At 33.6% G+C, this 72089-nt stretch overlaps 1 protein-coding gene across 1 annotated transcript; it reads right to left on the reverse strand.

Moving 5' to 3' along the window:
- Positions 1–54146: 54146 nt before the first annotated feature.
- On the reverse strand, positions 54147–57226 carry LOC145284619 (uncharacterized). The gene is made up of 2 exons (XM_080133526.1): positions 56635–57226; positions 54147–55354 (listed from the first exon to the last, which is right to left on the reverse strand). Exons 1-2 carry the CDS (start codon positions 56954–56956, stop codon positions 55236–55238), a joined length of 441 nt encoding a protein of 146 aa, XP_079989652.1. The 5' UTR covers positions 56957–57226; the 3' UTR covers positions 54147–55235.
- Between the last annotated feature and the right edge of the window lie 14863 nt (positions 57227–72089).

Consider the following 72089-nt stretch of genomic DNA (forward strand, 5'->3'; position numbering starts at 1 on the left):
ACTGGCAGGAAATTGTGGCATCAGCCTAATAATTACACTCACGCAAGGTCACTTTTGACGCGCTATAAATATTCATTGGTAGAAAGGCACATCGAGACTAAGTTACAAATATATGTGAAATTTTCTGCACTTGTGTGGACGGGATGCGAGATGGGGTGCAAATGTTCATTTTCGTCACTGAGTACCGAGAGGTCAAACAGTGATAAATTCAAATGAAATACTGATCGTATGGTTAAGACGCTTGTGCAATTTGCAGGGGTTGTAGAGGTGGCCCATATTGGTTATATATATATATATATATATATATATTGTGTACAGAAAGTTGTTAGTTGAGACAGATCATTGGTACCGTCGGTTTCAAGCCCGATAATGAGGCCCGTTTAAGGTATCCTTATCAAGCTCTCTTCAGCCAATATTCGTCTATCTTATAACCGGAAGACACTTCCGGTTATTAGATAGACGAATATTGGCTGAAGAGAGCTTGATAAGGATACCTTAAACGGGCCTCATTATCGGGCTTGAAACCGACGGTACCAATGATCTGTCTCAACTAACAACTTTCTGTACACAAAATATAAGTACGCTCTTAAAATTTGGATTTTCCTTTTAATTGAGCACTCTGCTGGAATTCTTTTTCCAAAAAAAACTAATCATATATATATATATATATATATATATATATATACATATATATATATATATATAATTTAAAGGAGATTAGAATAATAGTCTAAAGAGCTAAGTGTATTTTAATGTAATAGTGAAATTACTAGTTTAATTAAAATACAGGAAATGCTCGTTGTAATTTAGATATATAATAAGCTCGATAGTTAAATGTCCTAGAGCTAATTCAATATTAAGTAATGTGATTTATAATTTAAAAGTTTTAAAATTTTTAAAATTTAAAAATCAAAATTTAATTAAATTAAAAATCAGTTTCATAAGAAGGAACAACAACAAAGTCAATTATCTGTACGATCGTTTCGGAAATCCGTGCTTTTTATTTGTGGTATACATGAAGTCACGTAGAATAATTATACATAGTTATTTTGGTAAGCACGGTCTCCTCATCAGCAAATTTAGGAGGATTTCTATTGAATTGAAAAGACACCAAAAATAAACCTAGCATTAAAAGTAAGGCAGATGAATCTGAAAAATTGAAGTAAAAGGTTTGGATATAAAATTTATAAGAAAATTAATAAGAAAATTGGTATAGGTTAGAGATAGAAATGAGTAGAAAAAATATATATATTTTTGAATTTACATAATAAATTTGATTTAAAAATATATAGATATATAATTACCTTTTGGTTTTTCTTTTTTTGAAATCAGGAACTGTATTTAAAGTAGTCATTTAGATGTTTGCTATAGCTTTTTATTTTATTGAATGATGAATTTTAAAAGGGCGACGCTCGTGCAGTAAATTGTTTCCGTTAGCGTATTTGGATTTAGAGACGCTACAGTTAATATCTATAGAGAGAGAGTTTTTTTTTTTTTTTTTTTTTTTTGCAAGTTTTTAAGGGGAGATAATTGTCATGGCTTTATTTATTATTTGATTTACGAGTCTAAGGGCGGTAATTGGTTTAACTTAATTTATTAAAAAAAAAAAAATCTATTTTTACTAATGAGTAATTTTTAATGATTTAAGGTGGTTTATATTTATTAAATTTAAACCAACGTTTATGATTACACGATAGAAGCTCGTGTCTTGAATTTACTAGTTTGGTTGTGCTTTTTATATCTTCATATTTTAAATTTTTTAGGGTTTCTTTTGTACATAATGTACAAAATTTATCTCCTGGTTTATATGATTTGCAAGTCTCAATTATTTGCCATTTTAAGTTGAAAGAAATATTGCTATTTTTTAGTTGCCAAATATAGTTGGATAGAGTAGTTTGGTTTGATAGAAAGTTATTTTTGAAAGAATGTTTGTGCGTTGAAATTCTATGTTTTATTGGGCCAGATGTGGAACCAATATATATTACCTCTTGATTATTATGATTATTTTCCGTTAGGTCTATTGTTGGATTATAATGTGGTAGGTTGGTTAATAATTGATCGGTAGATTGATTTAAGTTGGTGTTATTATTTAATCTGGTAGTTGAGTTATGGCTGTTGATAGGTTCTTGTATATTTGGAGTTTTTGATACTGTGCAGCTATAGATAACATTTTTAATTTTACATGAGCCTTGTAGGGGACATTTATTTTTTCTTCTACAGTTACAGTCCGATGTATTTTGTATAGTTGCATTTTGTAGTGTATTAATTTTATTATTATTAGAGCTAATTATTTTCTGATGAAGGTTAGGCATAGTAGAGTAAGAGACTTTAATTGTGTTCTTATTGAAAATCTTATTATATCTATGGGGGGCTTTAAAGTTCTTATCTAATATTTTAAAAAATTCTCTAGCTATGTTTGTTTCTAGGTTTTTGGAATACGGGGGGTTGAACCATTTTTTTATTTTAATTAAATTTTGATTTTTAAATTTTAAAAATTTTAAAACTTTTAAATTATAAATCACATTACTTAATATATATATATATATATATATATATATATGCATACAATTCCCATAGAATACTGTTTCGCTATCTCACAATTCATCAGTACAGCTAGACTAGCGCCTATCCCAAGGCAGAGATTGGACCTACAACAATCTAGTTGGTAGTCGGTAGTTCTACATTCCGACCCATGGGATCGGTGTCCATAAACGACCTCATCAAATGCTTTTACAGTGCTCAATCCGCTTGTTTATTTACAACCAACAAACAGAGAGCTTCGCATTAAGGCTACTTTATTAAGCATATATATAAATTAAAAAGAGTAACTGTTTAAAAACTTTAAAACAAACTTTTGAATATACTTAGTTATAGATATGCGAGCGATTACACGAAGGTTTACTAATTTGCATATTTCTTTTGAAAACCATATTTTATTCAACACTTATTCATTTTTATGGTTTCTTATTAGATGATTAGCTTAATTTCACTATCACGCTGAATTCTATGGATGCATAGGTTTTATATTCTTCATAATTGCGTAGAATTTAAGATGAAAACGTTTTCATGCATAGAAAGATTTTGATAAATATCTATACATAACTATCTATAAGGTTTAGTTTTTTTCTCGGACTTACATTCATATTAAAAGCCTACTTTTCTACTTTTTATTAAGACGCACTTCTTAATATAATCAGTCATGAACACGCTAGCGACTACATGACGGTTAACTAATTTGCCTATTCCTTTGATATGCGGCCGCTATTTAAGTAAAGATTTATTTTCATAATACCTTATTAGATGATTGGTTTCATTTCGCTAGTACGTTGCCTTTATTTAATGCTTAGTTTCTACATTCTGCCTTATATTCCGAAGAATTTAAGATGCAAACGTTCTAGTACACGGAAATATGTTTATAGTCAGAAAGTGATATATATATATATATATATATATATATATATATATATATATATATATATATATATATCCAGAAAGTTATATATATAGTCCAGAAAGTGATATATATATATATATATATGTATATATATATATATATATATATATATATATATATATATATATATATATATATAGCCAGAAAGTGATATATATATATATATATATATATATATATATATATATAATTACAGCCAGAAAGTGAGAATATGCCTGAGTTTGTGAGTACAGTTCTCAACCTATATTCGCAACGAATTTTTATCTAAAGACTTGAAATTTAGCACATAGATCATTTACACCCGTGAACAAACTTTTAATCGGCTTTTATCCAGCAAAATGCTGTTAAGGTGTCAAAATTGAGAAATTGGTACGTGAGAGTAATCGGGTTTCTATTTTTTTTTGTAAAATGCGTATATCGTTTACCTGACAGATAGCTTATGTAAAAATAAGTAGGTTTGAAAACACTTTCTAAAAATATTGTCTAGCTGGCCTAATAGTTATCGAACTTGACTCACTGATTTTAGGTTTTGGTTTCAACTTCAGCTCAGAAAGTGAGCATAATACTCGCATACACATGTCTCAGATGCTCTATGAATTAAAATATAATATTATGCGTATTTTACGAACTGCGTGCTAGTATATGAATTTATCGATGTGTCTGCGAAATGTCTCTACCATACTCCTTTCGGAATACTTGGTTTACAGTGTTGCAATTTGATATATAAGGTATTCGGAACGGTAGCAAACTTTACATTATGTTTTTAGCCGATAAAATTGCTTCTAAATCCTGAGAATTGAAAAAAATACATTGACCTTGATCTGACGTAAGTCGATGATACCCTTTTTTCTGAGCATGCTTAAATAAAAAGTTATAGGCTAAACAACATTATATTTTGTAGGTTTTGTATACGTATGAGTTTAGGTCGTAGGCTAACGGATAAGTCTGGAGGATTATGTTTTTGTTTCGATTATAGCTGAGGGCACACATTTAAAATCAATACTATGTATTAGGTACAATATAATACTCGACAGAGTTTCTGATCAATAATTAAATATATTAAATCTGCATGAATTAAAATATAATATTTCAGCATATATCACGGCGGGGCAAAGCCGTGCACCCTGCTAGTATATATATATACATATATATATATATATATATATATATATATATATATATATGGTTGATATGTAGTTTGCCTGAATCATTGTGTGGGATAGGTATGTAGTAGAGATTTAGAAGGCTACAACAATGCGAGGAATGAAATATAGTTGTTGTTGGTAAAAGACAACGAGAACAAGTGGCGATTTACAAATCAACAAGTACATACATACATGTCTGTATATATATATATATATATTCAGTTGTATTAGGTAAAAATGTCTTACTTGTTATGTCTGCCACAATATTCATTATTAATTTCGGAAAAAATCCCTTTTCAAATGGTGGACGTAACAATTGGAATTAACATGTTTATATTTTTATTTATTTATTTTAGTTTATAACTTGTTGATTTCAACCTAAAAATATGAGATGAAGAGACTGTCATTACTAAATTCTACCGAAAAGCAGTCAGCCGAAGTATATTTGTACACTACAAGTCGGCCCTCCCTACTAAGGCCATTATCGGATATGCTAAGAATGAGATCATCCGCATCCAAAACAAGTGCAGCAAGCCAAAAGACAAGACAGAATGCACAAAACAGTTCCACCAGGTCCTAGAGACAAACGGATACCCTACCACTGTCATAGAACACCTCTGGAACACGAGAAAACGTGTAAGAAGCTTCCCCACCAATACTCGCTACCTTAACATTCCCCATCTCAGCGACAAGATCACAACGGCTATCCACAGGGCTATAAGAAGAGAGGGTCTCAATATGCAACTAGCCCACTCTGGGCCATCCCTTAGACAGAAGCTCTCTAAACGCAGGCACAACGAGGACCCACCACTATGCACATTGGCAAATTGCCCCGTATACCCCGCAACCATCTGCCGCCGCACACACGTAGTATACAGACTAGAATCCTCTGCCTGCGGAAAATTCTACGTGGGCAGCACCACGAGACCCCTACACATAAGAATCAAGGAACACACACAAACACACGCATCATCATACCGCAAACACCTCAACACCTGCAGTAACACTAATACATCTATTAAAGTCGATATTTTAACCACAGAACGCAATATTGGAAATCTTCGCATAAAAGAATCATTACTTAATATCCAAATTACGGCCAGAACTCAACAACAGATTGGAGCTCGGATCTTCATTCATTATATAACTTTACATACGGCTCCCACCTAAGACTTACCATTACAACCATAACCCATTACAACAGGTACACCACTGCACACCGCTCACACCCCAACTCACAGTCCAGATAGGACCTTATTACAACCCCCTCCCATTTAAATTATATATATAAAAAATAGAAAATAGAAGTAAAAGAAATTTTGATAAATAAGTAAAAATAGCAGTATATATTAAAAACAAGAAAATAGCTAACTAAAGTAATATAAACCCATTAAAAAAAATTTGATTTAAGCTAACCCACCATTAAAACCGTAATAACACTAACGACAAACACAAATAAATTAATAAACAATAACAATAAAGAATTAAATGGAAAAAATGTCCCATCTATTACCACTTATAATTCTGTGGAAATAAATAAATTAACAACTCCCAAGGAATGTGATACCAGTGCCCCCTTTCCACCTATCTCCCTACGCCTGGCAACACTAGGCTAAACACCCAGCAGGCGACTGGGAGCGCACCACCCTGCACCCCACCTCCACTCCTCTCTCACATCTCACCCCTACTTTTATCCTTCAAAAGCTAACCTACTAGCGACTTACGTGACCTAGATAAACCAAGGCATCCCCCATATCAGCAGAAAAAATAAACAAATAAATAATAATAATAATAATAATAATAATAACAATAATAATAATAACAATAATAATAATAATAATAATAACAATAATAATAATAATAATAAAATAATAATAATAATAATAATAACAATAATAATAATAATAGCAATAATAATAATAATAAAAATAATAATAATAATAATAATAATAACAATAATAATAATAATAATAATAACAATAATAATAATAACAATAATGATAATAATAATAATAACAATAATAATAATAATAACAATAATAATAATAATAAAAATAATAATAACAATAATAATAATAATAATAACAATAATAATAACAATAACAATAATAATAACAATAATAACAACAATAATAATAATAATAACAATAATAATAATAATAACAACAATAATAATAATAATAATAACAATAATAATAATAATAACAATAATAATAATAACAATAATAATAATAATAATAATAATAATAATGAAGACAAAATAGAGAACATACAAAATTAAAAGCTCACGCTTAAGCAACAAATTATAAACTAAAAATGAATAAATAAATAAACAAATAAAAATAAATAAAAATATAAACATTAATTAATCAGACCATACATGAATCCTCCCCTCCTCACATTTGCTCCGAGGACCCACATAGCTATCCAACTTCCGCACCATCATCTAGCATGCTTTGAATCAATCTGTTACGTCCACCATTTGAAAAGGGAATACAGTAGAGTAACTGTACTGTATTTTTTGTCTTGCATGCAATACAATTTCTATATTTGAAATTTTATTTTTTCAAATCACAAATTTTAAATTCCTAAATTATGATTTATTTCCTCTATCTAGTATATTGAGCAATTTTATTTGGCTGGGATAGTCTTATATAAAATATTACATCTAATTATATTTTGTAGGACTGATAATCACTAGATTTGCACAAGAGAAGATTTATCGTATTTCACTATTCTGAATCATTATATATATATATATATATATATATATATATATATATATATATATATATATATATATATATATATATATATATATATAAAGTTTCTTCGAAACTCCGCGGATTAATGACTATTCACTTATCTTGTGCTTCCTTTTTTAAAATTAAATATGTTTTTAACTCTTTTTCAAGATGTCTTTTAACATGTTTTATTAATCATTTGTTCATATATATATATATATATATATATATATATGTGTGTGTGTGTGCGTGTGTTTGCGTGTGTGCGCGTGTGTGTGTGTATATAGTATATATAAGTGATCTTGAGTGTGCGAAAATTCTCTATCAAACCATGTGATTACTTGGTTTGCAGAGTTTAAATTTGATATATAATATATTTGAACAGGTAGCACACTTTCGATTTGTTTTCTAACCGGCCAAAATAGGAGTTGAAAATGAAACACTGTACTTTACAGGGTAAGTTTATTAAAACATTACCCCCCCCCCCAAAAAAAAAAAAAAATTAAACATTCATATTTAAAACTCTGCTTAAGTTTTAACGTTTCCTAATCGACTATTGGAAACTCAGACGGTAACGACGCTGGATAGATAAATAACGACAGGCCAGAGTACTAGGTGTTCTAGTTTAACTTCTAACGGATTGTATCCAAATCATATTTTTATAATTAAAAAATAATAATTACTATATATTGGATACTGATCAATAGGGTATAGGCTATTTATAATAATAAATAAGCAATTCACACGAATCAAAATAGAATATTTATGCGTATTGTACGACCGGGGAATACCGGGCGGCATGCTAGTAAGTTTATAAATTGAATAATATATTTATCATTATTAATTATTAAGCGCCGATCAGTTCCCTTCCTTCGAGACATGTTAACATTAGAGGTTCGAAAATTATTCACGTGGAAATGTTCTCTCTCTTAAGAGATCGGAACTATATATAAATAATTTGATTATTGAGAGATTATATACTTATTTCAACATTCAAGCAACGTCGCGGCTCACAAGAACCATGAAAGCCAATAAACCGGAAGTCCAAGACTCAAGTTTCCCCCCTCATTTTTGCTCATCACTCACACTTATACGAACTCAGGAACAAAACCCTAGCTCTTGCATAAGTATGCGCCTAGCATGCAAGAGATTCGGGTTTCGAACCACAGTTCGGACAGGTCTAACTGATGAGCCCAAATGATGGCGGGATTCGAGGCTTGAGCTTCCGATTTGTTTAATTTCCTTGGTCTTGTGAGCTGTGGTGTTGTTTGACTGTGTATATATATATATATATATATATATATATATATATATATATATATATATATATATATATACACTTTCGTTAACGCGCTCTACTTAAGAGCGTCGAAGACGGTGCTTGTGTATGAGCGTGTAAAATGTGATGATGTGGATGTTGACTCAATGTGTAGAAATTATATTCGAGCAGCAAAAGGATCGCGCAGGTCCAGCTGCCTTTGATTAACGGAAGTCTACTATTGTTCCTGAGCGAGCTGCCATGGCTAAAGAACTGCAGCGCCATCTGGAGATCAAGAGTGGCATCAGCGACGATTTGCTAACTGGCCAGAGGCCAGCGCTCTGCGCCGATTTCCTCGTCAGATTCGGCACGCGCCTTTTGTCTTTCTTTGCATTGACATTATTGGCCCAACGGTGCTGCATCAATATCTTCCCAGTAATACGAACAAATGGGAACGTAGTCTAAAGAACGAAACACACATGTCTTTCTTCTATTTGTAAACTCGCACGCATAGATTCACTTGATGGGCATTCGCCTTGAACACTGTCTATTAGTGTAGAGGGGTGTACACGGCTTACACACATACAGTCATGCACACGAACAAGCTTGCTAGACGATATTCTAAGGAATTACATACCACATTTAGTTAAGCATAGTTAATAACACATCATAAGGCAACCATATAAATACAGTTGGATAATGTAGCGTATAATGAGAGGATTGAAAGTTATGCATAGAATTTATAAATGTTTTACTCATGGGGACGATTTATGATGAATAATTTGTTGAAATTTCATTTCATGATGACCATGTTGGAACATGCAGGGAAGTAGTACGTACAATGTATTCTATAAAATAGATGATTTTGTATAGAAACCTGGATTTCCGTAAGTACTCCAAGGAAGAACGGGGAGTTATTTCTAGTTGTAGCACATCAAGTTTTTAACTTATGGCTTTATAAGATTACAAAAGTAAAGCAATGCTAAGCCTCACCAGTATCAGATGGATCCCCATTTGGAAATACCAGCCACTGTAGCTAGGACTTGTCACTTCTCAACAACAACTTCCAAATCCCACCATCGTTATCACTACTGGTGGGTATGTACATGCGACTGAGTGAAGCGTGTGAATTCTTAATTTCCCCTAATTTAGGTCTTAATTAAAAAATTATATTATATATTGTGCATTTCTTATTACGTTTATTCAATTGCTTGGCGTTTTTAAAGCTTTCATCCCTCAGTGAATTTGATAACGCCTACCAACGGCCAACTTTTTGGTAGACCTGTATAGAATTATACTACTGACTCATCACTTGCGCCCTATTCAAGCATGAAGGTTGGGTAATTCGTCATTTTATAATGGGCAGGAATCTTTTAATGAGTTCAAAGCCAATAGATGAATTTTTTATAGTACACATCTTGAATATATACCAAATATTAAGATGCGAAAGCGAATTATAATCAACTAGCTCGGGCCATATGTATTGTTAACTTTATGTGCATATGTATCTATATATTAAAAATTTTGACTCATGTTCAGGTAACCTTCATCTAAAATTTCAGCCAAGGTCAACTCTTTCAACTCTGACTGCTTGTCAGCAAAATTTTAGCTCAAATCCTAATTAAAAAGCTTACTGCATGTCTGAATACTCTTTATGTAAAATTTCAAATGCTTAGATCCAACATTGGCTGAATAGTTTGCTAGTGACTGCAAAGTTAAATTTTTTAAACTTTTGCCCTTGCCAGCCAATTTTCGGCCTAAAACCGATTAAAAAAGCTTGCCCTATGTCTGAATTGCAAATGTTTAGCACAAAAATAGCCTAGAGGTCAATGTTTTTTAAACTTTGACCCGAATTTTTACTTTTTAAAATTTATTGTTTTGGGCTTAAGAGTTTGATCCTTATCCAAGAACCTACACCTAAAATTTAATGTGTTTAGGCCTAAAATTGGCGAAGGGGTTTGGTAGAGTTTTCAAAAGTGAAATTGTTGAACTTGACAGCAAAATTTTTTGCCGATTATCGATTAAAAAGATTTTACCAAATCTCAATACTATTATATCAAATCTCGAGTTTGTAGACTGCAAATTGACAGAGTAGTTTGGTAGGGAAATGTACACACACATACACATACAGACAGACAATTACACTTTTATTGATATATAGATTTACTAGAAAATAACCTTCATAAACATATATTATGTAAAATATATAGTTTTTTATTATTTTTTTCTTTTTTTCCGCATTGAAATTAATGGAGAGTAGAAAAATAGTTGTGGATGCTTTTTCCGTAACTGTGTAACTATCGCTACCCCTATTTTTCTTTTAGTCCTCATTACCAACAGCTTTTGCTTCCAGACAAAAACGGGGAGAAAATACTGCACTACTAGTGGCCAGTTTTATATAAGCAGTAAGTGGAAACGTCTTTCTGAGGGTTTCTTCCTCTTTTATCTTTACCTGTACTTCTGTTGCCATGCCACTAATAAGAGTTATGAAGGTTTTTGGATTAAAAAAAAAACTGAACTGGCATTATCCGCCTTATAGTACGCGACCTAAACCTTGATACTACTCCAAATGAGGCTGTCCTATCAGCAGGAACCAATTACTGGGGATGCTATATTTCAATTTCGTGAATGAATTCTAGGTCATGCAGTTGTCTTTGGTGGGATATCTCGATGCCATATTAGTAGGTTACGACTTTCCCTCGTCATTAGTCAACAATAATAAAAACTCTCTCTCTCTTCCTCTTTTTCCCCTTCACACCTTTCTCTAATACATTCCGCTTTCCTTTTGCTCAAAATTTTTCAAGCTTACCAAAAACAAAACAACATTTTAAAAAAGATTAAACCCAGAATCCCAACCCACAATGTATACCTCTCTAAATAGATTCCAAACTAACCTGAATATGTTTCCTGGTAGCACTTACACACAATACCGCGTTCACATTTGCTCTATACCGTTCACACCATGATAGTGTCACTATCTTTGAGAATATCGCGAAATCAAATTGAGCACATACTGACTGTCCATCCCTAAGCCAACATTCACGTCAGTGGAGACTTCAACGTTCATAAAGTTAAATGGCTAGTCTACTTAAATAAGACATGTTATTATTTCTTATTTGCCTATGATCTAACCCAGATTGTTGACGAAGCAACTCACGAACTGTAGTTAGCATTCGTTATGTCTCAATTAAGATTAAAATAAAAACTAACAAGTCGTCAGATGTCACAATCCACCGCACTTTATATCGCTAGTCTTTGGCTGTCTGGGACAGTTTCCATACGTTCATATCAGTATGCTCTAAGTTTTTTTGTTTTTGTTTTTTACAAGGTGGTCACCACTTATCAAGGCCCGGAAGCCACTCACGGATAAGGGTTATTGTACATACAGTACCAAAAGTTCCAAAAAGAATCTATCCTGTATAGCATCCGCCTTAAGTGACTGGCTAACTATTGGCACAGATAGCTATATACCTTCTAAAAATATTCAACATAAACCAGAAAGTCAACCGTGGTACATACCTGGATTTGAAGCTGCAATAACACATAATAAATCACTATTTTAATTTCCTTAAACGAAACAGATGTTCAAGAACAAGCCGCCTATAGGTTTGCTAGCAGATTCTAGAGCCACAAGAATTTTGCCGCATAACTAACAGGGGTTTGAAAAAATACGTAACTTTCACCCTAACCCTAACCCTAACGGTCTTGAGTTGATTAGTTCAGCATCCGACAAGGCCAAACACTTCGCGAAAAACTTCTCATTAAACTCTAACTCGTGTGATAATGGCCGCTTACCCCCTTAATTTCTTCCCGAGACTGACAATACTTATAGCGACAGCGATATTTTAGTTGTAGATCTCTCCCAACTTATCAAGAACTTTTATTACAACAAAGCAATCTCCCCTTACAACATCCAATCATCGCGCTAAAAAAACTACGACTGAAACTGTCTTTACTACTGACAAAGTTATTGAAATGCTGCCTTAAGCAAAAATGATTCTCAATAACTTAAAAAACCTTGACGGTCTGCCCAATATTTAAAAAGTGTGGCTCGGTTTTCTACATTTTCAGTACATACCAATCAACTTCCTGTGCGTCACGTGTAAATTGATTGAGTCCGTGATAAACAGAAAGAGTGAACCACCTCAACAAAAACAATTCAGTGAGATACAATATGGTTTTCCTTCCTAGAGTACAGCTGCTGATGTTCTGGTCGTAATATCACACAATATTAATTAATCTATTGACGATAACTTTGTTTTTAGAGCTATACGTCTTGATATATCTAAGGCATTTTCATGGGATCTGGTACAAGGTCTACTTCATAAGATTTCATCTCCGGATTGGGTATATCAAATCCTTTCTCTTCGAAAGATCTAGGCAGGTGGTGATTGATGGGCAAAACTCGGAAGATGACAGTATAAACACTGATGTGCCTCAGGGATCCACCATGGGTCGAACTTGTTTCCTAAATCTTCATCAACAGCCTCTTAAATCACATTGTTCGTTCATTTGTTGACATCTGTGCAGACGATACTATAATTTATGGCAACACTTGAAAAATTGATATAGACCAGCATCTTACAGATTATCCCTCCCCTAAAGTGTAGTGTGCGATACAATGGGGTTCAAAATGATGGTGTCGGAAGTGAGATATTTTCTGGAGCGATTGAACAATTCCACCATTTTCCCAGTGATTTTGGCAACGGATCTGATGATACCACCGACTTCAACAAACTTCCGGTCTGACCTTTGCCTCTGACCTGAAATGGAATACTTACATCTGGTCCGTTGCCAAAACTGAGTAATTCATTTAGATAATTTAACCCTTACTCTAGTTCCACTTTGACTGATTTTGTTGTCTCAACATCTTCCAAACACTTGAGAGCGGCCCCCGAACCTTGAAAAGTGGTGACGGTAAAATTTAAAAAATAATTCATCGCCTAAAGTAAGTTGGCTCACCTCACCTATAATGAACTGATCTTTTCTGTGATTGTCTCTGCTTTCAATAAGTTTTTTTCTAAAGAAAAATCAATATCCGAGTAGGTTTATCAGCAGAAAAATACGCACTACATGATATTAAGATATATTAAGATACTCTGTTGTTGTATTAAGTTGTTATTCATTTCAAATTTTTAGGGTACTTTTTAAATCTTATAGTCTTTTGGCATTATAATTATAGTTTTTTTATCATTATTTTTTAGGTTTAGTTTACTTTTATTATAATTTATATTATTGTTTGTATCAATTCTTTTCCTCCTTTTGAAATTTTTCCTTTTCTCCTTTTTTATTTTTCCTTTTCTGTTATTTCTTTTTCTACCGTATACACACACACGCACACACACATACATATATAAATATATATATATATATATATGTGTGTGTGTGTGTGTGTGTGAGAGTTTTGAGAAAACTAGAAAAACCGAATGAAATTATTAAAAATAAATCAACGTTTCGTCCCTATTTCAGAGGACATCTTCAGGATATTGAAGTAAAAATGCGAGAAAAGAAAAAGTCATAGACCATACGAAAAAGAGAACAGTTTTTGAATCCTACCCATGTCGGGAAGGATAAACATATGTGTGTGTATGGGAAGGTTGGGTTGTTCAATGTCTATATATACACTTTTAAAAATGCGTTAAATAAATATATACACTTTTTTCTCTCTCTCTAAACTTGTTCATTTTGTTGAAATATTTAAGGAAAAACGGTAAAGCAGGATCTGTTTAAATATTTTGTTGTTTGATTATTATTTTCCCTATGCTAGAGACTAAATGGTAGAAGCTGCTTTTCCAATTTTGAACACTCTTCCGCTGTCTTCTCTTGAAAAAGGTCTAATAGGTCTGAAATATATTGAGATTTATAACACCATTGAATACAACAGAAAAAAAATTACTGTTGTTTAGAGTTAAAATTTGTGTGAAAAAGAAAAAACAAACAACAACAAAAATGTATTTCTTTTGTTTTCATTTAATTTTACTCTATATAAAAAAAAAATCTCGCATTGTTCTTGGCTTTTAATTTTACCTTATAATATATATATATATATATGTATATATATATGTATATATATATGTATATATGTATATATATATGCATACATATATGCATATATATGTATATATATATGTATATATATATATATATGTATATATGTATATATATGTATATATGTATGTATATATATATGTATGTATTAATGAACTCTTTTCTGGGTCAACGGCCAACTAGCACCGTGTATATTTGTGTGTGTATATGTGTATTGGGGTAGAGAGGACTCCCGTAAGCTGTGGTAAAGGCAAGCTTTCGAGGGGAAGCAAATCTCTGATTTAAAAAAAAACATAGAGCGGAAGCCCAGTATCCGCATTAAGCTGGTCTGCAGTTTAATTTGTTGCTGGCTATCTTGCTCTTGCTTGTTGCTGGATCTCAACATTTTGAACCGAGAGAGAGACTTAGCTGTCGTACAAAGCTAAGACTCTGTAACATCATATTTGTATAGATACTCCCTCAGACATTTGGGCTCATGGATTTTAAATGTCTGTGGGTGTGGCATTCGTCTGACAAGACGTTGCAATCATCATATATATGTATATATATGTATGTATATATGTATGTATATATGTGTATGTATATATGCATGTATGTATATATGCATGTATATATACATATATATATATATATATATATATATATATATATATATATATAAGCAAAAGTACCCGTCGTTGACTGCTTTCAAAAACAGCCTACAGATAGGTTGTGAAAAGGAAGAAGTATAAAGAGATAACTTCATATTTGGGGATATCAAAACCAAAACAAAATATGATGAAAGTAAAAATAAAACAGATAAACCCCATAATTTATTATACCATAACTGTTCACACTGAAACATATATCACAATATTCTGTGGATCTATATTAAAAAAAACCTTGTTAAACTTTGTGACATATTTCCATTCTGTGGAGGTCAGGAGCGAACGAACACCCCGTAATTTTATTATACCATATTTCTTCAAACTGAAACATAATTATCAAAATATACTTACGCAGATAGATATGATAAGTCTTTATTAACGTTTGTGCATATTTCCATTCTATGAAAGCCAGGTGCGAACGCAGACCCACCACTTTTATTATACCATCCCTATTTAAGTTACAACATACTTATCAAAGTATTATTATGTACATCTATATCAAAAACACTTGTAAACGTTTTTTTTAATTTTTTATTTACATACTTTTTGGACCAGGCGCCTACGCAGACCCCGCAATTTTAATGAATCATCATTATGCCAGATCAAACATACCAATTTCTGTGTCTCGATACATCTTCTATCATTATATCTGATAAGTTTTCAATAATAGTCAACCATATAGGAGCCTATTCGTGACCAGACACACACACACACACACACACACACACACACACACAGACGTTCCGCTTTATATTATAGATATACTAGCATTTTAGCCCGGCGTTGCCCGGGTGTTTGAATGTGTTTGTTGAGCAAAAAAAAAAACGGTCAATTTCTTTTAACTTTGACCCCCATTATGACCCCTTAACCTTTATTGTTTTGGGCTGAATCAAGTTATTAAGTTTGATCCATGTCCATGGAACCTATATATAAATTTTCAAGTGTTTAGACCAAAAGTTGTGGGAGAAGTTTGGCAGAGGTCTCAAAGGTCAAATCGTTGTATTTTGATCAGTACACTGTATATCAAATTTCAAGTTTGGAGACTAAAAGTTGATAGAGTTATTGCGAAGGGAAATGTACACAGACAGACAGACAGACAGACACTACACTTTTATAGATATATATATTTATATAAGTGAACGTTTCTGTGTATCTGTCTGTCTGTCTATCTGTCTGTCTGTGTGTCTATGTGTGTGTACATTTCCCTACGCAATAACTCTGTCAGTTTTATGTCTACAGACTCGAAATTTGATATATATTATACCGAGATTTGAGAAAGTCTATGTGATCGGTTTTCGGCCAGCAATTTGGCTGTTCAGGGGCCAAAGTTATACGATTTTACCTTTGAGATCTTTACCAAACTGCTCCGATAATTCTGGGTCTAAACACTTGAAATTTTAGATATATGTTCCTTGGATATGGATCTAACTTAATCACTTTATTTAAGCCCAAAACAATAAATGTTAAGGGATCAAAATAGGGGTCAATTTTTAAAAAATTGGCCTTTTTTTTTACTCAACATACACCTCCAAATACCCGGGCAACGCCAGACACCCATGCTAGTATATCTATAAACGTGAACGTGTCTGTCTGTCTGTCGCCGAACACCCATGCTAGTATATCTATAAACGTGAACGTGTCTGTCTGTCTGTATGTCTGTGCACATTTCTCTACGCAATAACTCTGTCAATTTTAGTCTCCAGACTTAAAATTTGATATACACTGTACTGAGATTTGGGAAAATCTATGTGATCGGTTTTCGGCTAGAAATCTGGCGGATAAGAGGTCAAAGTTCAACGATTTGACCTTTAATACCTCTACCAAACTCCTCCGACAATTTTATGGTCTAAACACTTGAAATTTTAGATACAGGTTCCATGGACATGGATCTAACTTAATAACTTGATTTGAGCCCAAAACAATAAAGGTTTAGGGGTCTTAATAGGGACCAAGGTTTAAAAAATTGACCGTTTTTATTTTTGCTCAGCATACACCTCCAAACACCCGGGCAACCATGCTAGTTTATATATATATAAGTTAACGTGCCTGTGTGTATGTCTTTGTGTGTTTATATTTCCCTACGTAATAACTCTGTCAATTTTAAGTCTACAGACTCAAAATTTGATATGCAGGGTACTGAGATTTGGGAAAATCTTTGTGATCGGTTTTTCGGCCAGATATTATGTTGTTAAGGGCTCAAAGTTCAACGATTTGAGGTTTGAGAACGCTACCACTACTAAACACTTAAAATTATATATATATATATATATATATATATATATATATATATATATATATATATATATATATATATATATATATATATAGGTTCCTTGGACATGGATCTATTTAATAACTTGATTTGAGCCCAACACAATAATGTTAAGGGGTCATAATGGGGGTCAAATTAAGAAAAAAATTGAATCCCTTTTTTTTCACAACATGCCTTCAAACACACGGTCAACGCGGGGCTGAAATGCGAGTATATATATATATATATATATATATATATATATATATATATATATATATATACGCGCACTTCATATAGCAACATATATATTTTTATTCTACTTGGGAGCCACCACTTTTCAATGCCTGAGGATAAGATTTAATGAATGTAAGATGTTAGTGTAGTAACTGTTAATGATGAATATTGGGTAGAATTTGATTGTTTATGGGGCTTGCTTTACAAGAACTTGTTTATATTGCGTTCAACCGAGAAGTAAGCTAGTGGAACAGTGTTCCACAGGCTGGTAGTTATGAGAAAGAAGCTTTGTTCATGGAATCTGCGTTTAGATTAAGATAAGGCAGTGGGGGGATTGTATGTAGTGGTTGTAGGTGTGTTTTAGTGAATCTTTTGCAAGACAAACACTTATTGTGATAAATTGGAGGTCAGTCGAGCACCTACGCTTAAATAAAAAAAAAACGATAGAGCAAAGACAGATTCGTAACGTCTTTTCCGTGGGAAATAGGTTGTAGAGAAGAGAAAGGGGCATTAGGGACTAGCTTCCGAAGGTGGTTTTGAACCGGATGTAGGTTGGATATGCGCGCCGAGCAGCTCTTGCTCAGATGTGGTAACAGTACTCCATTTTAGAAGTATAATAATAATATATAAACGCACATTAAAATATATAAAAACATATATACCAATGCATTCGAAACATATCTAAATATTACAGTTCATAATTCTTGAATGAGGATATATTATTCGTATTATATGGCCAATGAATAGGAATAGCTAAATATATTCCAATAAATACAATCATATATATTTTTTGTATTGTTCAGAAAAAATGTTCTCATCTAGGATGCTATTCTCACAAGGTTTCGGCCGGTATAATACTCGATCTACCTTAGATGTATCAGAACCATTGTTCGTTTTTGCCGAATTTTGCCAAGTTTTTTTTTTTCAACAAACAATTGTCGTAAGATTGCAAAATGTATAATGCGTTTATTAAACGGATGGATCGTTATTTCATTTCCACTTTCGTATTAATTCTTGAAATTAATATTTAGAAGTGATTCTGGTAGGAATTTATATTTTCTATTTTATGATAGACTAGCATGGGTGCCCGGCGTTGTCCGGGTGTTTGTAGGTGTGTGCTGATAAAAAAATTATAGTAGGCAGGCAGGCTCAAACGAAGGTGGAAAATAATGGGGAAAAAAACAGATAACTTATTACTCTGCCACGATGGGACAGGAAGTGGACAGTGTTTTAATGTAGTAATTAAAAAGTCACGCAGGAGAAATGAAATCACAAACTTAAGTTTGGCAAGGGGGGAGCTCTGGCAGTACCTTAACGAATAGCAATTGTCTGATATGAAGCGGTATTCCCCACAGCGATCAAAGCTGATTGGCCTCAATACCTGCTGGTCACGAAGGCCAAAGACTCCATTTGTTTCGAATCAGTTTCACTTTTATACGAAAAAGCCAAACGTACACGCGACGAGCAGGATATAGCGCGAAAATAGCGTGTAAAAGTCGCTCAAATAAAAAGATAGACTCGACATCGTTTCGTAAATCGTAGATATTATAATCTGAGGCGTATATAAAAAGTTCTAAGAAACAGTGACCCCCCACCTCTTTCCGAGCTACCCTCTCCAATAGACTTTGCCGGACATACACAAAAATGCGCACACTAACACACGTTTTCGCTTTTATAATATAGATTTATAAATATACGTTGACGTAAAATGGTAAACATATTTAGAAATGCAATTATCGGGATTAAGTTGTATGCTCTTCAGGACCCACCATTAAAACAATCAAAGATTTGTCTTGCATGAATAAAATTAAAATATCAATAGCAAACATAATAATAACCATAATAATAACCATAATAATAATCGCATGATCTTAATATTAAGAAATTCAAATCGGCGTTTGGTTTTTGATTATATCTACTTTGAATATTTTAATATTTTGTAATTTAAATATTTACCGATATTGCAATATTTTTACTATCTGCTTTTGACACCATATTTTATCTTGTCTGCCCGCAGTTAATGAAGTAGAAATCATTCAAGACTGAGACGATCATTATGTTTGTCCTCATCCATAATGTTCCTTTGGCGCTAGCCGATTTCCCCCACACATGGGTTAGGGACCTTGTGTACAACTTTGCCGTAATATGGAGGCGCGTATTTTTTACATATTCAACATTTTTTACGCTATGATTTTTTTTAGTTCGCTCAAAGATTAAAACAAATGTATCATTAAAATAAAACCCACATTCTTAATTAAATAAAACTATTTGCTTAGTTATTGACATTTTTGATCCTTAGCAAAGGTGTCAAAATTTATACTAGCAATAAATTGAAAAAATAAATGCTAAAAAAAATTAGTAAAAACAGATTAAAAAACATAAATAATTGTCTCTTGGCTCGGAACTCTGTGATATACTTGTTCTGGAACAACACTTTTCTTACAAGTTAAAAGAAAAATACTTCAAACTGTTGCAACTTTTAGTTTTATCCAACTAAAGGATGTCCCATATGGATTCGCAAATAAATTGATTTAATCTGGAAGGATTTATTTTGCCAATATTTAAGTTTACAAATATTTTCATGCACAATTAAACGTTTGTGTGAACAAATGCTGAAGTGTTCGACTTATTTATTATAGTAGCGTGTTACTATTCATTTATGCTTTATCTAATTAATGTTAAACCAACGACATTTTTCATTTTCCTTATACTCACCAATGAACACACACACTCCCAAACAACTGCACACACACCGCAAACAGACGCGCTCATAGATCTACCCAATAACTTGTTCCATTAAGTCTATGCCAAGATACGTAAATAAAGAAACGAACGCATCAACTCGTTTTTCTCCTGATCAATTCTGTCCCAAATTGATGAGAATGGCGACTGGTTCGAATTTGTCTTAGCTACTAATCACAAGTCGACACGGAGGGTAACTATGCGTTTTCCGGCCGCATCTCCATTGCAATGCGAAAGTATTCATTAATCGTCTGTGCAAGTCATTACTGAGCCAGACACCAACATCCGTATTCACCTTGATGAGTTTAATTGCTGATTTTCTTTGCCCAGCTAGGAGACATCAACGCTAAATTAAACCAATGTTCAGTCGCCATTGTACATTGCGGTGGGCGAGCGCATCTTCCGCCTCTTTCCCCTTCTCTCACACACACAGTATACTCATATATACCCATACATTCGTATATATATATATATATATATATATATATATATATATATATATATATATATATATGTGTGTGTGTGTGTGTGTGTGTGTGTGTGTGTGTGTGGGCAGTGACACCCTCGCTAAGTGAGCTTACGTGTCTCAACAGCGTCCATTTTGTACCGTCCAAGATAATAAAATATCTTTGCGGAACTAATGTCGACATCAATAAATTTACTGATCACATCGACCTAATTCTGCAGATGTTTTTGCCTTACCGACTTAAGCACACGCGCATTCGCACACGTATATGCACACATGTGTAATTGATTATTCAAACAGTTGAAGTAATTTTACCGGCCTTAAGAAACGACGCATAAAAAGTGTATTATTTTTTTTTTACTTGGACGGTAACCACTTACAAATCCTGGAGGGGGGCACTCAAATATAAGGATTATTTGTTAGGGATATAGCGAGACAAGTTCTGTCAGTGTGGAACTGTGGCAGGGTAGATTATCATAATGAACGACGGATTAGGAATTTATTCACGTTAGACTTGAAAACGCCCATGTTATAGTAAGCCGGAACGTAGACAAACGGTATTGCGCCCACAGACGAATAGTTCTGGGGAGTTTTTGTTTTGTTTTGGGCACACATAAGGAGTGAGGAAAAGTTGTTGGCTGTTGTTTCGGCTAACGAGTATTTGTTGTGAAAGTTTTACGGGTAGGGGCCATAGATTGGAGCTCAATCGAACAGTTACTGTAAAAGTATAGCTAGAACAGAAATAGACTCGTACGTCTTTTCTGCGAGTAAGAGGGAAGAGGTATGCGAAAATATCATCGCCAACTAAATTTTGAGGACGGTTTTGTACCTCGTCAAGAAAGGAAACGGTGCTCTCGGAGCCATATCTCAAATGTGGCAACAGTACTCAATCTAAGGTTGTATTTGACCATTTCACATGTATAGAATTGCGTTAGTACTGACATACTTTCTAGAACGGTAAAACATTTCCACCATCTTTCCAGTGACCTGTCAACCGATCTGAGCTTTTCCGTTTCAGGTCAAGGGTAAAAGCCAGTCTTAGAAGCTTATCGAAGTCGGAGGCTTAATCAAGGCCATAGGCATTTATTTCATCTAAAGCAAAGTGCTTATCTGAGTGATTTTGCTGAAAAGACAGCAGTTCTGTTTTGAAGGTATGAAATGTAACTAGCCATTTTCTACACATTGTACTATATACACCAGGTCGGTGAAGAGGAAATATGCAAAATTCTAATTGAGAAGGTTAGAGGTGTCTATTCCGAAAACCGTTTTAAATATAAGGACGTTGGGGATTCGCCACCAACAACAGCCGTAGTTTAATGTTTTACAAGAGTAGGCATACTTCCACCGGGCAACGACGGTTAAAGGCTCCTGCTAGTAATAAATAAACTATTCGTTTAAAATTGATTCATTTTGTAGTAAAAACATGAAATGCATCACGTTTTTTAGTGGATTACATTTACATCTGTAATTTACATCTGTAATTAATGAAGAATTAGTATATAACACCTCGCCACTAACAGCGCTTACAGCCCCTGAAGGTGGTGACAATAGATTAATGAGGTTCTAAAACGAGTCTTTATTAAATAGAAGAACAACCCCCCCCCCGGTGAATGGCGGACGGCGAAAACTCGTCTGATCCTGAAAGATGTGCTTTTTTGATTATGCTTGCGCCAGGATAAAAAAGAAGCCAATTGAGATCAGCGTATATTATCTGATTATTTAATTTATCAGGTATATATATATATATATACACACACCGATGAAGACTGACGGATCGGTCGAAAATAATGTACTTATAAGAAAAGTTTTTAAATTTTTTTTCATAATATTATTTTGTATTCCTGCACGTCACCAATTGAAAACGAATAAAGAAAAGTTATAAGCTTTTATACTTTTCGTATTCTTTTTTATTCATATGTGTATATATATATATATATATATATATATATATATATATATATATATATATATATATAATGTGTGTATGTGTATTTTGATGCCTCCGTGTAGTCTCAAGAGACAATGGATAGCATCTGTAAGAGTAGCTTCGTAGGTAATTGTTCACATTCCACAACCACACCCCTGTTGAATCGAAACTGCATGAGTCCAGTGGCAAGAAGTGCTAGAGAGTACATACAGCACTTTGAATTCCTAAGTGGTCACCTATTTTTGACTAGCCAGGCTGATCATTGCTTAACTTCGGTGATCTAATGCGAAGCGGTGTGTCAACAGGAATTATGACGTACCACCATATGTGCGATTATTAGTCATTGTTTCTCAACAAAAATCATTATAAAGAAAATATATTGTATTAGATTAAGAAGAATGTTCCTGAGAAATTTTTAATTTTGATTTCAACTTGTTTATTTTCAAATAAGTTTTCTTTATAAAACCTTTACTTTATATATCATTTAAAGAGCGTTTTTCGCTGCATCTAATCGTTTAAATTGCAATCGTTTAAAAACAATCATGTTTTTCTGAACGTTATAAAAAAGAGCAAATTCGCACAATTATTTTATTTTAATTCAAGTTACGCCGAAAAGCTGCTGAAACAGCTCGCGATATCAACGAAGCATTTGCCTCATGAGCCATTACTGCACCCACAGCACAATGGTGGTTTAAGAAATTTCATGTTGACAAGGATCAATTAAGAGCCTTAGTCGAAATTGATCCGCACACAACTGTTCAGGAAATTGCTTCTCTATTAGACGTTTTGTATACGGCGATTTACAACCACTTGAGAGAGATTGGAAAGATAAGAAACACGTGATAAATTGGTGCCTCACGAATTGAGAGACAACCGAAAGAAACGCCGTTATGAAGTATAATATATCCTTCTTTTACGGAACAAGAATTACCGGGTTGTGTATTGCGAGGAAAAGTGAGTACTTTACGACTAGCGACGACGCTCAACTAAGTGGTTATACGCCGACGGTACTCTTCAACACTTCCTGAACTCAGAGCTGCACTAAAAGAAGGCCATGCTGACGTTTTGGTCGTCTGCAACCGGTCTGATCTATTACAGTTGTTTCAATGCAGGCGAAACTATTTCGGCGGAGAAGTACTGTCAACAAATGGATGAATCCATCAGTAACTTCGATTGTCCAAAAAATACTCAATTCTCCTCCACGACAATGCCTGACAACATGTTACTAAGCCGACACTGCAGATCTTAAACGAATTGGACTACGAGACCCTGCTTTATTCGTCATATTCTTTAAACCTTTCACCTTCCGTCTACGTGAGACGTCTTCGTGAGAAATGCTTAAAAAACCCAAGCAATATAAAACATTCTTTCAGCGACATTATCGCCACCAGAACGCAAGATTGTTACGTTACTGGCATAAATACATTTGTTTTGCGTTGGCAAAATGTATTGATTCTGATGCTGCTTCTTTCGATCAATTGAAATAAGTTTATCCGAATTTAAAAGTTGAAAACCGCAAGAACCTTCTTTTCAACATGATAAAATCACTGGTACAATTGATGAAGTACTGCTTATCACATTTTCGATGTGACCCATTTCTCTGTGCTCGAATGTTAATGTAAATACACTTGCAATATTACGCAGAAAAGTTGTAGACAATGAAACAGCTGTTTGTCCAAGAATATATACATATATATATATATATATATATATATATAATATATATATATATATATTATTTATGTAAAACTATGTCAAATTTTAAAATAAGGCAAATTTAAGAGACGTGACATGCTTTTATTGCAGTGGATCTGCCTAATGAAAGATGTTTAAAAATCCGAAGAATCATCATCAACTCACAAACTGAAAAACACATCGAACAATGAAGTTCATAACGAATTCACCCGATAGGAACCGGTGAAAACGTTGAAAATGTCTTTTTAAAGAAAGTAGCTTTCAGTGAAGGCGGACTGCATCGTGGTTCAGTACGTTGTTTGAAATGCGTGTCGCATGCATTCCTATTTCGAGGAGTACTTGCATTAAGAGATAGTATTGTGTATTGTAGAATATAGGAAGCTAATTGTGTTAGAGATTGAGTGGAAGTGTATCCCTGTTGTTAAGAGGTATAAGTTTTAAAAACAACTTTTAAATCTCGGGGTTGTATTTAAGTATAAACCTATTGTCATAGTTATAGTTCCACTACGGTGTGGAAAATGTGAAAGTAGCTTTATCGGTGAAAGAGATGGCAGAGGTCTACTAAATTAAGAGGATATGTAAATAACCTAGGGTCGGTATCAGTATGGTTGCGTTATTTATATTATCACAGTCGGTCATAAACTAATATTGCTCATGAGTCTATCCAGGAGTCCGTGTGAAACTTACTAATTTAAAACTTGTTTGCATACATGCATATTATTTATTTAAAGGTGCTTGGTACGAGGGGCGTGCAATAAGTAATGTCCCTGAACCATTTTCAGTTGTCTGATCAAGCTGAAATTTTGTATGTTCAATGATTTATATCTCTCCGGGTTATGTGGCAAATTACAGGTGTTTGAACTGGGTCAGGTGTGAAATGGAGCCTGTTGAATGTTGAGCAGTGATCCGAATTTTTTGTATTTGAAATGATGCACACGACAGGAGACTTTTGATGAAATGAAAAACACTTATGGTGATAATGCCCCATCATATGACTTGTAAGCCGCTGGAATCGTGAATTCAAACATGGTCGGAAGTCTGTGGAAACAGCTCTCAGACCTGGTCATGCTCACAGTCTTCTGAGACCAGGACGGAGTAGTGATGACCGATTTCCTGGCAAAGGGTACCACAATTACAGGAGCCTATTATGCTTCACTTTTGAGGAAATTAAGAGAAGCTATCAAAATACAGGAGGCGGGACAACATCAGCAAAGGTACTCTCCTCCTGCAGGACAACACTCCGGTCCACAACTTGCATGTCGCCAGATCAGAAGCACGGACGTGTGGTTATGAAATTCTTCCCCATCCTCCCTACTTTCCTGACCGTGCACCCTCTGACTTTCACCTCTTCCCAGCCATGAAGTTGTTTTTGAAATGAAAGCGTTTCCCACATGATGTAGCCTTGATTTTTGAAGTCATGTCGTGGTTGGAGGACAAACCTTGGGGTGTTCTACAAAAACGGTCTCCAGAGCTGCATCAAACGATAGGAGAAATGCATAGCTCTTGGTGGTTCCTATGTAGAGACATATTAATAACTTTGCCAAGTTTCGTTGCTCTACTGCTATAGGAAGTGGGTCAGGGGCATTACGTATTGCACGCCCCTCGTATATATATATATATATATATATATATATATATATATATATATATATATATATATATATATATATATATATATTCAATCAGGTGTTTAACTAGTAGGTTTTATGTATTCATTTAAACAGAAGATTAAAGGGTGGGCTTACAAATATATATTATTGTTGATAGGCGAGATTATGGGGAAATGTGGGTTACGTTTTGGTATGTGATGCAAGTGTAATATATGAATAATTATATCAAATATAATGGGGTATGTCATATACTATTTTTTACGTAAAACTGTTTGAGAACATTTAAATTTACATTTTGGTACAGGTACGTGAAATTTAAATTATGTTGTTGGTTTATTTGACAAGTAAATATTTTTTGCGGGCACCGTTTGAATGTTGTAAGTCCAATTAATTTGATTTAACTCATCATTATATATATATATATATATATATATATATATATATATATATATACATATATATATATATATATATTATCTGCTAGTAGTCTCTTAAATAGGGTTCAAAAAAGAGTCACCAACCTCATAGGTCCCGCACTATCAGCTAGGCTTCAACCGCTGTCCCATCGAAGAAATGTTGAATTCCTCTATCTGTTTCACAAGTACTTTAATGGTAGATGCACCGACCTACAAGGTCTTCTACCCAATCGACGTAAATACCCTCGACAAACCCGACAAGCAGCAACATCCCACCCCTACACAATAGAAACCCCTAAATGTAAGAAAGCCTTCTACTCTAAATGTTTCTTCCCTAGGACTGCTAGACTTTGGGATTCCCTTCCGGGTTATTGCTTCCCGACGCTACTTAAATACAGAAGTTCCAGTAAAATGTCAACAGACATCTTGCTGCTCAGCGCCCCACGAAGTACACCTAAAATTATGTCCCAGATAGTGGCCCTTTACATTAAAATGACGCTGAGCCTTGATTGGGGTGAAAATGCAATAATATATATATATATATATATATATACATATATATATATATATATATATATATATATATATATATATTATTGCATTTTCACCCCAATCAAGGCTCATAAATAGGGTTTAAAAGAGAGTCACCAACCTCATAGGTCCCGCATATATATATATATATATATATATATATATAATCGTCTCAATAGGTGTTCACTACTACTGATATTACTACTAGTACTATTATTTATTATAACTATTATTAGTATTAATTAGTATTAATCATTACTAATAATTGATTAGTATTTATAACTATTACTAGTATTAATCGGCATAATCGCGTTGACACTGGTTCTCGTTATATCACCGGAGTTAAGCAACGTTGAGCCAGGTGACCATTTGAAAATTCTAGGCGCTCTATGTGCACTCTGCTTATCTCTGCATTTGTTTCCAGTCGTCCTATACATACACTTCACCTGCCACTGGTATTTAACCATGTCTACTCAGGAGAGGTGTGGTTGCCATAAAAATTTCACATACAATCATCACAATAATTTCACGTGCAAGCATCTCTTCGTGGGTATCCATAGTCTGTAAAAGACTGAAGTAGCCTGTTTTTAGTATTTGTAATTATTATTTAACCCCGACAAGTCAGTTAATGTCGAAACGTAGATCGAGCCGCGTAGGGACTTTTCCGATATTTATATCATTTTATTTAAAAAAAAGTCTACCATATGTATTGAGCACTTTTGAAAAAAATGGATTTCTGTTCAGTACATTTGAATTATCTAATTTAAAATGCATGTGTATATAACATATTTATGTGTGTGTGTGTGTGTGTGTGTGTATGTGGCCTGTGCATGTCTGCGCATGCCCACGGTAGAGAAACTCGTAGCCTAACAAGATCGTAGCCTAACCCTAACACTGTAGACATTATGATAGTAATACAATGTAATTGCAGCAGCATATTATCAAAGGGCGAACACAGACTGATTAAGCGAACCAGATTGACAGTCTGTCAAGAGGGGATCGACCAGACAGCCAGGATTTCGATGATTCAAATGTCTCCCTGGCGCATCTGTCTTAACACCCGCCCGGTCAACCCTCAACCATACTTTACCTTGTGTCCACGGCCTGGGGCCAAGATGTCCGATGGCCAGCGGTCAGAAATACTTTCAACTGTTTGTATTTCTTTTCATCTTAATTACAGCCGGCTGCTTCTAGCTTGTTCTCCAAGTCTTTATTAATTGCTCCACTTATTAATTTGTAATCACCTCTGGCCATTACAGCCATTACGTTCCTTATTGGATGCAGCGCTTATACCAATCAATGACGCGATTCCTCATCCTTGTTCTCGCTCCCTTAAAGATTTATATTACTTTCTCACGTTTTGCTTTATTTTCCCTCGTCTTACCACTCTTTTTCTAGCCACCCCCTCTCCCTCTCCCTGTCTTTCTTCGCTTTTATTTCAATCTCATATGAAGCCCATCTCGTTAATTTAGCAATCATTATTATCTTCATCAATACAAAGATCATAATAATTATCCCTCATCATCATCATTATTATCATTATACTTCTTCTTTTTAAAGACTACAAAGATATCTTCATTTTTACACGCATTAGTCTGTTTGGAAGTGACGCGTTTCCACGAACAAAACCGACAAAAAGCGACAGTTTCACAGACACTAGGCGATAAAGCGACCGTTTAGCTTAATAAGGCTCTCCGGAATTCTCCTAGCACTATATCCTTCGGAAGATGAGATCCTAATTCTTGACGAATCTACCCTTTCTTTAAACAATATCAGTGTAAACTATTCCATTGATAATGCAGAATTATTATTATGAGAGAGATAATGCCGGTTTCCATGTCTACATCTGTGACTGCTGGATGATATTTTATGCTCTGCAGCAAAACAATATTACTTCTCGTACACGTAAAGTACTCTAAAGCGATATTAATATCTCCTTCCTGATAAGGAAAACCCTTTTCTGGGATGCTGTATTACATTTTACTGCACTAATTTTTCCATGTTGTGTAAAAATATATAATATTCATGTGTAATACTTTAAGCTTTAGACTCCAAATTATTAGTTTCAGGAAGAAAATAAATTAACTAATTATTGTTTAATTGCTGGTTAATGACCCTTCTTTGAAATTCAAGGTAAATCGGAGACATTAGGATTTTTACATAGTTGCTTATCACATAAATATCTATTAAAATTATAATAATATTTATTAATTATTAATAATTAATTGTTGTTAATAATTTCTATTGTAAAAACTTTATTGAAATCCTAATTTTCACCAAGTAAAACAACCACCATCTGAAAAAAATACAGTTCATATTATTTATCCTTATACATAAAAGTCACGTTCCACAATTTTAAATAATCGATTTATTAGTTAATAGTTCATACTATTCATAGACACACGAACATAGAGATTATTCACAGATTAGAGATCAAGTGGATTATCCTGTCAGATATTACATTGAGGTAATTCTTTTAGGATGATCCTAGCCATAGAGTTAATAATTATAATTTAACCCCGACAAGTCAGCTAACGTCGAAACGTAAATCGATTAGCGTAGACACTTTTCCGATATTTATATACTTTTCTTAAAAATATCTACCATATGTATTGAGCTCTTTTGAAAAATAAATTGTTTTTCTGTTAAGTACATTTGAATTATCTCATTGAAAATGTATCGGTATATAACATATGGATATGTGTGACTCTTATTCACCATTCAAATAACATTTTCAATATATGTGCTGAAAAGCAAAATACTTGTTTATTCATAGCTGAACATTTTGCTAATTGTATTTCATTTCCTCTGATGATATGAGCCATTCTTGAAAATCTATGGGTTAACGAAATAAACATCATTTTTCTCCATATATTCCTTGTTTAAAACAATCAATTCTTAACTTTTATATATGTGTATATACTTTAATCTACAGAATTTAACTTTAATCATTAAACTATGGATACTCCAACTTTTAAACCTCATGAACATAATATACTATAGATGTGCGTGTGTATGTATGTGTGCGTGTTTTCATTATTGCAATCAAGTGTACGCTCATTCTGTTCCCATATATTTTTAAGCTTTGGTGAATAATATTATGGCAACGGACATGTACTACACTCGCCCGAATTAAGACTTAATTCCTGAGAGAAAGATATCACGACAAAGGGATATATATCAGAATGCTTCCAAATGAGAAGATACTGTCTGAAAGGTGATCTAATGAGAATCGGACTGATACTAAACTACATCATCAAAAAGAAGAGGTATTGTTTCGGATATTTTTTCAATATGACAAATACTATACTACTCACTGACTTAGCTATTGAAAATAGTATAAATTTGAAACGACTTTCTGTATATGTCCGCGCGAGATGTTTGTATGTCTCCCATATAAAGAACGGTTAGAGAATCTACATAAAATTATTTTTATCTCCATAAATTATTAATATATGAATTTTACCGGAGAAGATTATGGAAATGTTCCAGAAGCTCTAAGTATAATTAACAGGACGTTATATGAATATACACCTTTAACAATTAATATATCGCATTTCTATGCAATTTAAATAATATTTTTACGCTTTTCTAAAATAGAGAATACAAGTGATTTCGAATCTCACACCTCTATTCTAACCTAAGTAGGCAACGAGGGAGTTTATTTAAACTTCACATATTTGAAAATTATACCGTATCTATAAGAGTTCTAAGGGGGACACAATGCAAGTGACCTCGAATCTAAATGTTATCCCTGTATGCACCGGATATATAAAAAAATCAAATAAAAAAGCCAAATAAAAGAATCGTTTTGGCATCGGAAAATAGCACACATTTTTCTGATTCCAATACCGATTCCGATACCACAAAAAGTCCGATTTATTCGATTCCCGATTCCGATTCCAATTAATCGTCCCAACACTAGAGGGCAGTAAAACAAATAAAGTGTTTTGGTGTTATGTACATAAAGAAAAAAGTATATAGAAGTGATCCTCATTTAATCCGGGGCAACATCAGCGCGTCCTGCAATGAGGTAAGTTTATTCTCCTAACGCATTCTCGTATGTGTCGTAATTACACAAAATACACCTTGAAATATTTCGATTGATTTTAGAACTTAGTTGTGTTTGAAAAAAATCAATATAACTATTCTAATTAGATATAATTTGCAATTTACTACCAATCTCTTAATAACTTTTAGTGTATGACTTTCGCCACGAATTACTTTAAGTTCTATACTTATTTATTTATTACAGTGTTAATCAGTCTTCTGTTTGCTATTATTTTCACCAGTTTCTTTCTCATCAGTAGTCAAATTAATATGAATGTGAACAGAAGATTAAAACTGACATTTTATAACTATAAGGGATATAAACACTAACCTATATATTTTCTATATTTGTATTTTTCGGGTGTCATCATGTAGTTTTCTTTGACTAAGTAAGTAGATGAATGAAAAACGAATGTGGTAGAAACATACACACACAGAAAGAGAGAGAGAGAGAGAGAGAGTGGGAGGGAGAGACAGAGGTTTGCGCCATAGGGCAATAAATGCAATCCTTCTGTGAAAAGATCGTGCAAACGGGCAAAAAGATGTGCACAAATTCCAAGTTCCAGTGGTTACACTTGTACTTTGTCTAGTAGTAGATCCTTCAAAATGCAACCAAACAATCGCTAATAACTATAAATTATTGCTCTGATGCTCAGTGCGTACAAAACATGCACGAACATAACTCTGTGTATTTAACACGATGACTTACCACCTGTTATGCGACGTTGTGATCGCATTCCTCCTTTGTGGATGCTTTCTGGTGATACTGATATGTCGTTTGTCTCAAGCTGCAGCTTGGGTATCATGTTTCCAGGTAGATTTGGGATCTACTGTTTTATTCTCAAGATTATTAGACAGTCAACAATCACTGAAAACCTGGAAATAATTTTCTTATCAAAAGAAAAAGGAATTATTTGCATAAAATAGTTTCATGTATAATTCGTATTAGTTAAATCTCGAGTTTAATCAACACAAAGTAATGCCGTTGAATGCTGAACTTTCAACTTAATTCCATTTTCGCCGCAAAGTTCAAGACAGCATTTATGTTTGTATGTTTACCCGGTCGGTCGTGAGAAAAATTGCTAAGCTTCTTTCAGATGTTGACTCGATCTGGTTCGATCCCTTTTGTCGTTTTCAGACATTGCGCTCATGAACTTTCTTCTAAAATCTCACAATTATTAAATCTCTCTTTATCAAAATAATGTTTCTTTTCTCGTCGCAAAGAGTTTTCTATTGCCCCTACCTTTAAAAATGCCGGTGATCGGTCGGACCCAACTAAGTATCGTCCTATTATGATGGAAATTTTGAAAGGTTGTTAAACGTCAAGCTTGTTGACTCGGTAAAAAATATGGTCCATTTCAGTGATGTTCTGTATGACTTTCGTGGTTTTCGTCCAACTTCTAATCTTTTAACTGTTGTGACTGAGCAAATCTGTCAGTTTATGAATAAAACAGATGATTCAGCAACGTTTAGAGTTTTTTTCTTTCTGATCGAAAATCAGGACGGTGTCTCTTCATTCTCTTTTCCTATGAATACTGGTGGTCGACAACGATCTATACTAACTATGTTTCTTCTGTATATCAATGATCGTCTCGAAGATATTGTTAAGAAAATTAACATTTATGCCGATAATGTCTCTTATAACTCATCTCTCTTAGGTTATTAAAACTCAGCTATTGTCTTTTGATCTTAGGCATGCCCCTGTTTCCCTCTTATTAGCATGGATTGCTTTGTTCTTGAAATTTGCATGGATGGCTTTGTTCTTGAGATGTTCATGGATGGATTTGTTCTTGAAATATTCATGCATGGCTTTGTTATTGGGAAAAATGGTCTCTGAAACTTCCTGGCATTTCTTATTCATCAAAGCTTTCCTATATATTAGATCCATTGCTCTTTGCCCCGTTCATAAACTAGATTCTCTCTAACTTGACACAATTCTCTATTTCTACAAATATATCAGACTATGCATGAAGTATTGCTTTTATACTTGGGGTGGCGAATCTGTCGATTCAAGGGTTCTTGATAAGACCAATGAACGTATCTGCAGTTTAATGGGCACCACCCTGTACACGGCAGCCTCACGCTCACAGACGGAATGTTGCTTGTCTCAGCCTTTTCTATAAATTCTCTTTTGGCATATGCCCCTCAGAATCTATTCTATGTTTCTTTTGTTCCGGATCGTTTGACTCATTTGACTCGTTAGTCTACATATTCGCTTTTTTGATAACTCATTGTAATAGAGCTTTCTATTCCAATTGCTTCTTTTCAAGAACCGCAGAATTCTGGAACTCCTCTCCTTCTGACCATTTTCCTCTTACCTTTAACGCCGGTCTTTTCAAAACTAATGTCAACTTCCGTCTTTCCAATAATCATATTTCATTCTTATTAGTCTTTACATCAAGTGACTTCCCGCCTTGTTTGGATCGATTTCTATTAAAAGCAAAGAGTCTCGTTTAAAATCACGTATATATTCCTCGAGTTTAATCCTTTATTTGAACAAATTTCACCCGAATAGATCAGAGATTACATCCACGAAAACCTTGTGAGAATAACATTCAAGATGAGAACAGTAGTTCAAAAAGTTCAAATAATAAAACTTATCAGTCTTCATCGCAAGCATACTTTTGGGGTTCGTCATTTTTTAAACACTTTAATTGGTTTTACAAACTTACTTTTGTCTTCTATTTAATTAAGAAATCATGCAGTCTTGGAATATCATTCTTTGTCGTAATGCGTTATTATTAGATATGATAATTAGATGCTATCCTTTCAGACATTTTATCCTCATTTGGGAGGTGATAGAATTTTGCCTGTCGGCAGTTTGTTGATGGTATCCTCTATCAATCAGTTTATGACTACTTTGGTGCACTTTAAGAGAGCATTCTTACGGGAGCTTGTTTTCCTCACTTGATAATGGCCTTGTTTCACACATTGCAATCAGAAGAGGATTATTTTGAACGCTTAAATTATTGGATTATGTATAATCCACTTCGTCTGAATTGCATATTTTAAGTTCGATTTTATGACCACAGGGCACTCTCAAGCATTACCCTCCCCTTCTTCCTTCTGGATTGAAACTCATTTATTGCTGATTGATGTTTACCTGATTCAAAACTTTCATTAAAAGGTATGATGCAACAGGTCATATATATATATATATATATATATATATATATATATATATATATATATATATATATATATATGGGTATATATGTTTAAATGAGAAAGGTCACCAACAATTGCTATGTATTTTTAACATTATTTTATTATTCCGTGTTTTGATTTTTCATTGAAAAAAGTATCATATTTAGATCATTGTAATAATGTTTTTAAATCATTCAAATAGGTTTTTACGCGTTTCAGACGTTCTGTGAAGCGTCCTCTTCAGAAAGTATTCAAAATGTAAAACATTTAAAATATATTTAAAATGTGTTCAGAATGTATAAAAGCATTTTCACAGTCCATTTTGGTTAGATGTTTCCGAGCGGTGGAAACGTCTGTAAATGATTCTAAATGTCTTCACGGGTGTGTTCCACCCCTACCCTTGCTTATTGGGGGTCAGACCATGGTCATTGCTGTCTTTAGCTTTTCCCTCTCTTTTCTCCTTTTACTACTTTTTATTTATTTATTTTTTATTAATACTTGGATGGAAGTGAGGGCCACGCTGGTACTTGGTCAAATGGGTGCGTAGGAGAGTGTGTGTGTGTATGTGTGTGTTTCCTTGTATTGGTTTGTCGAATGTATGTTATATGTCTAATAGTTTTATAGCATTGTAAATTTATTTGCTCTCCCAAGAAAGCGAATGTGATAAAAGTTAGTTTTTAATGTGCGTGAGGTGGGGGACCAGCTTCTCTGAAACAGGGGTAAAAAACGAAAATGTGTGTTAGTGCGTGTGTGTGTGTGTGTGCATTTTTGTATATGTCCGTCAAAAGCTTTTTTCGTCGGGCTTCTCGGTCGGCTCACTCCTTAAAACTTTTTATATACTGTCTAAATCATAATATCTACCACTTAAGAACGGGAGTCGCGGCTATCTTTAATTTACCCGACTTTTACGCGCTATTTTCGAGATATTTTTCGATCGCCGCGTCTTCGTTACGCTTTTCAGTATAAAAAAGCGAATGATGGGGTGGGGGAAACAGAAACGTTAACTTAAGATACTTACCACTTCCTCTCCCATCGTGGCCGAGATGGTTAGGTGTCTGGTTTTTTCCCCCTTTCGTTTCCACCTTCGCGTCAAGGCTTCGAGTTCGAGCCCACCTTCCTACTAAAACTTTTTCCTTTTACACCTCCAAACTCCCGCCCAACGTTTTTTTTTTAAACAGGATTGTTTTGATCTACCCCCTCAATACACACACACCTCCAAACACCCGGGAAACGCCGTGTATCCGGGATACACTGTATCCCTCGCTAGTATAATAGTATATATATATATATATATATATATATATATATATATATATATATCACAACCTTTATTTCGCTAATTTTGTCATTTAATCCTCTCATTCAAGGAGCGATGTTTCTGACGAAGAGGGAAGAGTTGTTGTTTTCTGAATCTATTTCATCTAACACTTATCGTTGCTATTTAATATCTTATAAATTCTATTAGCATAAAATTATTTGCAAGAATTCTGTTAGAAAGGTTCTGAATCTAAATATATCAAAGCTAAGAGGAAATAAATGTGTTATTCTGACATTCAATACCCAATCCAAATGTTGGTATATCGTAAAAGAGATGAAGTTAATGAAACAAGTGTTTACATTAGTTCTTGGTTTATGACTCTTCGCGTGTCATTAACTTAGTTTTATTTTCTATAATTGACGATTGATGCTGCTTCTAATTTGAATTATGAGAGGCACGTTCATAATCACACAAACACCCAGTCTATCTCTTTGTCCTCGCTCTACTTTCTTTTGATTTATCAATGTCTCTAGTAATACAGCTATTTTGTTTTCGTTGAGAAATTTTATTTGGCATTTCTCATCGAACACTACCCTTTATATATATATGTATATATATATATATATATACATATATATATATAAATATGTGTGTATGTGTGTATGTGTGTGCGTGCGCGCGTGTATGTGTGTATATATATCTATCTATATGTATATATGTATATTTGTATATATATATGTGTATTGGGGTGGAGAGGGCTCCCGTAAACCGTGGTGAAGGCAACCTTTCTAGGAAAGCAAATCTCTGATTTAACAAAAACATAAAGCGGAAGACCAGTACCCGCATTAAGCGGGTCTGCAGTTTAATTTGTTGCTGGCTATCTTGCTCTTGCTTGTTGCTGGATCTCAACATTTTGAACCGAGAGAGAGACTTAGCTGTCGTACAAAGCTAAGACTCTGTAACACCATCTTTGTATAGATACTCCCTCAGGTATTTGGGCTCATGGATTTTAAATGTCTGAGGGAGTGGCACTCGTCTGACAAGACGCTGCAATTATCATATGTATATATGTATATATGCATACATATATTTCCTTCTCTCCGAAGATACTATCTCCTGCTCTTTTAATTGCCATGTCTTGTTCCGCAAGCTACCATCTTTGTCTTTATTCCTTTTTCTAATTCGTCTCATCAGGGTTGTTCATTTCTTTACGCCATGGCTTTATTTGACCCTTAACACAGACACTTCTTTTCTTACTTTACTGCTGTATTTTTCATCTCTAAATTTACAATTTAGATACACACGAACACACCCTCCCCATAACCTTCTCTTCTCTCTCTCTTATATTCCCGCTTTCCTGTCTTCCTCTCTACCCCTCTCTCTAAAGTTGTCATCGTATTTCCCATTCACCCCCTTTTTTACTCGTTTCCTTCTACTATACGCTTACATTTGTCTTCGCCATGTTGATTTCTGCCAATTGCCCGCAGGCCCGATGTTGATCTGTCGCCTTACATAACCCGGCGGGTGTTATCTTTGATGTGTAAGCCGTTACTTTGAATTGAGCGTTATTACAATGTTAATCAAATATGCCAATATAGATCGATTTCAAAATAAAAACACTATAATAAGAATATAGTTATGTTCTCAACAGATCAGCATATATATATTTTATTTAATTGGAATTCATTATTGAGATGTGTATTATTTATTAATTTATTTATTGCGGACTATTATTCTCATCTTTTTCAAGTTGTTGTTTCACGACGTTTCGGCCAACTATTCCTCTGGCCTTCGTCAGATTGTAACCTCGATTTAATAGGAACTCCGAATCTCCTAACTGCATTCTCAGCAATTACTGCCATCTATATTTGCTGTCGTCTTTGGCCGGCTTTGGGGCCCGTGGTGCAGTGGATAGAGACGTTGAATCGCTACGGTTCCATGTGAGAATTGTCTGAAGATAAAGGTTGCAATCTTACCCCAAAGCCGGGCAGACGCTTACTTATCCAAAAACGTGGTAAGACGACAACAACTATCGATGGCAGTAATTGCTGAGAATGCAGTTAGGAGATTCGGAGTTCCTATTGCGTCGCGGTTTCCACCTGACGAAGGCCAGAGGAATAGTTGGCCGAAACGTCGTAAAACAACTTGAAAAAGACGAGGATAATAATCCGCAATAAATAAATAAACAAAATAATAATTCAATAGATATTTTATATAATGCAACCTACGTAGTACTAATACTATGATGCTAGTAACCATGCTTGGATTCCAGCATGAGTCCCCTAAAAAATGGGAGAAAAACGCGAATAATATAAATAAAAAGTGATGAATAAGCGAAGTAGCTCGATCAGAGGATGACATTCATTGTACAGTTAGTATTTTTCCTCGTTGAGATAAAACGCGATATTTAGAAAAAATATTATATCTAGGTAAATTCCTATGTCTAAGTTTCGGAAATAACTCGTTGCCTCAGGGATAATGTGCTAAGGATAATCTGATGCGCCAATCTTCAGGGGAAATACAATTACAAATTATATAATATTTCTATCCTGACATGGCTGATAGGACGAGAACACGCTGTTTTTTAAGATTAAATATCTAGTTTCATTCGAAATAACGCACTAATTATCGCGATTGAAAGAGTAATTGCTAAGTTCGATAATATGCACCACAAGAGAAGGTCAGAGGATACATCGATCGAATCATTGTGTGCATGATAAAGAGTATATTCTTAATAATCAAATTAGTAATATGAAATTGTACATAATTACACTTAAATATTATAATATTTAGTCTATATTGACCATGTTATTATGTTATTCAAAGCTTTTATTACCACTATTGTATCGTCTCTTAAATTACATAAAATTGTTTTGTCGAATGTGTGTGAAATTTTCCAAGTATTTCTGACATTCAACTTTTCATCCTTACATGGGAAGTTGCACTTTATTCTGACTTTCCGGATACAATTCTTGTATATATATATATATATATATATATATATATATATATATATACACTTGTGCCCGATATTATTCATACCTCTCGGATCTTTGAGATTTCTATAAGAATATTGCTCAAACCAGAAGGTAGACAATATTAAAGGGATTTCAAACAATAAATCAAGCATAAGCATTTAATTTAAACTCAACTAATAAATAAATTATGCAAGTTTGAAACATTATACAAAGAAAAACAATAATGGCACTAGTTCAAAATTATTCATACCTCTCTTACTAATAGTCAATAGCATGCCTTTTATTCTTAATAACTGCCTGTAACCGTTTTGGATATTTATCAACAAGATTTTTACAAGCATCAACACTGATTTTTGACCATTCTTCAATGCAGTAGTTCTCCAAATCCCTCAAATTTCTAGGTTTCCGCTTTTTAACCTCAGTTTTCAATATGTGCCAGAGGTTTTCGATAGGGTTCAGGTCGGGACTCTGGCTAGGCCATTCCAAAACATTAATTTGATTATCCTCAAACCATTTCTTGACTATTTTGGCAGTATGTTTTGGATCATTAGCCTGTTGAAGGACCCAGTTTGGTCCTAAATGGAGCTTCTCCGCATCCTGTCTAATGTTTTTCTGGAGTATCTCCAAATATTGCTCCTTCTTCATGGTTCCATCTATCTTGACCAAACTACCTGGACCACTAGCCGAAAAGGAGCCCCAAAACATTAGGCTACCACCACCATGTTTCACCGTGGGTATGGTGTTCTTTGGGTTGTAAGCTTCTCCTTTCTTCCTCCAAACGTAAGAAGCATCCATATGGCCAAACAATTCAATTTTTGTTTCGTCAGTCCACAAAATACTTGAGAAAACGGACTCTGGAGAGTTCACATGGGTCCTAGCAAACTTTAGACGTGCTGCAAGGTGTTTTCCGGTGTGCAATGGAGTCCTTCTTGGTCTTCTTCCTTTCAGACCATTTTCATGCAGAGTCCTTTGCAATGTTTGCCTTCATATTTTTATGCCAGAAGACTCCAGATTTTCTAAAATGTCCTTAGTAGTGGTGGTTGAATTTGCATTAAAACTTCTTACAATATTCCTGGTGGCTCTAACAGACAGTTTCCTTTTCCTTCCTCTACCAATCAAGTTGTTTGTTGTGTGGTGGCTCTGGAATTTTTTGATGATGTTCTGTACTGTTGCTGTAGGGACCTCAAATTTCTTGGAAATTGACTTGTAACCTAAACCATCCTTATGTGAATTCACAATTTTAGTCCTAAGATCATTACTAAGCTCTTTTTTCTTCCCCATTCTAATAATTTTTATTCTTTTATTGGTTTTCAGTTGATATCATTTTAATTTCTGAAAAATGCAAAAAACGAAATGAAATTAATCAAAGGTTGTATAAAAGCATTCAAAATAAGAATCAAACAGGAAACAAACAGTCAGAAACTCGATTAATACTGAAAAAATAAGGGGGTATGATTATTTTTGAACATTGCAGATTTTATAAATAGCTGTATATTTCTTTTATTACAAGTATCCCGAGATTTTAAAATGACGAAAATGATCAGAAGAGGTTTATTAAGAATATGTATCAATATGGACGTAAACAATAAATTCTTACAAAGTTACACCTAATAAACTCCATTTTCAAGGAGGGGTATGAATAATATCGGGCACAAGTGTATATATATATATATATATATATATATATATATATATATATATATATATATATATATATATATATATATATATATATATATACAAGAATTGTATCCGGAAAGTCAGAATAAAGTGCAACTTCCCATGTAAGGATGAAAAGTTGAATGTCAGAAATACTTGGAAAATTTCACACACATTCGACAAAACAATTTTATGTAATTTAAGAGACGATATATATATATATATATACATATATATATCTGATATATATATATATATATATATATGATATATATATATATATCTGATATATATATATATCTGATATATATATATATATCAGATATATATATATATATATATAAATATATATATATCAGATATATATATATATATATATATATATATATATATCAGATATATATATATATATATCGTCTCTTAAATTACATAAAATTGTTTTGTCGAATGTGTGTGAAATTTTCCAAGTATTTCTGACATTCAACTTTTCATCCTTACATGGGAAGTTGCACTTTATTCTGACTTTCCGGATACAATTCTTGTATATATATATATATATATATATATATATATATATATATATATATATATATATATATATATACAAGAATTGTATCCGGAAAGTCAGAATAAAGTGCAACTTCCCATGTAAGGATGAAAAGTTGAATGTCATATCTGATATATATATATATCTGATATATATATATATATATATATATATATATATATATATATATATATATATATATATATATATATATATATATCAGAGTTTAACGATTTGACCTTTGAAAACTCAACCAAACACCTCCGACGATTTCGGGTCTAAATACTTGAAATTTTAGATGTAGGTTACTTTGAAATTGATCAAACTTTTTAATTTGATTTCAGCCATCAAAAATAAATGTTAAGGTTTTAAAATTGGAGTCAAGTTAAAAAAAAAATTTGATCTCTGCGGTCTCTACCAAATTACTCAGCCAATTTCTGACCTAAACATTTGAAATTTTACATAATGTGTATTCAGAAATAGAGCAAGCTTCTTAATTGGGTTGGCCTTGAAAATCTTATCTGCCAAGGAGTCAAAATCACCTGTAGTCGATGGGATTCACACAAAAAGTTGGAGCTTGATCCAACACGAACTTACTTTTGCTGTTAAAATTCATTGATTTTTCTTAAGAATAACGGCAGGAACTTATTCAACAACCTTTGAATTTTAAATCAATAAATATTTATTATGTTTTCAGTCCTACCATCATTCAAAGAGTTAGCTTTACAGAAAACAAAATGCAAAGACAATAAAAAGAATCGCTTTTGGCATCAGAAAATAGACAAAATTCTTCCGTTACTCTATATTTATGATTTCCGATTTTCATTCTTGTTAATCTTCCCCAAATCGTTACAACATGCATCGATAATTCCCGAAAGGATGAAACACTAGTGCCTGTAGGTATTTAATAATTATTGTAGTAAATAATGCTATATATATATATATATATATATATATATATATATATATATATATATATATGTGTGTGTGTGTGTGTGTGTGTGTGTCTTTTTGACATTTGTTTCTCTATTTTATATTTAATTCTATCACCATTTAATTTTTTCCTCCACTTCTTCTTCCCTGATCTTTCTTATTTATATTTATGCCTCGGCAGTAGAGTGAAAAGCATATCTTATTTTTTTTTATTAATATTATTAGAATTTTTTCCTTTTTTCCCTTGTACACATTTTTGTGAATTATTCCATGGATTTCTGCCTTTGGATTATTTTGGACCATCTTCCAATTACGGTATTTCCTTGGATTTTACTTGTGCAAATGGAAATTCAAATTTATCTTCCACTAGACTATTCATTCACGTGTAATCGCCTTTTTCTTCACCATATTCCCTCTGCTTCACTTTTTTGTTATCAAGTAAGATCTTTGACTTACTTGTTGTTTCATCAAATACTTTTGCATGCAAAATCCGATACCGCATTTTGCTAATTCCTACCCACTGATGAGAAGGAAAGTATTTCTTCGAAACTCCGCGGATTAAGGACTATCAACTTATCTAGTGTTTCCTTTTCAGATTAAATATTTGTTTTAACTCATTTCAAAGTGTTTTTAACATGTTTTATTAACTGTTTGCTCGTATTATAAGCTCTATCTCCTATTTGGTTTTATCGAGCTTTTACATCTGGCTGAGATAACTTTATAAATATTAATTTTTGATATTTATAATATACTTTAATTTTACCATCTTGGATCATATTTGTAAATTTATTATATATATATATATATATATATATATATATATATATATATATATATATATATATATATAATCATCCACATACAGTACTGTTTCACTGTATCAAAGCTCATCAATACGGTTAGACAGGCAACTACCTCAAGCCAGGATCGAAACCGCACGCCCGTCATGGTTTGCTTCTAACCATCACGCTAATATATATATATATATATATATATATATATATATATATATATATATATATATAAAGTAGTAGCGTTCGTGTGTCTGTATCTGTGTGTACAACTCCCAATGACAAAAGAAATATAAAAGCCAAATATGTGTACACCTCTCCTGGTCAAGAAATACTAGTGCCCATATTAGGACACTTCTGTCAAAGGAGACATTATATTGTATGCGGATTTTCAATATATAGCATTCTTCAAACGACATTTACATTATTCAGTTACGGTCATTAACATATCACATTAAATTAAATCTATTTTAATAATTACCTTGATGACATTACTTATTCGACATAATAGCTTTCTTTCAACTGTACTAATAAAAAAAAAATTATTTAGTTTATTTAAATTTCAAGTTATATTTGATTTAACTGATTTTATCTGAAATCTGAAACCGTTTCATTTTCAAACCAAAAACCAGAAAACCATAAAGGGAAATAACTGTGACAATTTAATTGAAACGGAGCACGTTATTAAATATTTGTTTTCATTTCGAAGTATTATTCTAAGCTGAATTTTTATTTTCATTTTTAATTCAGAGTAATTTTTTCGCTTATTCTAAATTTTTAAGTAACCTTTTTTATTTGTGTGAGAAAATAATTAAAACTAATGTCCTCAGTTACTTGTATCCTCACGAAGGCAGAGTTAGTCAGAGACACATGTGAACAAAATCCATCATCCCCTGCTCTTTTGTTTATAAAATTTAATCGGTGTGGCCCAGGATTTATTATAATAATTATACCACAGCAAGTGTGTTTAACTGCCTGCGAAACAGAGTTTCTTTATAATTTATTTCATATCTTAAATTAAAAATGCTCAATTTTTACGACGTGACCCAGCGTTGTTTAATCCCTAGAAAAAATGGTCAATGTCAAGTTTCTTTCCACCTCCTCAAAAAACTTGAAAATGACAACTTTTAATGGTTTTCGATGGTGCTGAAAACGAATATCACATTTAAATTTTTGGGCAGATAAGTAGTTTTCCTGACATGAAAAATTACTTTTTCAAAAAGTGGGGTAACACTTTCCAATATAAATCTAACGTAAAATTGGCATCCACTTTCTAACCACCTAATAATTAAAACATAAAACAAAATTAACTGTGATATTCGTTTTCAGCACCACCGAAAACCGGCACTGTTCTTTTACTAAGAAATTCCTTTATGTTTTCATAATTTAGAACGTAAATAATGCTGTCAGTAAGCTTACACGAGCAGTTTACAAAAAAAAAATTTTTTTTTTTTTAGGTGGGTATTCAATTATAGAATTTGTATAGATTTTACCAGGTGCTCCTGTACTTTACTTAACCGCCTTCTGATGTAAACTAAATTTTTGTGAAATGTTAAACTGCAGAGGCACCCATTAACAACTATACAATTTCTATAATGAAAAAAGAACGAAAAACGAAAGTATACTTTTGTAAACTTACTAACAGCATAATTAGTGTCCTAAATTATGAGATGAAAAAAATGAACGCAGCTGTTCGTAAAAAATAAACATCGGCAATTTTTGTGAGTGCTGAAAACGAATATCACAGTTAAATTTGTTTTATGATATGAAGAAATTACAAGGTTACCAGAAAATGGGTGCTAATTTTACGTTAAATTTATATAGGAAAGTGATCCCCCACTTTTTGAAAAAGTCATTTCTTCATATCATGAAAACTACTTATTTGACCCAAATTTAAACGTAATATTCGTTTTCAGCACCAAGGAAAACCATTAAAAGTCGCCATTTAAATGTTTTTGGGGGAGTTGGAAAGAAACATGATATTGACAAAAAAAATTAAGACCTGTTTTTTGTGGCCTAATACGTTTAAGCAGTTTTTATAAATAATACGAAAGATTAAATTTTGAAAAATACACTAACATTTTAGCGCGGAGATAACTTTTCTAAATAAATTTAACGTAAAATAAAAACCCACTTTTTGGCCACAAAGCATCCAACCAGACATGTCATCTCTAGCTTTTTTTCAAGTTTGGCGATCGAGGGGGTGGGACAAAACATTACAAATACAAAAACTTTTTTCTTTTTTGTGGTGGGGGCCAGGAATTACATTTGAAACATAAAATAACGATAAATTTAATTAATTTTTATGAAACCATTCTGTACTTTCACCTAACAATTTTATAAACAGAACGAACCCCAAAATATGACAAATTATTTTTTTTGGAGGGGGAGGAAAGGATTACATTAGAAATATAGAATGACGAAAAATGTCATTTAATTATTTTTGGAATGAATTTTGTGTAGATCTTTTTATTTCTTTTTTTTTGCGATCGCACGGGCATTCGCTGCTATTTTTATTGAAACAAAAGTTGTAATGATTTATTTTTATTATCTTTTCTTTGCAGGACGGGGGTCTTTCCAGTGTTCAATATCCGGAGAATAGTTTCTTTTCTTTGTAGCCCTTGTGCCGAAATATATTGTGGAGAGGGTATCACGTACTTCTTTTTTGGGCGATTACATTAACATTCATGATGAAAATGATTAGTATACAGGTGTGTTTAAACAGACCTTCATGTCAACCCAGGTAACGCTGTGTACCCATGTTAGTATATATATATATATATATATATATATATATATATATATATATATATATATATATATATATATATACACATTCCAACATGAATATTCTATGTAGATTTATCATAGCTATTAATGATTAAATGAAATAATGTGCTGATGAAAATTACATTAAAAATGACCGAACAATGAGTATTTATATATATATATATATATATATATATATATATATATATATATGGGAAAATATAGCTAATATTAAGAACGTATACACACACACAGAACATAGTTTCTTTTGGCATAACAGAAACATTTCTATGAAAGTAATTAAAATGAAAAAAGAATATAGATAGATTTCTATGAGTCGTTCTGTTTATTATTATTGGTTATTTGTGAAAAAAATATTACAGTTACTGAAATATAAGTGGTTGGCCATACTTATAGGTAAATGTGCACTGAACAGATACCATGATACTTATTATAGTTAAATTCAAATTTTGATATATTTGCTTTTTTTTTTTTACATCGTTCATTTCTGTATTACGTTAAAGTTATTTTAACCCCCACTCTTCCCATGCTAAATAATACTTTCGAAATAATAACGGTAATATTTCAGCGTTTCAATTGTTCTTTTTTTTCCCGTTTAAATTATCCAAATAAACAATTCTTAATACTGTCTGCATTTTTTTCTTTTTTTTACATCGTTCATTTCTGTACTATGTTTAAGTCATTTAAAACCCGACTCTTCCCATGTAAAATAATAATTTTTAAATAATAACCTTAATATTCCAGTGCGCAGGTCATGCGCGCATGCGCAACCGGATGTCATAAACCGGAAAGTGGGTGCATACATCGTTACAAGGTCATTTGAGTTTTATAATTATATAGATATACATATATACACACACATATATATATATATATATATATATATATATATATATATATATTAGTATGTGTTTGAGTGTGCTTATAATACACCAGAGTTTTAAGTTAAAGCGGCGGTGAGAAAAATATGGTAGAAGATATATATTTATATATATATATATATATATATATATATATATATATATATATAAAGAGGGAGAGAGAGAGAGAGAAAACTGATAAGTTATTGTGAATTGAATGACAAAATCAAAGTCCCTCGATGGGGGCGGGGGTTGGAGGTCAAGAAGTTTCACAGGTATGTAGATGAGAAAAAAAAATATCTCGGCGTTTTCATTTACCCCCCATCGTTTCTCACACGGAAATTTCCGGTTATATTTTCGGCTTCCAGAACTCGGATCATTTCCATTTTTCTTCGTGAGATGAGCGTAATTAGCCGTGTTATTATTGGATTGCCGTTGAGCTGAATGAGGCGTAGTCGGCCACTGGCCCGAGGGAGATCAGTGATCAGCATGCAGTTCATAATAGCTTCATAGATATTAGAATAAAGATAACAACACCAGAAATAATAATAATAATAATAATAATAATAATAATAATAATAATAATAATAATAATAATAGTTCTTATGATTATTATAAATTCTAATTCTAGTAGTAGTAGTTGTAGTAGTAGTAGTAAATTGAAAGTGAGGGGGCAGCGGTAGTAAAATTTTGGTTGTGACCTGATAGTTTCAGCTTGAGAAGCGTAAGCGGAAGTGCTTCGGGGCATCGGTAAGTCGAGTTAATAGGTCATACAGTGTCTTTTCAGTAAAGTTATATTGCACTAGACTGTAACAATGAGAAAAACAAGCATATTATATGAGGCCATAATTTCTTATTTTCAATCATTTATCATTAACTAATTATGAATAATGATGGATATTTTCCCATGGTGCAACTCAAAGGGTTCATTTTCCTTCCAACGTGTGGATCACGTCTTGGTCTTAATCTGCAATTTATTAGAATATTATTTGGAATGAATCAATCATTACATAAGGTCTATTAATACTTCAAGTGTAGTTCAAAAACTAAAGTCTTCAATTTTTAAACTCAAAATTTTGAAGACCTACGGAGACGGGAGTGGAACCATTACAACGAGCCCCATTTTTGTGGTCCGAAATTGATGTCTCTACAGGGTTAACAAGATTCTTAAAGCAATTTTGCCAGCGATGAACGATGCCTGCGCATCGGCGCCCGGAACGCACGTTGTCATTCGAGGGTTATTTCAAAAGTAAAGCCTTATATGTTTAACTCCAAAGGTTGAAGAGCTATGAACACGGGACTCCTCCCACTAAAACAAGAAACCTTTTGTGCTCCAGAAGTTGTTTTTCTACACACTCACCACAATTCTTGCACTTTTGGCACAATAATTAAATCACGCATCTCTGCTTTTGACGTACGTCCATGACAGGTACTGCTTTCTTAGAGTCTCACAACATAAATGAAGTGCAACAGAGAGATAAAACTTACATGCCATGAATGAATATGTTCAGTCCTTATAACAATGCAATTTGCAAGCCACCTGATCCATTAGGACAAAATAAAAAAAATATAAGTTCCTGCTTTTGGAACACATCTCCCGCAAACTAACGCTACTCAGTTTGTTGCTTCTGACCTTTTTGTTGAATTTTATTATTATTTTCCTTAGTCACATGTAAATAGGAGGAACTAGTTCCGTAGGATAACCTACGAGTGATTACTGCGTGTCAGTAACTGTCCTAACTGAGCGATTAAAAAAAAAAACTTCTATTTCTGCAACAACATTTTGACTAAAAGCAAAGTATAGTATCTGTTATGATACTACCCTCCCTCTATATTACCCTCGGTGAGTGAAAAAGAAATCCTTGTAGGTTAAGGCAAATTTTTATATTTTGTTACAATCCAGAGCGTTCCCTGTTGAGAATGTAGATTTTCTACACCTAAAAAAAACAACAACTTTGTCATCGTGGGAGAGGCCAAGTAAATATGAACATACTATCTTATCTAATGTAATCTAATATAAGTTCATCTAATATCTCACCTGAAACCATAATCTTATTTAATAATATAACCTTATTTAATAGTATAACCTTATTTAATAGTGTAATCTTATTTAATAATATAAAGTCATCTTATACTATCCAGTACTAGTAGGAACTACACTTTCACATGAGTCTCATGCTGATCATCAGTGTCTTTTTATGAGACACAGAAATAATGAGATAAATTATTCACAATTTTGCTCTGGACACCTGTTCATTAATAACTTCTAATATTCTCATTATTTTGATTGAGTTTAGTTTTGATACGTAATCGTTGATTTTTTACTTTTGTAAAATTCAACTAATTTTCAGAGTATGAACTTATCAAACTGTTCATCTGTGCCAAACAATAGAAACATTCTACTGCTCCGTTTCAAACATGCGACATAGAATTTATATGCAGTATAAGTTATTTTTTCAGCGACTCGTCTAAGAGGTTAGATAGCTATATATATTTAATCGTGACACCCTGCACTGATGATTCCCGAACGGATGACACACTAGTGTCTGTAGGTATTTAATAATTATTATAGTTAATATATATATATATATATATATATATATATATATATATATATATATATATATATATACAGGGTGTCCGTAAAGTTACTATACAGTCTTACAAGTTACTATACAGACACCCTGTAATATATTAACAGTACAGTAAGATATTGTATTAAAATATTTATTTGTAACAAAAGAAATAAAAAGAAATAACACCTTTATGTTTATAAAAATCTCAGAAAATACACGTGTTACATCCGAAAAGACGATAACAATCAGGACAAACAATTTCTATGACATATATTCAAATAGGAGGCCTTCAGCTCCAATACATTCTCGACAACGTGACACCACACTCTGACAAACTTTAGTTTCCAAAGTTAGCTTGCGTGGCATGCTTGATTAAATAAACCTGTAAAAAAAATAAATATTAACTATTAATACAAATATAATACAATAAAACAATAAGACTGTATAGTAACTTTACGGACACCCTGTATATATATATATATATATATATATATATATATATATATATATATATGTGTGTGTGTGTGTGTGTGTGTGTGTGTGTGTGTTATTATAAAACATTTATAAAGTCCAAATTGATATTGAAAAAAAATCCTAGAAATATTGTTAATAAATGAGTATGTTCAAAACAAGGAACATCGGAATCATTATTCATAAATCATCGGTAATTTAAACAGGCCAGATATTCAGAATTTTATAAATGAAAACAATATTAATATCTTTTTAATAGAAGTGTATCACATCGTATTTAAAATGCACCCGCTTACAGTCAAATACAAATGCGTAAATACAAATTAATTTGATTTGTGCACGTTATGAAATATATTCATTAAATATGTAATGATTTAAACAATGAAATGAATATATACAGGTTTCATACAAAACACGTGACTAATATCAGCATTAAAGTTATTTATTCCGTCTTTGATTGATCATTTTCCAAGCTATATTTATTAATTTTATAAGTAAACCAATATTACATTAACACGGTTAGTTATTGTTTACAACAATTCATACCTGGATAATCAAACGATCAAGCAATAATTATATGTAATACGAAAACCCTAGAAATAATATTCTGCTTAAAACCAAAGTAGTTAAAAAAATACAAGAAAGAATAATTGATATTAAACAATCGTGGACAATGTATAAGTTCGTAAAAACTGTAAATAAAAACAAATACATGCAATCTATAATTGAAAAATGCTTTTTAGGCTATGGGCCCAAAGGTCAAAATCCCTCTAGATTTTTGATTCTGTGACCTCGGTTGGGGGTGGAAGAAAAAATGGTGTCAAATGAATGCCAATAGACTCCTGAACATCATATTTTTTTTCACAAGCACAAATGTTGCGCATTAATGAAAACGGCGGCCATATTTAAAGATGGCCGACAATCATCAAATAGAACATTATGACTTGCTTAAACCTTAGTAGCACACAAACCGATAACAATACAGACATCTAGTTTAGCACATTTTATTCCCAATTTATTTCTTCATCATTTAATACATAAATATTGGACTTAATATATTTACTATGCTTCAAAATAGGGAATATTTTTCTAAAAAAGCTTTTTTCAAACATCTTATTTGAAACAACTTCAATCTTTTCTGTGGATAACTAAAGAAATAGACTTACATTTTGATATTTCTCATGTAGAGACACCTATAGTCTACCAATATTATTAGTCATACAAATCTATTGCTATATTTTGTATGTAACAAGGTCGTTTAAACCTGAGGTAGAGCTGCGATTTTGTGTCATTTTTTATACACATCAACTTGGTAAAATATACAATGTTTGTCAATTTTCATTAAAAAGTATTTTTTTGAATCTATGAATAATAACACAGATTTAAAGGACAAAAAGGCATTTTTAATGAAAGTTAAACAAACAACATGTTAGTAAATAAGATCATATATGCTTTTATTTAAAACTGATCACTGCTTATGCCACTTCATCATCATCGTCGTCGTCATCACCATCATCAGTGTCATCATCATCATGTCCAATGTTTTTACTAATTTTATAACAAGAATCTCTTGCACACTTGCACATATCTGTGCATGGGACCCTGTTTTGGTGACATGTACAAATGTTAACGTCTTTACAATGACTTTTTTACATTTGGCAGAGCAGTTAATTAAATCCATTAAACTGTCTGGAGCAGGAAGAAGATTCATCCAATGGATTACTAAATCTCCATTTTCTATCTTCCATCCATGACAGTCAGGAGATGGTATATCAGGATTTGCATGGAGGCTCCTTTTATAGACACCTGAAAAAAAAAAAAGAAATTAACATTAATATTGAATAATTTTCATCCTTTCTAATAAGCAAATAACAATGAAACTCCATATATTTAATTTTTACATATAATTGGAAATTAAATATTTATAAAACGTACCTGCTTGATAGTTAGCTCGCTTGATGTGTTCACTCAGGGCATCTTGATTTGGAGGCATTGTGATTTCCAATTTTCTTTGGAATCTAAACATGTTGTATCTGGCTTCATTAACACTTGTGACATTTTGTTGGCCATACAACCTGCAAACAAACATTTCCAATGATTTTGCTGTGTCTGGTTTCACATAAAATTCATTACCAAGATCACTGAATGCGTAACAAAACTCATTCTCTCTCAGTAATAAACTAAGTGCTTTCTTTTTGCCCTTTCCGTAAAATGAACTGACACTATCACATCCTGTAAAACAATGTAGACCAATCAAGGCTTGACTGACAGACTCTCCAATGTTGTCTTTTATCATCTTGATGTCTATTGTTCGCAAATTTGTTCCTCTTCCTGTGTGGAAGTATAAATGTGCGGGAATAAGATTTTGTAAAGAAACTCCAATTACAAACACATCGGTATCAGGACTCATAATGATTACATCCGTACTAGTGTTGGCTGCAAAAGAAGCATGCAAATAAATCCGTGTATCAGCTTCTTCTTGTGAGCTACAAAGTTTTGTCTCTTCTAACCGGATGACAATATCACTTGCCTCTTTTCCAGGTGAGAAGGAATGACATTTCTTGTTATGCGCCAAGAATACCTTCACTCCTCTAAGCTCTGATGTTGAAACATTAGACCATGTTTCATCCAAGAATTCTATTAAGGACTTTTTATTCTCTCCATTTGAAAGAAATTTCTTCCATTGCTAAGGAAGGAGCTGACCATGGATTCTTATATGAGAGCTAGTAGCAGCTCTTTTATCCCTCTCGATATTTTTTATAGAGATCTGCTGGTATGTATCAGTAACAAAATGAATTTCTTTAGAATGATTCGATTTTGCCCTGTTCACTAAACTTTTCAAAATAACAAGAGCAAGATTAAGAAATGTTTTCTCTCCTTGTAATTTGTTCAAATTTAATTGGTGTATCAGCGACATACCATCCACTATATATATGCCACCTACTATAGGGTTCTCAACAATAGGATTGTTAGCATGGCTTTCTAAAGCATGAAGTAAGTTTGCTTTATTAGTTTTAACCAACGATCCATGTGAATTTGCAAGGGACAATGGTAATGGACCTAAGGAATATGACAGTAATTCTTGAAGATTAATGTTCCGGATTCTACCAATCACAACCAATCTTGCTAGGAGATTTCTATCTGCTTCCAAAGTGATATCCTTTCCGTGGACATGATGATTTGATTTTTTAGACATACTGGAGAATGTTTTTAAATTCATTCTTTTCATCGGGGCAAAAAAATCAACTTCTCCCGTTTGTAGACGCTGCCCACAGAAATTTTCAAATTCTGATTCGCCCCTTGCCTTAGCAAATTGCAGATCATTTTGAACATCTTGTGTCGCAACTAATCCTGATGCAATATGGATCAACTCAGCTGGTTCATACTCAAATGGATTAAACATACTCTTTACTGTGTCTATTATCTTTCCAATAGCAAGCTTATCATGTTTCATCCGACTGTGTAAAAGATCTGATCGTGTTCCACTTCGTTCTCCTTTGCCAGCCATAGTTTCACATTCATGGGTAATAGACCCTCTCGCATGATGGGACCATATCCACCTGTTGACGGCTCTCTTGTTTGTGCTGAAGCCTGTCATACCACCTTTTGTTTTTGAATCACGATTAGCAGTTTGTTCGATGGTTTGGTCACAAGGAATTTTAGCAAAGGCATTTGAGCTTCTTTGAACAGCAAAATCTCCTCCAATGCATTGTGTATATATCACTGGATGAGTATTAGCGAGATTAGACATCTCCAACCAGTAAACTGGAAGGTATCTGCTATAATTTACATGGTCATATGCAAACACCCAAGGTAACATCTGTCTAACACTTGCCAAGTGAAGTTCCCAGTTTGACTCTCGAATACCTCTAAGGAAAAGTAAAAGAATTTCTACAATGTCAATATAAGAACTCCAGAATGCAAAAGTTTGCTTTTTGTTGCCAACCTGTATAAATTCTTCATAGGATGATAGAAAACTTTGAAAATGTTCTCCCTTCAGAATTTCTTCATACTGAGGTCCTGGGAATGATTGTGACAAGGATGTCATTAAATGCTTCACTTTTTCTGCCTTTTCTTCAGGAATGCTGTTTAAATAGGTTGTCAAACGCATATGCTGCATTGCTTCGGCCACTAATTTATGGGCTCTAACTGCTCTGTTATAGTGTCTACCTGTGAAAACTCCATTTATTGAGCCTACAGCAACAACTTCTGATTCTATTAGAATATCTTGAAGCCCGGCATCACGAAAACGCTTTCCCAAACACCCAAGAAAGGACATTGCTGTATGAAAAGCACCAAGTCGAATCACCAATCTGTTCATGAAATATGGATTTCTCCATCTAATTAATTGTGCCTTTGAATAGATTGCTTGATCCATTACAATAACAAGAGACTCTAACTTGAGTTGATCTGCAATGTCAATGCTTTTTTTTAGAATTGTAAGGATTGTATCCATTTCTGTGGGGCTAACATCAATTACGGGTAAATAACCTATGGTAGATTTTGATGCAATCTCCCTTTTGCACAGGAGTTGGTTAAACCCAGTCCAAGATGGTAATATAATTTCACTGCCTAATTTTGTGATATAGTACGCTATATCAAGTTTTAGAGAATTTTGCAGAAATACACGATCTGAATGAAGTGAAACATGTTCAGCAAATGGTAGTGGGCCATCTTTTCTTCCACCGGTGTATGTAGCCAAATTTACTTCTGGTGGTTCCAATGTTCTTTTCCGTGTTCTTTTGAGTCCTTCTACTGCAATCTTAGATGCACACGGTTCGACTAACATATTTTGTATTATTATCCCAGTTGTGTTGTGTGTTGTTCCATGTCCAGATAAAGTTTCCTCACCAAAATCATTATTGTCCCAGACCAAAGTTGTTGGAATACCTGCCTGGATGGTGGATGTAATAGAATTTTCTCCACGATTGATTTCAAGTTCAGCTAGTGCTGTATCATGATTTAAAACCACCGAATGAGAAACACAATGTCCCAAACCATTCAATAAACCAATCACTTGGGCAGATCCAGACAGATGGCGTACAGCCATACCAAGTGATAAATGTTTTGGCATTAATGTACGTCCGTTAGAAGACAAAAATATAATGTCTTGTGAAATAGACAAAATCTTTCTATAGACGGATGCAGATATGTCCATTATTTTTTCTGTGCACAAATCTTCAGATGCCCCAACTATCCATGCAAGAAAGTTAAATAAAATATGGGGCACCATCTTTTCAGCCTCCTGCAAATTTAATGTTTCTGCTGTTGGCGGCCATAACGAAGGAGGTTTTACTTGTTGAATAATATTTCTCAGATCCATAGCTGTTATGTACAAGTTAGAAAGAGGATTTGGATCTGAGCGTACATGACTTGTTTGTTGGTTTGTGTCATTTTCTGACGACTCTGTTTCACTTGGAGTTGTGGTATGTGTTTCCTCATGGAGTACTGTTTTTTCCTCTACAAGAGAAGACACTGTAATGTCATTTACATACACGATGTCACCTTGTGATCTCATTTTAGGAGTGATGAAGCATAATTGAGGACATTTTTTCATTAATCTTTGTTTTAAATATCCTGTTTTATATAAATGCGCATCAACTCCATGTGTTTCTTTAATCTGTTTGACAAACAAATCTTTCAATTTTTTAAGTCTCATGATTTCCTTGTTTTCGATAATCCTTGTTTGGACTAATTTCGCAAAGACCTCAAATGCTTTAGCATATGAAGTTTGCTCAGAGTGTTCGGTTTTGGTTGGTTTGGTTAAATATCGAGTGAAGTCACGGTAACATGAGTTATGATATTTCACTTCGATTGCTACACAATCTTTATTCCTTATTTGCATGAGGAGTGATTCATTTTCATTTTCTTCTGCTGCTCGTTTTAAATTAGCAGCTTCTATTGTCGAACATCTGACAAGTTTTTCCCTGTTTCTTTTGCCAGATCCTTTGCACACTATAGTTTTTACTTTTTGGCATAGTATGCAAACATCTGGTAAAATATGCTATGATCTAGCTGGCAAAGATGGTCGATCAAAATTGGAACGAAGAACCCGTCTTTTTTTAGCTGGTGGATCATCATTTTCGGCAGTAGTCGCATCAATGTTTTCTTGAGATGGGGACCCTGTAAAAATAAATATATTTAGGAGTTTAATATGCATTTGAAATAACAAAGTATATGGAAAAGTTCAAATTAAAAATATCCAATCATTATTTCATAAATCCAAAACATTTCATTAAAAATTTAAGATTTTTTTTGTATAGTGCTGATAAAACTTCTGTGAAAAAATTGTATGTTATTAATTTACATTCTACAATTAAATCGTCTGGTGACTCCTTATTAATCGGACCAAGGGATGTTTACAAAATCATGCAATATATTTATCATTGGAATTGGTAGGTAAATTCAATATGCAATGCACTTTATTTTACTAGTGAGTTACCACTTATCAAGGCTAAAAACCACACGAGGAAAAAGGTTAATGGAATAGATTGTCAAGTGACTGATTGTGGAAGTGCTAGAATCAAGAAATGGTACCATAGACAGTTGTATCTATATTTAGAATCATAAAAGAAATGAAACATTTCCAGATTAAAACCAATAGCTAAAATTATTGAAATTATGAAAACTGTTAAATAGTAACAGCATTTGGCTAAGAGCAAAGTGTACCCTTTATTCTGATAATACAGGTTATCTTTTGTTTCAGATTTGTGAAGGAGAAATCTTTCTAAACTGAGGCAATTGTAATTTTTGTTCCAATCAGAATACATTTTTGGTGAACTAAATTTTACCCACAATAAAACCCTGTTTTGTATCTATGTTCTCGTGGGGGAGGCAAGTAAATAGAAATAAACTCTAGTTTTTTTTTGTTTTCTTTACAAGTGAAATTTTCTAAAACAGATGCCAACTTTTATGTACATATTCAATTGTTTGAAAAGATATTAATGTAGATTAACACCCTCATTTAAATCGCTCCCTCCCCCGAGAAGAAAAAAGATTGTACAACTTAGAAGTTTACAAAAAAAAAAATAAAAATAAAAATAAAAATCAATTAAATTGAATAAATATATTTTAGAATTTAGAGGTGTTGACCTTTTTTCTAGTGAAGATAAATTCTGTGCGTTTTTTTATTGGGAGAGGAGGGGGTAAATTACAATCTTGGCACTCAGACTTAGGGTTAATGGTAAAAAAAAATTAACAATAGTCTCCAGGAAATGGAGGATGATTTTCCATTAAATTTATATACGAAATGTTACTCTAAATCCATTTTTTCCTACCATAAAATTTTTCATGCTGTTCAGTTCACACGTACTTGCCTAAGTGAATAGAGGGAGTATAAGAAAAATTGTCTCTTTCCAAATACGTATCAATAAAAATAAAAATTATTAAAAGCTTAAACTTACCTTCGAAAACGTTATCAGTATTCTTTTCTAGTTTTTTCTGAATTCTTTCAATTTTCTGATAATCCGTGAAACGTGCATAACAAGTTTGGTGAAACCCAACACGAGGTGGTATTTCAGTTGAATCACAGCTTAAGTCAAAGTTTTTCGCAATTTCTGCTTGTGGTCCATGTAAACCTTTCCATTTTTTAACATATTCTAAAAAGCGCGTCCATGTCTTCACTGAAAAAGATCTAACATTCAATGTTTTAGTTGGAAATATGCACATAACGCACTCTTTTTTGTCTTTGTTTACAAACATTTCTTCTTCACTGGAGGCAGCCATATTGAATTTTTAACTCGCACTACGATGATTGTGATTGGTAGATTGTAAGGAGTAAATAAAAGAAGTATTCTGAATGGCTACTTTTTTGTACGAAGGCAACTTAACAGTTAGCATTTTTTTGTGCATTAAAATTAAAATTATTTATTAATGCACCATAATCTTGCTTGTGAAATTTTTTTCCATGTTTCTTATGATTTTATACATATTATATCCAAAAATCATGCCCACCCCTTTTACATCTCATTAAAATTAAGAATTTTCACTCTGGGCCGACGGCCTATTTCTTATAATAGATAAATAATTAAAAACACAAGCAGAAAGCTATAATTATGAGCAAGTAGGGCATTACTATGAGCTAATGGATTTTCATGTGATGTAGTTACTATTAGAAGATATTTACACGATTTTCCTTTATAAAATTTGGAATATCTGTCCTATTATAATATATTACTGTTTAATTTTCGTGTAATTCTTTATGTATTTACTTCATACATTGATATGATGTCTTGCTTATTTACTAAGTTCAGAATAAACCGAAACATGATTAAATTAATTTAAATCGCTTATGTTTATAAATTTAACAAGAGAAGTTTGGTAAGACAAGCTCTTAAAATATTGTACGAATTTGAGTCACTAGATTGTAATATTATTTGCTAGAGGTTGATTCATGAGAATTACAAGAATTACAAGAATAAAAAGCATTATATTATATAAATACTGACGAAGCAAGCATAAACAGTAAACAGAAAGACAGTGTACAACGATAGAAGTAGGAATATTGCATATTGATATTTTTCTAAACTAGCCTGGTTCCCGGCGTTGCCCGGTGTTGCCCGACTGTTTGAAGGTGTGTATTGGGCAAAAACAGTGGTAGTAGGCAAGCAGCCTCGAACCCGAGGCGGAAAAGAAAATGAAGAAAATCTGACGTCTTAGCCGATTTTTCCATCGTTGAAATTAACCGAAGACAATCCAACTGTGACGACGACTTGCTTAATTGTCGGCTAAAAGAATCGACCACTACTTGTACAAAACGGCCGAGTTTAGAGTAAAGGAAATGTTTTTAGCCAATTTTTCGATATTTGTTGTCCCAGACGTCAAGCTTCGAAATGATACCAATATTGCCATGATCCGTCACCTCTGTCAAAAGTTTTTTGCGAGACATACATACATACATACATACATACATAACGATGATGATTGCAACGTCTTGTCAGACGAGTGCCACTCCCTCAGACACTGAAATTTAATGAGCCCGAAAATGACATATAGTCCTGCCGGCGAATTCACATGCTCAAGCAGACATGACACTAAAGACGGTCATTGGTGTACATACATATATATACACGCTTGGTTGAGACTAACACTTTTGGGTATTAAATGATGATGATATGGACAAATTCCCACATTATTTCACAAATAAAATCGACTTCGAGTCAAATGTGAACACAGTCCAACCGACATATATTAAAAAAAAGAGTAAGCGTCTTTAATACATACATACACACATTTAAACAGACAGGTGCGATTAAGATTACAGACCCCCGAAAGAAAATCTTAGGTCGATAATAATTTGAAATAAATATAAGTAAGTTATTAATGGTTGACCATTTGGGACTTTCAATTGCTGTATGTGCTTTCCGCTTATGTCGGCATTGTTTCCAGTCACCCTAGACTTCTCGCTGCCAATGGACGCGAGCAGTGCCAATTCAGATAAGGTGTGGTTGGATTTGGGTAACCCGTGCCACATAATTACACGCGCATCTGCCACTGCAGGGAGTATCCTTTGTTTTTCGAGACTGAACGAAGGCATCGATATAATTATTTCTACACCTACATACATATGACATTCGAATTTATTTTATCATCAGTGTAGGAATCGATAATTTCTATAAACAATGGGATATATATATACATATATATATATAAGATACGAAAGTATGTAATTCCTTCTGTTCACAGTGAAATAAGTTAGAGTGCATAATTGTAATAAAAGTGCGGCATATGTGTTTAGTTGCATCCTATACACATATTTTTTCATCGAATAGTACGGAGATTTCGTAAAGCCAACTTTCTAGCAATCTAAAGACAGCACTACAATAGGTCAGAGATTTCATCGCTTGCCATAAATTGGACGTTCTTGATCTATTTTTATAGGTGGAGAACATTTTGACATACGATTGTAAAGGGATTCTGTTTGTCAAATCAAAACATCGTTTGATGTCTTTATGAAAACCAGCCATACAAACGCACACACATATGTATATACATATACATATATATGCATATAATGTATATGCATTTTCTTATAATATATACTAATCCTTATTTAACGAGCCCAATGTAATTACAGAGCAATATAGTGAATAAATGAAAAAGACTATGTTCCAAAGTTAATGGTGTTGATCATCTTATAATGCATTCCTTTTATTCAGTTGACATTTTAATTATATATATATATATATATATATATATATATATATATATATATATATATATATATATATATATATATACGGCACGATTATGTTTATATACCGGTTCTCGCATGATGACTGAAGTTAAAAAACGTTTAGCCTACCTAATAACAGATGGGGGATAACTTGGGAAGGCTAGGTGCTGTATATACCGCGCCGTGACGTAGAAATTTCCAGATTGGTAACTGATGGCGCATTTAATTAACTGGGACAGATGAACCCCTAGTCTTCGTTAGGAGATGCATGTAGGAGAAGGAAAAATCTGATGTAAAACCTGAGATTTACAGTCTGCTCTGTTACATGGCAACAATTGCTCCAACAAAGATTGGCAGCTGTATCAAAAAGGGTGGTTGGTTCTACACACAGGCTTCACCACTATAAACAAATTATCTGTGTGGATTTCGGAACGACTTAGTTCTTGTAGCAGAGATCATATGTTGTAATCGACGAGGGGAAGTCTATCACACACACGCACACACACACACACACACATATATATATAAGGAATATTATATATATATATATATGATTGTTGAGCTGGATTAAATCCGACGATATGAAATAAAATGGAGGTGGAAGGACCTGGATACTCAACGTTTCGCCCGATTTATGCGGGCTTCTTGAATGACCATCCCTCTTGAAGAAGCCCGCATAAATCGGGCGAAACGTTGAGTATCCAGGTCCTTCCACCTCCATTTTATTTCATATATATATATATATATATATATATATAATATAAAACTGAATGTGTGTGTGTGTCTGGTCACGAACAGGCTCCTATATGGTTGACTATTTTAAAAAACTAATTACATATAATGATAGAAGATGTATCGAAACACAGGAATGGGTGCGTTTGATCTGGCAGAACGTTGGTTCATAAAAATTGTGGGGTCTGCGTTCGCGCCTGGTCCACAAAGTATGGAAATAAACAAAAAAAAAAAAAAAAAAAACGTTTACAAGTGTTTTTGATATAGATGTACATAAGAATACTTTGATAAGTGTGTTTTAACTTAAATAGGGATGTTATAATAAAATTGTGGGGTCTGCGTTCGCGCCTGGCCTTCATAGAATGGAAATAGACACTCCCTTTAATAAAGACTTTTCATATCTATCTGCGTAAGTATACTTTGATAATTATGTTTCAGTTTGAAAAATATATGGTATAATAAAAGTATGGCGTGTTCGTTCGCGCCTGACCTCCATAGAATGGAAATATGTCACAAAGTTTAACGAGTTTTTTTTAAATATATATCCACAGAATATTGTGATAAGTGTTTCAATTTGAACAGGTATGGTATAATAAATTATGGGGTTTATCTATTTTATTTTTACTTTCATCATATTTTGCTTTTGTTTTGATACCGCCAAATTCAACCCAATTTTACAACCCTTCCTTTTCATAACCTATCATACATCATAAATCAGAGTCCATTTTCTGTAGGCTGTTTTTGAACCCAGTCAACAACGGGTACTTTTGCTAGCAGTTTATGCAGCTTGAAATTAATTTTGATGAGAATTGATTCCTTTTATTTAAATAATTCACACTATTGTTCTCGCCTTAGATTTTATTTTCAAAACGTTTCAGCCGTTATAACCTCCAGTTTTTTTTTCAAATGCATCTTGAGGGAATTTATATGCAAAACGTGAAGTATTGCATTAAAATTCTAAGTACTAAGTGACATTTTTTCTATAAGTACTAAGTGACATTTTTTTTTAATAGGTTTAATCCTAAGTAGATCCGAATTAAGCACGGATTACGATTACTCAGTCATTACTGACAATACGATGACAGTTTACCATCGCGAATTAAATAAATCTTGCAGTTCGAAATTCCATACGGATTTCGAAGTTCGATATAAATATTCTCGACTTCGAAATAACTAAGCTAAAAAAGGCTAAAGGCGACATCGTCCGAAATAATAATAATATTAACTCTCACAAATAGAATAGTTTTGTAAATATTTCAAGTGTTTTATCGAATATGCTTCGGCGAATTCATACCACTTGTGTGCCCTCAACGTAGATACTTCCGAACAACCCGACAAACAACAAAATCCGACCTCTTCACATCGGAAGTCTCTAGATGCCAGAATGCTTTCTACTGTAATAGTTTTTTTCCTCGGACTGCTAGACTTCGGAATTCCATCCTGGCTCTTGCTCACCTGGCTTTACTAACCTGTAGAAGTTTAAATATAGTGTACAAAAATCTCACTGCTCAACTCCCCATGGGATCAGGTTAAAATGATCACAAGTAGCATTATTTTATGTTTGGAATTAAAAAGAGTAAAAAATATAACGATAAAAATAAAAAAAAGTTCCCGGAATATTAACTAAGCCTACTAATTAAATGAATATTGAATTCGGTTAATGGATACTATATTCTTAACCGGGGATGTCAGCGCTACCAATCTTATTGATTGTGCAAGTATACACGTTTTGCTAAAGATATTTGAAGATGGGTTTGGGAAATTACAGAGTCCTTAACGGAATAAGCGTTTCTTACTAAACTAGATATGTTCGTTATAATGCTTTTCAAGTAGCGCTAATTTACCTAAGATCAAACTGGACCTCAAACACGTATAATCTCAGTATCACAGTGAAGAATAAAAATCCCTAAAATGTATTCCGTGTACAAAACAAACCGGACGTTGGGAAGGAAGAGTTTTGGCAACAGCATGTTATGGAGAAGCTGTCGACAAGTATTCTTTGATGCGATTCGGAAGTTCCTCTTTTCCGGTCGTTGACGTAAAATTTACTCAAAGAGCGAAGCATTGTGTCAAGTAAGGGAACTTCTTTCATCTGTTCTAAGCACTTACTTCGCTTCCGTCATCGGGCATTGATATTTATCATTGATTTCCGCGGAAAATTCTTCACGTTGTGTTTCATCAACGATTACTGTTTGAAAATCATCCTCGTTTAGAAAAGCGAGCGTGATTTTATATACTTGATCTACTCGCACCTGCCAGACATATAGGAAATAAATTAATCAGTTAAAAAGAAGAAAAAACGAATTTACAATTTACTAGTTTGAATACTCGTTGCATGGGTGAGTCATAATAACGAACTAGACCTTTAAGTTTTAATGCACACAGGAGAACGGAGTTCTTAGAATTTAAATGTCTACTGGAGAGAACTTGGATACATACTAGACACTATTACTTACATTAGCTTTTACGAAGAATGGCGCACCTTCTCCAAGTGATATTACCTCAAGGAACAGCACAAAGATAGATAATCCATCAGACTAGATGAATTCTTGTCCTGGAAATCGGTAAGACGAAGAGACCCAAATAAGAAATGTATTACAAGATATTAAAATGGTTAACTGGGGAGAGGAAAATGATGTTCTCTATTTCTTTACTAACTCAGTGTTTGAGAGATAAAGAACTTTAATGGAACATTAGAATATCTATGTATCTCATATAGATTTCAAACGGAAAAAATATTTGCAATCAATTACCACATGGAGTAATGGTGAAAATGTGTAATAATAGTCATCGGTAACCGTCAAGTTAATTAAACGGGGTTCATATTATTGATAATGCTTGTACCCCAAGTTTGCATTTTGGAGACGGAAGTGTTTTTGAGATAAGTGATTTCAATACTAATTCGCACTTTTTATTTTTAGATTCAAATATTAATAACTACATTTTATTTCAGTATTTAATTTATGTATTTCTGTTGTATTAAATGCTAGCTTTTTTTCTCGTCCATAAATGTTTATTTATCTACCGAGTTGATCTTAAATATTGTATAATCAATCCATTATATTATCCTTTTCAGTCCCCAACCCCTAAATTCTGGCTTCCATCTTATCTCGCAATTACTTATAACGTCACCAACTAACTTCGGAAGAACCCCCCCCCATCCGCTTTTCTTTTATATCGTAAGTTTCTTAAAACCTGACTAGTTAAAGTTCAGAATAAAATCACGCTTTTCTTTTAACGGTCAATTTAAAAAAAAAATCTTCTGAACGCTATTAAAAGTTAAATTCTTCACTAGTTTGCATTTTGGAGACGGAAGTGTTTTTGATATAAGTGATTTCAATACTAATTCGCACTTTTTATTTTTAGATTCAAATATTAATAACTACATTTTATTTCAGTATTTAATTTATGTATTTCTGTTGTATTAAATGCTAGCTTTTTTCTCGTCCATAAATGTTTATTTATCTACCGAGTTGATTGCAAAAATAGATTACGTAATTGTACTCATTTTTAGTTCGTGAGAGGGGAATCTATCACCATACTTTCCCTTAAACACGTCTGTTGGACTTTTTATTAAGTAGAATACTTAATAATTTTTTTTTATAATGGAGAGTAGAAAACGCATTGTGGATTCGTTATCGGCAGCTCCTGTTACTCTCGCTTCTTCTTATTTGTCCCTCAGTCCTCATTTTTTAATGAGTGATTTTTTCTGACAAAGGGAGAAGAAAAAGCTGTTTTCTAGGTTGGCAGTATTTTGCGCGAACAGTTGGCAGAGATGGTGGAAATTTTCTGTTTCTATGTCTATCCTTGTAGCCATGTCACTAGTAAGGGTGCTGGAAGTAAACGTTTTGTCTGGGCTGACGTTATCCGCCTGATAGTCAGGGACCCGAACCTTGGATTAACCACTAAGGAGGCTGTCCTATCAGCAGGTGCAAAGTACTGGGGCTGCTGTATTGCCATTTGGTGAATAGATTCTGGACCATGCAGTAGCTTCTGGTGGGGCCTCTCGATGCCATACTAGTGGGTAATTGTTACGGCTTTACCTTATCATTAGCTACAAAAAAAAATCTTCGTTTATTTTTCTCTCTTAGTTTCCCCTCTCTGTCCTGCTCTAAGTAAATCTGACGACCTAGTCCACAAATTCCAAAATTTCATCATGACAAGTTTCAAGAAAAATACACGATTAAACCCGGTTCTCCAACTTCCAACGTAGACCCCTCTTACCATGTCTCCTTCTCCAACATCAGGGGTCTACGTTCTAACCTTCCAGAGGTTGAAACCCAATTACAGGAGACTAAACCAGACCTTTTATTTTTAAGTGAACCTGGCATTGGAAAGGCTATTTCCCTAGAAGAGTTTGCAATTATAGGATACTCTAACTTAACTTCTAGATCTGACCCCAAGATCGCCATGGGCATGGAATATGTGCCTATATTAAAGATAGCTTTCCATGTGGTAGGGACATCTCCAGGGAAGATCCTAACTTACCCTATATGTGCTTCCGGGTTGCTTTAGCTCACACGACTGGATTTATATTTACTCTCTATCGCCCCCACAACAGTGGAGTTACTATCTTTCAAAGCATATCTGAGAAAATTGACCAAGTCCTTCAGCTAACATTCACGTATGTGGAGACTTCAATGTTCACAACGTCGAATGGTTGACCCACTCAAACAAGACCGATGATGAGGGGAGGTTCTGTCATGATTTCTCCATTGCCTATGACCTCACTCAGATTGTTCAGGAACCCACTCGTGTGCCCGACAATGACGGCCAGTATGCGAGCCTACTAGACCTTTTTCTCACAACTTGCCCTGAACTATGTTCAGTTTCTGTTCTGTCGCCTCTTGGATCTTCCGACCACTCTGTTGTATCAATTAAGATAAAAATGAAATGTAATAAGTCCCCAGACGTACCTCTCCATCGTACAGTATATCGATACACTAAGGCTGACTGGGATAGCTTCCGTACATTTATACCTGATCTACCTCTGCATTCCATGTTTAAAAAGGATGTGTCCTCTACATTATTAGACCTGACTGAATGGTTAATCGTAGGTATTGACCGTTTCATACCCTCTAAAAAGTTTCAGCAAAAACCTAACAGCCAGCCATGGTTCTCTCCAGAATTTGCTGCTGCCATTGCGCACAGAAATCACTTTTTCCACTGCTTCAAACGTAATAGATGTATGGAAACTAAAGCCGCTTTCAGGACTGCCAGCAACCATTGTAAGAAAGTAATAAAGAACGCAAGAGAGTTGTATGCTCAATCTGTTAAGTCCAAAGTAGCTGAGCAACGGCTTGATTCCCACCAGTTTTGGCAAATAGCAAACAGAATCATGAACAGAAGCGTGTGCTCCATCCCAACTATTATCAATGGACCTGAGGTAATCTCGTCAGCATCAGACAAAGCCAAACTCTTTGTCAAGAACTTTGCAGCTAATTCTACCCTTTGCGACCAAGGCCGCCAACCCCCAATATTTCCTCCTGTATCAGAAAACACGCTATGTGATATACGTATATCTGTACGTGATGTTGCCAAGCTAATCAAAAACCTTGATTCCAGTAAAGCAACTGGCCCTGACGGTATTCCAATTATAGTACTCAAAAAACTTCAACCTGAACTAGCGCCCATACTTACAAAACTGTTTAAATGTTGTCTTAAGGAGAATAGTTTCCCATCCCCCTGGAAAATTGTATTAGTATGCCCTGTATTTAAGAATTCAGGTGATCGCTCATCCCCCTCTCAGTACAGGCCAATAAGTCTCCTGTGCGTCATGAGTAAGTTGCTAGAATCTGTGTTAAATACAGAAGTAATCAACCATCTCAACAAAAATAACCTTCTTAGTGACACTCAATATGGTTTCCGTTCTGCTAGATCTACAGCAGATGTGCTTACAGTTATATCGCATAGGATTAGCAAATCTCTCGACGGTGGCAATCTTTCTAGGGCAATTGTTCTTGACATATCTAAAGCCTTTGATAGGGTATGGCATAAAGGTTTACTTCATAAGATCGCTAGCTATGGTATAGCTGGAAATGTGTTCTCAATTATTAAATCATTTCTTTCTGATAGGTTCATAAGAGTAGTAGTTGAGGGGCAAAAATCAGAAGCTCACAGTATTAATGCCGGTGTCCCTCAGGGGTCCATCCCGGGCCCAACTCTTTTTCTGATCTACATTAATGATCTTCCAAATCACATCCTTACATCATTTGTAGACACTTATGCTGACGACACTACCATTTATGGTAGCACATCTAAGACAGTAAACGACCAAGTTCTCTCCAATTCTCTCTCCTCTGATCTTGAGCACGTAGTACAATGGGGAAAGGAGTGGCTGGTTACTTTTAATGCATCTAAAACCAAGCTTCTCTCTTTACATCATCACCATTCTAATCCACATCTGGCATTAATTGAAAGGAATGGCTCTCGTATTCAGGAGGCCTCAAGTTTTGACAAGCTTCTGGGCTTGACCATTACTCCTGATCTTAAATGCAGCACGTACATCAAATCTGTTGCCAAGGCCGCTGGAAAAATGGTGGGATCCTTCTATCGATCCGGTAAATATCTCACTGCTGATTCTATTCTCTATCTATATAAGAGCCAGGTACGTCCAAGGATGGAATACTGTTGCCACATCTGGGCAGGAGCTGCTAGAAAGGACTTGTCCTGCCTTGATAGAGTTCAAAATAGACTTCGTAGCCTCGTAGGAGATGTCCTTTTCTCTTCCTTGCAACCTCTATCTCACAGAAGAGATGTTGCGAGTTTGTCTCTGATGTATCGTTATTTTCATAGAAAGTGTTCGACTGAGCTTCAATGTATGGTCCCCCCTCGCTAAACTTCCACAAGAAACACTCGTCTAGCTGTAAACACTATCAATAATTCCCCCCACTCTTTATCTGTGCCTAAACCTAAACGTAGATTCCATGAACAAAGCTTCTTTCTTAGAACTGCACGCCTGTGGAATTGTCTTCCGTTTTCCTGCTTTCCCGCTGACTACAATATGGTTGTGTTCAAGTCTAACGTAAATAAGTTCTTGATGAGCCGTTCCATATAAGTTATCAAATTTACCAAATTTTCATTACTAATGATTACTATATTGTCCAATTTCTACTGTACACTCTTTAACCCTTATCCTTGAGTGGCCTCTTGGCATTGATAATGTGGTGATGCCTATGTAAAAAAAAACCCAAGAGTATTTTTATATGAGAATTGCTCATAGTAAGACATGAAGCGACTTGACGTGAGGAAATAAAAAGAATGAAAGATGATTTTCACAAGGGCAGGTAATGTTTATTATCTAAACTTGAAAAGATAAAGACAATATCTAGGAGAAAAACGGTCAACAGGGAAAGAGTAGCACAGGTCTACAATTCTGCTTAGGAAACTACTGAAAGTGCAATATGTTCTAGAAAGACTTAGCAGAATAGGGAATTTTTGATAACCAGACAATTCTGAAAGAACACATACCGTAATAGCATTTAAAAAAGATAGATAGATAGATAGATAGATAGATAGTAGGGGGTAGTGACGTATACATTTTTCTTTTCGAGAGTGCTAAAAAGTTGCTCATATATGTAAAAGTAAGTGTATAAAAGGTTTTAGTATTTTTCAGAGCCATTTTCCTTTGCCGCCGAAAAGTTGTAAATGTGACTGAAAATGCATATATTAAAAAATACAAAAATACAAACAAAATTATTACTCAGTTAAACCATAAGAATTGCATTTTACAAGTAAATAATTGCACTGTGGAACAAAAGAACATAGAGTAAAGTATTCCAGTCTCTCTTTGTGCTGTATTTAACCCTTAGCTTTCGTGATTCAATCTTAGCACGAATGTATCCATCCCGGCGAAGTTCTCCACACAGTGTCGCCGATGCTTCAGTAATAATTTTTATATGTCTCTCAACTGCTTGTGTGTGGCAGGGAAACTTATCCAATTCAAAAACTGATTCGGCTCTGCTTCTGATGCCTTCCTTAATTTCATGATCTGTGAAAATTCTTGTTAGTGGAGGTTCGCATCTCGGAATTTCGATCCAGTCAACCATTTCATAATAGTCCTCAGCATTGAAATTCAATGGAACTTTCTTACTCCTTTAGTTTTAACTCTTCTTGATCTTGCAATTCTCCTGAAGGCTTGTTCCCTTATTTCTCCCCTTTCATCTTTCATAATTGCCAACAGAATATTTTCTGGATGACCAAAGTACCCGTTATGCTGAATACATTTACATAATATTTTCTGGAATGTACCTGGAGAAACGAATAACATTCCACTGGTGTTGAACTTCATAGAAAATTTGGGGTCTCAGTTTAATGCTAAACCAGATTTGCGCATATACTTTCATGATATATTCTGCCATGATCTTTAACTCCTCACATGGATGGAAGGTAGAAATATAGAGTCTCAGAATACTATTGACCATAGTTAACCACCTTGAATGCACCATGGCTCCTGGTTCTTTAGATGCAAAAGTGGATGGCACAACACCATTGTTGACAGCCATGCAAATATCATAAAGGTATTTTTGATCTTTACTCAGGGATGATAGGTTTTTAAACTCTGGTAAGTTTCCATTTATGGCTTCAAATTCAACAACTGCAAGCGATTGACATGTGACAAGAGCTTTACCAATTTTTCCACTGAAAGTAGTAGGACCACTTGTTGTGTGATCCAAAAAGGTAAAGATGCTTCTGAGAGGTAAGTCGTTCATATGCATCATGCAAACCAGCCACTGAAGGTGTCTATTTATATGCCCCTCAAGTCGGCGAACTACGCCGTTGTGGGATCCTGTATTTACTGCTGTTCCATCAAAGCCCTTACATCATTTAGAGACAAGTCATGTTTATCAAAAAAAAAGTCATAGCAGCAAAAATGTTAGCAGATTATCCACTTGAAGGGGTAACATGGCCTAAGTACGCTGAATTGGGCTCATTTAGTAGAACAACATCTTCTGTAATTCGATACTTCGTGGTCACAGATGGGAGATATCTAGTAACATCATTTCTTCCATCAAAGAATATGGAGCTAAATGTCTGAAGTTTTTCTGAGGCACTATCTCTAAGATGGCTTCTCTCCACAACTTTTATCTATCAACTGCCTGCGTTTTGTCATTTTCACTCACTATTCCATAATCAGTAAGAGTAGCTGTGGCAATGGCATCACCAACTATATTTGAAACACAATATCTATCACATTCTCTGGCCAATCACTTGTTATATTGCATTTTGCTTTTGTAATCATTTTTTCTTAAACACATTTCGCAATTCATATCGTTTTTGACGAGGGAGTAGTTTTTGGTAGATCACTTTGCCGCTTTGCATAGAAACGCATAACATCAGCAATGCTTGGCAGCTGGTTATCAGGTAAGTCAGACATAGCACCATAGACAGGACAACTTGTCTTGCTTCTAGTTTTAGCTGTCATAATATTCAACTGCAAAAGAAAAAGACAATTTAGAATAGTATAGTATAGCATTGTGTAATATAGAGTCAATAGCATTTTGAGAAAGAATTTATTGATTAGTGACTAAAACATTCTCAGAACACTATTTTTATTGAAAATAGGAACATTCCAAGAATATAACAGTATATTTCTAGTACCGAAGTACTAGAAATCAACTGAACAATTTCTTTTCAGATGTTTTTAGTCGAAAGCATCGAACAAAAGTGAATTAAAAGTAAATGTGCCTATGATTGCATAAGTATATCATGAACATACACACATACATACATACATACATACATACATACATACATACAAGCGCACGCATATATAAATGCCTACTGGAGAGTAATTGAATGCGTACGTTATACTGTCCTCGAATGTCTAAGGTATCTCTGTATAGTGGGTTGTTAGAACAAATTGGCATAAAGACACTTTTCCTTACAAGTAAACTTTGATTAAATATTAAAAATCACATAGTATTCAGAGTCCAAATAAGATCTCTGCACCGATTAAGACAAAGAATCCGGCTTGAATTATTAGACAATTCCTTCTTAGAAGTATATACAATAAGTTATTTTATCGCAAAAGCAACCCGTTTTCAGCATACAAAAATTACGTTATATGTGTTGTAGACTCCTAGCCATTAAAAATCTCCAAAATGTCAAGAGCCATCCTAAAAAAAATAAAACAAACAAAATTCAGGACAAAGTAAGGGGGAAAAGAGGGTGCGTAGTTGAGAAAATAAAGAGAACGGGTAAAAAGAGAGCAAATCATTAAACTAAAATTTTCAGATTAAAATAAATGGAATGGGTTCAAAAGTAACATGTTATAAGATATATGTTTGATTATTGAAAGTGCCATGGTGTTCCATATGTAAAACTTGCTTCATTATAGTCGTGTAGTTGGGTTCACGACCGTTTCTTAATTGCGTCAATCTAGACCGATTTCTCCTTCACGCTCCGAGAACAAAAAAGATGAAATGCGATAGCTGTAACTATTTACATGCCTCTTTATAAAAGTAGTTACAAAACTAAGTCGGTTTTTACTGATAAGAAAAGTCAAGCTAATCTAAAACAAGCACCCTGTCTTAAGTGGTACACTAGTTTAAACGGTGTCGTTACATTTTGACGGACCCAGCACGTTGTAGACTCCGTCACAAGATAACAGAACAAATGAAAAAAATCGACTCACTTTACTTCTTAACAAAGCTTATTTATCTCGTACTTCCAACAACACATTTTTGTACATATTTCGACGGTTTATTTCTCCTTTTTCAGCCGCGTGGACTTTTTGACTCGGCTCTTATGCCACTCATATGTCTCGAACACGTCTGAAATCCCATTTCTCCGAACATTTGTGTCTGGAACACGCCCTTTTCCGCTCTTTTGTGTCTAGAACACGCCTTTTCTCGCTCTTAAATTCACAATGTTCCGGTCACGTGCTTTTCTTAACACCTGTTTCGTTTTTTTATCTTTGCTGTACCGTTACATCCTGCAGTCGGCTTTGTCATTTGCATATGGCTGCTGCCGCTGCTGCCAAGCCATCGTCAGTGACTTTGTTATATAAGTATTAGAAAAAGAAAACATAAAAATTGTCTCTGTCTAAAATGACCTTTCTTTCTATGACGGAGAACACAGCAGATGAATTGTGATATCAGGGCAGTCAATCCTTAAACCTTCGCTTATGTTTAATAATACAAGAATACGCTCGTATATTACTACGCTATTGGTAAACGTGGTCTCAAAATTAAAGATAAAATTTGGTGATCTAAATCGAGATATAACACAATCATTATGACGATTGTTGTACTTTAACATGATTTCATGCCAATTCTAAAATGATTTATTTTTTCTCAAGATATGATGAGTTAAATTCTATTGCAATGTACATAAAATTAACATTTATTTCACTATCTTCTAATTGATAAACACAACTGAACAATTTCTTTTCAGATGTTTTTAGTCGAAACCATCGAACAAAAGTGAATAAAAAGTAAATGTGCCTATGATTGCATAAGTATATCACGAACGTACATACATACATACATACATACATACATACATGCATACATACAAGCGCACGCATATATAAATGCCTACTGGAGAGTACTTGAATGTATACGTGATAATGCCTAAGGTATCTCTGTATAGGGGGTTGTTAGAACAAACTGGCATAAAGACACTTTTCCTTACAAGTAAACTTTGATTAAATATTAAAAAAATCACATAGTATTCAGAGTCCAAATAAGATCTCATGCGTATGGATAACCCTCGAGAAATGGTGCATCTTCTACAACTGATGCTACCTCACATGACAACACGAATCTGGATAATCCACCAGACTCGATAAATTATTGCCTGGAAAACCAAAACACCAGAGAAAATGTATACTATACCATATTTAAATTGTCAATTGAGGAGAGGAAATTATATTCTCTTCTTTACAAACTCAATGTTGTAGCTGCAAATGACCATTCAGGGAACATTCGAATATCTATGTATCTCATA

Source organism: Euprymna scolopes, chromosome 9 (assembly GCF_053919585.1).
Source record: "Euprymna scolopes isolate OS-2025 chromosome 9, ASM5391958v1, whole genome shotgun sequence".
Lineage (NCBI taxonomy): Eukaryota > Metazoa > Mollusca > Cephalopoda > Sepiida > Sepiolidae > Euprymna > Euprymna scolopes.

Excerpts from the sequence above, each read along its gene's own strand:
- LOC145284619 (XM_080133526.1), bottom strand. The coding sequence starts at position 56,956 with ATGGCTGCCTCCAGTGAAGAAGAAATGTTTGTAAACAAAGACAAAAAA. Across the intron at positions 55,355-56,634 it reads TACTGATAACGTTTTCGAAG|GGTCCCCATCTCAAGAAAAC; the intron begins GTAAGTTTAAGC and ends TTATTTTTACAG.